The 72,089-nt window shown below is 34.0% G+C and overlaps 1 protein-coding gene across 2 annotated transcripts; it reads right to left on the bottom strand.

Moving 5' to 3' along the window:
* Positions 1–30,594: 30,594 nt before the first annotated feature.
* DCN (decorin) lies at positions 30,595–68,646 on the bottom strand. Of its 2 annotated transcripts, none has more exons than XM_066257765.1 (8): positions 68,415–68,646; positions 63,845–64,106; positions 51,885–51,997; positions 44,263–44,476; positions 43,460–43,573; positions 38,303–38,396; positions 34,680–34,818; positions 30,595–31,330 (listed from the first exon to the last, which is right to left on the bottom strand). In XM_066257765.1, the coding sequence occupies exons 2-8, from the start codon at positions 64,071–64,073 to the stop codon at positions 31,136–31,138; spliced, it is 1,098 nt and encodes a 365-aa protein (XP_066113862.1). In that variant the 5' UTR covers positions 64,074–64,106; positions 68,415–68,646; the 3' UTR covers positions 30,595–31,135. The 2 variants fall into 2 exon arrangements, with proteins under 2 accessions (XP_066113862.1, XP_066113861.1); XM_066257764.1 differs by lacking the exon at positions 68,415–68,646 and adding an exon at positions 65,273–65,452.
* Positions 68,647–72,089: the final 3,443 nt, after the last annotated feature.

Here is a 72,089-nt window from a genome sequence, read left to right as displayed (position 1 = left end):
ATTATACAACATTGTAATCTCCCAAAGTCCTGGTTAGATATAACTTTTATTGTTAGTTTCTTATGCCTGTTTCTAGCAAATGAAAGATCTACTCATTTGCTTGTCTATTTCATTTTGTGATTGTATCAGCTGTATTTATATAATTTTTCTTCATAATTTTTATTTACTTAGGTTTATGAGAACTCTTAGAACTAGACATATTAATGTAAGTTTCCACATTGTAAGAATTGTCCCTTTTAAAATAATTTAAATTTCACTTTTTAAATGTAAAACCTGTGAAATGTTACTTAATCTTCATGACCACTAATGCATTAGCCTGAGAAATTAATATTAGAATACATGCCTTGTTTTTGTCATAGAACTGTTAGAAAACAAATAACAATCTTCTTGGAAGTAACTCAGAACTGTAAGGTGATTCATGGCATAATTTAGTATTATTATTTTAAGAAAATTATATAAAGACAGTTTCGTGATAGAGGAAATGAATAAATTTAGAAGAAATCAAGAAAAAAAAAGACAAAAAGACTAATTGCATAATTAGGTGGCTCATTGTAAGAAAATATACTTAAAACAATTCTAAGGATTAACTCTGAGTGTGTCAAATTATATACTCTGAGATTTTGTTTAAAAAATTTCGGCTATCTACTTCTAGGCTATTTCTTTATTAAGCAATAACTTTTCTAACTTTAAATTTTATGTTTTAAAAAACATGTAAGTATTATCATTACCTTTTCAGAAGTGTCTTTGCAGCTCAGGAAGTCTAAAAAATTTTCTAAAAGTCACTTTAAAGTAATGAAAGTTTCATCAATATCCATGTTTAACTTGTTTTGCTCTTTCAGCTCATCAACTGGATTCCCTTTGTTAACTGAGACCAGCAGAGATTATGAGCACCAGTATGATGATTCCATGCACCTCATTTGAGTCCAACTCTGTACTTCTCAGACACCTTAGCTCACCACAACTTGACTGTTTCATTTGTCATAACCATTTTGATGGCAGATTCTACTTATCCCAGGTTAGCTACAATAGTAAACTCTTAAAAGTCAATACTGGAAGAGCAAATAGTAAAACTCAGATTTTGTGGAAAAACAGGTACTGATTACAAACTTTCTCAGGTATCCTATCAGGAGTAGAAATGAAAAACATTGTGTAACTTGATAGTTTTAGTGACTTCATTTTAAAAATACATATAATAATGTTTGTAGGAAAATTTATGAGCAGCAAAAGACACCATGTGTATAATGCTGTTGATATAAGGCTTGGCATAATATGTATAATATAAGGGATTGATAGGTGTCATTAGGTATTATTCATAAAGTCATAGAACTTCAGGTCTGGAATAAATCTCAGAGATCATCTAAATGATGAATACTATTCAAGGAATTCTGTGGCAGGTCTTCTTTTCTCCTGTGAAGAGCTAAAGCTAATGTGTTCTCAGTACTCCATCCAAACTATAATGTTGTTCTCCATTTTGGGTAAATGGATGCCAATCTACTCCCTCCGCTCTTATACAGTAATATGTGACTGTCAATCTACATAAATGAAGTCATCTGAGTCCATAGAATATGATGAAATACAATAACAATTCCCCATCATTAGAGAAGAAAGTTGCAGTCCTCGCATCTTATACATTAGGATTTCAAACTCAACATTTTCTTATTAGAAATTTCATAAAAGTAGTTTGCTTTAGCACATTTGGAAAATACAGGAAAAAAGAAGAAAATAAAAATTTTAGCACATTTAGAGAAAACTTACAGAAAGAAAAGATGAAAACAAATATTCTAGAACAAAGATAATCATCTTTTGGTGTTTTTTTCTTAGGTTGTGAGTGTGTACACACACAGACTTATAGATACTTTGGTTTTCACATGGATATTTAAAAATTAGGCTTACAGATTTGTATACTTTTCCACATTAGTTGTGAATACTTTTACATATGATTAAATATTATTCTCTAATGTCATTTTTACTTACTAGAAGAAACTGTATTATGTGTATGTACCCTAATGTAGTGGTTACTTTTTAATATTACAATGAACACTTGCTTTCTCTCATCATTTACACAGCACTATCACATACAATAGAATTTTATTCTTCAAATTAATTGTACCTAATCTGTCTACTTTGCTTTTCATTTAAAATAGACATATTTTTAATAAAAATGCCTTTTAGTAAGTGGTTGGTATTTTCAGATTAGACAATAAAGGAGTAAATTAGAATTTTTTATCTTCTCAGATTAATCTTATTACCATTAGCATTTTTACAAGCCACAAAACTAGCTTTCATCCTCATACTCTTTATGCTCATGTATATTTTTACTCATTTCATAGTTGCTTCCATTTCTCTTGGCCTTTACATAATAACAAAGTTTTAGCATTATCAATAAAGGCTTTATTATACTATTGCATTAATGGATTTGCATTATAAAAATAATATACATGAATGGTATAACATGCTGAAACATTTAACAGCATACCAGGTTATAAGGTTAAAATAACCTGTCACTCAACTGAATTTCCAATCCCAGACTTTATTACTTCAGATATTTCAGACAATTCTATATATATACAACAAGACTTAATTCCCCTCTCTTTCTCTGTGTATATTTCTTTTGTTCTATATGTCTTGCATTATTCACCTAATATATGTATTTTATTTTGTCCTAATACATATAACTTAGCATTATGTTTTATATGGTTACTGATACCCCATTGTATGAGTATATCAAATTTATTTACGTTTTTCTTTAGTGTTTCAATAGTTTCAATATTGTTGGTTATCTTGATTATTTCACTATTATGAAGATTAATGCCATAGTGAGCAATTTTATGCACTAATACAAAATAGATTAGGGAAAATTTAAAAGTAGAATTTCTGGAGAAAAATAAATTCAAATTTTAAGACTATGCAATTATTGCCTAATTGCCTCCAAAATGTTCTTTTATTACTTCATCAATGGTATATGAGAATAGATTTTCACCACCCTCTCATGAAGTTTAGATTTGATCAAGCTTAAAATTTCTGTGACCTCATTGTTTAAGTTTTATTTCTTTTTTTTATTGATCAAGTTTTATTTCTTAAATATACAATACTATCTGGTAGTACCAGTTTCCCTTATTTGTTTCTTACTTTCAGTCTGCAAGACCTTAGATAATATGATGCTGGCTCAAGTCCCAGACCTCAATCCATTTGTGTTTTCTCCTTTTTTACACTCTAAACATTTTGGATTTGACCCTAGCTTTCAAATCTGCAAGGACAATTCTTAGTTTGGGGCCTTTATCAGTTGTTCTTGCTGACTGAAATATTCTTCCCCAAAATATTAATTCTCAAAGGACCCTTTAAATTCTTAAAATTGATATTTTGAGGACCCCAAGAATATACATATGGTGTACCTGTCTGTATTTACCATATGCAGAATTAAAACTATAAAATATTTTAAGTGTTTAAGTAATTTTATATATGTAAATAATTATATATTATATTACTTAACAACAACAACAAAAAAGAATGGAATCTTGTCATCTGTGACAACATGGATGGACCTAGAAGGAACTATGCTGAGTGAAATAAGTCAGAAAGATAAAGAAAAATACCATGTGATTTCAGTTACATGTGGAGTCTAGAAAGTAACAAAGCAAATGAACAAACAAAACAACACAGAAAGAAACCCACAGATATAGAAAATGAACTGATGGTTGCTAGAGAAGGTTGGGGGAGAGGGGATGGGTGAAAAGGTAAAGGAGCTTAAGAGTTACAAACTTGTGGTTATAAAATAAATATGCCACAGGGATGTATGTATAGCACAAGAAACATAGTCAATAATATCACAATAACTTTGCATGGTGACAGATGATGATAAGATCAGAAGAATATAAATGTCTAATCTCTATGTTGTATATCTGAAACTAAGATACTATATGCTATCTATACTTAAGTTTTTTAAAGAAATATATAAATAGCTTTTAAAGGTAATTTCAAATACTCTTTTTTTAAAACTACATCAAACCTCAAAAGTTGACTTTTGTTTTTCTTTAAGGTTAGAAGTGTAATGTGTAACCTAAAATCATGTCATGAATTTTTTCTGCTCTGGTTTCTAAAATTCTAAAGTTTTGTTTGAAAGTTTGAATTTTGTCAAATATAGTCAGTTGTTTTCCTTAAAGTAAAAGATGCTCTATGTATTTTGAGAATGTATTTGCCAAGTACCCTAATTTGACAAACCCTAGTTTGTATGTCAGTTAGACTTTTAATTAAAAATTGTATTCCATTAAAAAAAGTGGCTAATCATCTATAGATCTATTTAAAGAAAAAGTACAATTATACAGATATGATATTAACTCAGTCTTTGTATTTGGGATATTTTGATGAGTTACTGCATCATTGGAAAGAGACTCATTGTGATTATTTTACTGACTTTTCATCCACCAAACAGTTAGCAATGTCAGCTTAGTCTCTCAGCTTTTGTGTATACTTCTCAGTCTATGCAGTATACTTTATTCAGTAAAATGCTCAGTGGTTTTTCATTTGTGGGTTGAAAAGATATAACACTTTTTTTTAAGCATTTGTGACTTCTAAGGTTAAATATTTAGTTTTCTTTAAACTCTGAAAGATTGGTCTCAAAATGCTAGAATAACTCAGTACCATAAAATTATTTGAATGTTCTTTGTGTAAGACAAAATTACATTATTAATATCTATAAGTTAAGAAATATATGGTTTTATCATAATCTTTTGCTTATTTTCATTTTCACCAGTTTCTTTGGAGTAAATTTCTCCTTCCCTTGATTTAAAGAACTCTCTAATAGGCTGATTTTCTGCAGTGCAGTATAGGTTGAGAAAATCTTCAAATCTTCCCTTTTTATGACAATGATCCATTCTTAACTGTAAGAAAAATATATTATAATTTTTATTTTTATAAGCTAAAATATTAAATTCAAAATAGTAGTTATTTTAGACAAAATTTAAATATTTATAAACATTATTTTAAAGTTATAAAAATTAATATAAAACAAGACCACAAATATAATTACTTCTCTGTGTTTACTCTGAAGATTCAAGAAAATTTGAGAATTACAAAATAAGGATTGATTGAAGAATCACTAAGTTATAAAAATAATAGCTGATGGTGTTGGCTAGCTCACTCAGTGGATAGAGCATTGGCCCAATATATGGATATCTGGGTTCGATCCTCAGTCAGGGAATACAAGAGAAGTGACCATCTGCTTCTCTTTCTGTTCCTCTCCCCTTTCTCTCTCCCTTTTCTCCTCTAGCAGCCTGTGGATTGATTGGTTCAAGTGTTGGTCCCAGGCACTATGCTCATTGGTCTCAGTGGCGAGCATTCACTCCAGATGAGGTTGCTGGGTGGATCTCCATCAAGGCACATGCAGGACTCTGTCTCTTTATCTCGTCTCCTCTCACTTAAAATATTAATGATGATAATAATAATAATAATAATAGTTGATGTGAACAAAGATAGATATCAAGAATACAACATTTTTACTGAGAACAAACAGTCTCTAAAAATATTTTAAACCTACCAGTACAGAAAAGTCTAGAAAGCACAAAAATACACAAGCAGGTATTCTCTTAGCCATCAGATGACATTATCACATGTCGTGTAACCTCTATAAAACTCTGTTTTTTCTTGCAAGACAATTAAAGTAAAAATACAAATAACATCTTAATATCATCATTATTAATTTTTATGTCATATATCATTTATTTATTTACTTAAGCATAATATAACAGTCTCCTCACTAGAGATTGGAGAAACATTGAGGAAGTTGAGTAGAAATAGGTGGTGGTGACGATTGACACAAATTTTACTGTTATTATTGATAAAAACAAACAAACAAAAACTACTCAATGTAAGAAACATCTATTTGAAAATTTTATCCATGAAAAAATTCAAAGAATAATGTCATTTAAATTTATGAATCTTCAAGAAATTACTATGGTATTGTCAAAAGTTGATAAAGGCAATTTGTAAAAGAAGACAAATTTTACATATAAATTTCAATGCAAGAAATAAAAGGATAGCAGGTAGATTTTAATCTAATTAAAATAATAATTAAAGGTATTGAAATGTTAACAAATGTAATAATAAAATTCAATTAATAATGTACCCGCAATGCAAGGGTGGTTTAATGTTAAGAAACCCTAGAAGATAATTTACATTAAGAGAAAAACCATATTGTCCTTGTAAAAATTAAAATAATATATTAAAATTCAATAAACATTTCTTTTTTGATATATTTTTATATTTTTATTGAATTTATTGGGATGGTATTGGTTGCTAAAATTATATAGCTTTCAGATGTACAATTCTGTAATATGTCACCTGTATATTATAGTTTGTGCTCATCACCACAAGTCTTCTTCTATCACCATTTATCAGAACTTTACCCTAGCTTACACATTAATGTTATTATAAAAATAATTTTTACATTGTCTCTGACTTCCTGAAAGAATCTCAAAGTGCAAGACCCACACTTTAGAAACTGCTTCCTTAGACTTTTTAATTATTGACTTGTCACTTAGGTCTCAGTTTCCTCATCCAAGCTTTCTAATCACCTAAATGTGTGGCTCCTGTAGTTACTCTCCATCATTATAACATATTATAGTTTCTTGCCACTTATCACTCTGTGAAATTACTTTAGGTAGTTTCTTCATTTTTGAGCAGTGTATTTTATAACTTTGGCCTTCTTGATTCTCACTTCTATGTGAATAAGGACTTTATCTGTCCTTAGGTTTGGCACTATTTTCTGAGTGGACAAAGTATGATATATTTTCAGAATATTATTTGTACTTCTCAACTTGTCTATTTTTGGATGGATTTTCATATACATATACGTTCATATGTTACATCAAAAACAATACTATTTATTTGAATATGATCACATGGATTTTATAAATCAGCTGAAGAGCAGTTGACATTTTTTAAATATTGTATTTTGACATCCAAGAAAATGATAGTTTTATTTTGAAGTTCTAAGTTCAAACCTAGAAGTTTCTCTGACTTTTCCTCTAAAGCTCTCATAACAGACATGCTTCACATCACTGTGTATGAAGCTTGCTGACCAATATTAAAGCTTTATATATGTCTAATATCATTATATCATGCTTACATATATTTAATGGATTTAAGTAGTATGAAGTAAGAAGAGGTTTAATAATCATTTTCAATATGAAAATAAAAAGTATACCAAGAGTACTATACCAACCAAAAATAGAAAAGTGATAACATTAGGCCCTTTGCTTTCTATTTCATAATAATAAGTGTGCATTTGTGTATATGGGTGTGCGTGTGTTTTTACAAAACACATTCTAGGAATTGAATGCTATCTGCTGTGTGATCTTGAGCAATTTACTTTCTCTGTTTATCTTCAGATGGGTATGATCATGATGCCTATCGCATAAAGATTTATTAATGAACTTAAATGAGTTAATATATGTAAAACTATTAGAATTATCCCTTCAATGGTGGGATCTTGATAACATTATACAGAGTGAAATAAGTAAATCATAAAAAAACAAAAACTACATGATTCCATACATTAGTGGTACATAAAAACGAGACTAAGAGACATGGACAAGAGTGTGGTGGTTACCAGGGGTGCAGGGAGGGAGGATGCGGGAGGGAAGGAGGGAAAGGGGAAGGGGGAAGGGGAGGGGCACAAAGAAAACTAGATAGAGGGTGACAGAGGGCGATGGGTATGCAACATAATCGAATGACAAGATAACCTGGACATGTTTTCTTTGAATATATGTACCCTGATTTATTAATGTCACCCCATTAACATTAATAAAAATTTATTAAAAAAAGAATAATCCCTTCATACAGTAAATGCTTAAATGTTAGTTTTTATACTGTTATAGATTTCCAAAACTTTCAGCATGTATGAACAATAAAAACATAGAAGGTTGTGCTTTTTAAAGGAGCAGCAAATTATCTAACATGAGAATCTTTGCTTCTGTCTCCTCCATTGTCTGCTCTGTAAATAACATTTTTATATAAACTCTTTAAACCTCATTTCCACATTTATAAAATAGGGTTAATTATGCCTAATATGATGAAGTTAGGAGGATTAAATAAACTGATATATTAAATTACATAGAACAATTGTAAACATTGTTTACATATAGTGATCTATTTATTTTTCTTTTTTATATTTATTTATTTTTATAAGCTAAAATGTATGAAACTAGTTTTAATATTCATAATTGCTTGTTATACTAATATTACATTGAGAAAGATTGTAAAAAAATACAACTTACAAATATTATAAAATAAAATAATGGGTTGCAGTGAAAGCATAGAAAAGCAGAGAAAACCTCTCTGTTGGATAAACTAATACCTAAACTGGGTAGGAAAAAAAAAGAAAGAAAAAAAAATAAAACTGGGTAGGAAAAGGTGAAGAAGTAGAAAAAGTGTTCAACACAGAGGTTTCCGAATTTTTGAATGAGTGGCAGATGGTAAAATCTTGATGGTTAAGTGGCATGTAAATTGTAATTTGTCACATAATGATGATCAGTGAAGATAGGTCATAATATTCTATTCTACGCATTTTGATTTTCACTCAAGTGCTTTGGGATACTAGGGATTGTTAAGAAATAAAATAAATGGAAGCAAAAATCCCAATTGGGACACAACAGAATTGGTCTAGGCAAGAAACTTAAAGGATGGTTTGAACTAGAATAGTGGCGATTGAAATAGTAGTTGGTACACATAATTGTGATTTAATCAGGGAATGAGTTCACTTCATTCTCTCTTTAAATTTTTGTACCTAGGCTCTAATTAAAACCTTTAAAAATTGTAAGCACTGATAAACTCTTATGGAGCTACTTCCCAATGTATAATTCCAATTAAAATCAAGACAGAACTATAAAATAAATGTAAGACAGTTTTAAAAATTCTAATTTCCCCCTTAAAGAAAAACCCCATCATTCATCATCCATCCACACATAAGCGTCTGTAGAAACTTAGGTACCATATAGCACAAGACAAGAAGCTGTTTTTAAGAAGCACAAAGTCTAGGTGAAAAGGTGCAAAAAAAATAAATAAAAATATGCATTTCTGATACTGTGTGGCAACTTCTTTTATAGGAGGAAAAAGACACTGTTTCATGGAGCAGCAGCATCAGAACCAGCCCTGACATACTAAAGAAAGAATAGTTTACACTATTCTAGGCATAAGGAAAGCTTTCAAAAGGTACAGAGGAATAGAGGAGCCTAGGAACCAACTGGCTTTCCATGGCAGAATACATCAATAGATAGGCTGTAGATATATACTCAAAGTTCAAAATAAATCCCTTTTCCTTCTGATTAACTATAAAATGGTTCAGAACCTATTATTTTGCAAGGAGCTAAATTAATTAAAGGCTTAACTATGTTTAAATAATATATAACGTGAAAAATATTTGGGGATTAACCTATTTACAAATGAAGACTTTCATAGGGGGCATATCCTCTTAAAACTGTAAAGTTTTGAAGACTTAAATAATCCTAAAGTGCTTTTTAGTACCAGAGTCATTTGGCATGTTTTGAAAATGACATAATGTTGACTCATTATGAAATAGGTTCCACTAAAAACAAATTGACGTCTAACAGCAAATGGTGTAAGTGCTCATTATTGTAGTGTTGAAAGCCTCAGTCCTGAAATTTAATATGTACTTTTCACTGCAAATATCCTTCATTTATTATATTTGCAAGGAAATGGTTGACCTGTAAGATAGAGTAGTTAATAAACTTTCAGATGAGACATACTTTCCAAAATTATATGGTTTGCTGTAAGCTTTAAAAGGAAATTTTAGAAAATAGCTCTGAGGTTTTAAAATACAAGTTGTAGTTGACATATTCATATACCACAAAGATGTTTTTATGATAATTATTTCAATATTGAAAACTCTAGTGTGTTTCTAAGCTTCCTTTCTGCAGAATATATATGTCTGGATACTTACCCAAACCTATGATATTCCAAACCACACCCAATTTTTTCCTATGTACAACAATGGAATTGCCACTGATGTCAATAACAGTCCTTCTAAGTTTTCAAGAAGAAAATGGGGCAGATACATTATAATAATTTTTGTAAGAATTTCTTGGTTTAAATATTTAGGTATTGTATTTGTTTTAAAAAGCCATGTCTTTTGGGTCCTCTAGTTAAAGTTGGCCATAACTCAAATTTTGAAATGTCAGTGATTTTCACAGCTGGCTATTTATCAAAATCATTTAAGGAGTTTTCAAGAATTGTAGAGTTTCAAGAGATTTCCCTTGGACATCCTGATTAAATGTGTATGAGAAGCACCAGGAGTGATTAGGATAATCAGATGGCAGTAGATATTCGGTTAATTTCTCTAATTTTTTATTCCTCTGGTAGAAAATATAATCACTCTGTTTGGAGCTTTATGCTAATATCAGGCATGGGGAATCCTGTAGGTAACACTATTGAAATGATCTAATAAGGACTTCAGATTTCAAGTGCCTGATTTCTTATGGTCTCCTACATTAATTGAAGAGCCCCTTTATAACTTTTAAGTTGTTAGTCCTCTTAAGGGGATAGTGTCTCTGCCTTTTTTATAAATGAAAAAAAAATGTTTGACTTCAATGGAAGAAATTCAAGGTTAAACAGAAAGACACCAGCAAGGAATCAGAGTTGTTTTCAACATGATCTGCCTTACTTCTACTTAAAACAGCACAAATGTATTTATTATCTTTCAGTTCTGGAGCTCTGAAATCCAAAATGAGTTTCACTGGGTTAAAATCATAGAACCAGAAGAGCTGCATTTCTTTAGAGCTCTAAGGGACAATTCTTTTCCAGCCTTTTCCAGGTTCTAGAGACGCCAAAGTTTCTTATTCTTCCACCCACCATCTTTAAAGCCAGCAATAGCTTGTTGGGTCTTTCAAATATCATGTCACAACACTCTGACACTGATGTTCTGTGCCGTTCTCTCACTTTCAAGCCCACTTTTAAGGACCCTGTGATTACAGTAGTTCCACACAAATAATCTATATCTTCTTAATTTATTTTTATTTTTTTAAAATTGAACTTATTGGGGTGACACTGGTTAACATAATTATACAGGTTTCAAGTGCCCAATTCTACAACACATCTCTGTACTCAGTATAGTGAGTTCAATCCCTTGTGTATCTTCATATTTTAAAGACAGCTGAGTAGCACCACCCTTAAGTCCGGGGGCTATCTTAACTCCTCATGGCCACATAATGCAACACACTCACATCTTCTGAGAATTAAAAAGTGGACACACTTGAGAAGCCACTATATTGTGTACAACAGCTTCAAAACATTTTGTGAAACTATAGGTTCATTTAAATAAAATCACCAAATGTGGGTTTAATTAGAAGAGAGCCTCTACTCTTTAGATCTGTGACTTCTAATATGTTTGATAATATTTTTTCAAAACTTAGTGGTAGCCATGCCACATAGCATCTTCTAACTTACACTCTAACATTAGAGAATTAGACTTTCTACTATTAAGCTTTGAGAATCCAGTTAGGAAGGGGAGCTGAGATGCAATTTTTAGTAGACTAATGAAGCTGTCACATCACCAAATTGTGAATTTAATATTCTTTTGACAGCCAGCAAAAATAATTATACAATTAATATGAATTTATTCTGGATCTGGTTAATGTCTTTTCTGGGAATTGACTTTGGAGGAACTTATAAAGTACACTGAGAAATTTGCTTGCAGGTATGTGGGTTGTTCTTCCGAAAAGTGATGTGGTGCACTAGTCTGGGCAACCCAGGGGAGGGCCTGAGAGCTCACACGTCCGCGCTATTCCTGTGATCACGGTGATCGTGACTCAGAGTGGAGTCCTTAAATGATTCATGTTTCATGATCTCATTTTGCCATTTTGGAAAAAAAAAAAAGAAAGATGAGTATCTAAATAGAAAAACAGTTTTGCTGAGTGCTGGATCATGGATCACAGCCATTGAAAACACTTCTCCAAATTTCTAACATTATTTTGTTCGTGAATGTCACCTTATTAATGCTGACTCCCCTTCACCCATCTTTTCCTGCTTCTACTTCATTGTAATTACCCTTTACTGCTCCTTCATTCACTTTGTGATAAATGCAAACGTGTTATTTTTCTGTGTATGCATGTGTATGTGTGTGTATGTGTTAGTGCTTAGTACATATGCTGTATACACAGATGGAGACCGAAAAGAATAAGGAAGTAAACAAAAGAAAGGAGTTCTTATTTTTAGATTCCCTACTTCAATGTATTAGCCTTTGCATAGGATTCTTGCTTACCTTTATTATGGCATAAAGAATACTTTTATAGTATTTCTTTTGGGGACATTCCTTAGGAGAAAAAAAAGCAAAGTAAGTATTACTTAAATGCAGTTAATATATAATTTAATTTGAGCCCATTGCTTCCCTTCCTCAATTACAAATATCACTTTCTGTCTAAGAATATTACAAACGTGGGAAGGAAAATCTAATGCTGGGAAAGGAGTAAGGTTTCAAAAATACAGTAAATGAAATTCCCAGGTCTCCCTCTCCCATCCATACACAAGTCTTTCCATTGAGGTGGTGAAACATGTCCCAGGTACTATTATGTGTTTAAAGATTGTGACTCTTATATACCAGGTCTAATCAGGTTTCTTTAAACATGTCCAATTGTAAAAAAAAAAAAAAAAAAAAAAAAAAAACATGTCCAATTGTATATGCAAGGTTCTATCAGTAGTTTATTTTAATGTCTTGTTATTTATTTATATGTTTATTTGTTTATTTATTTATTTATTTATCTTTTTTATTCAGTAAGAGGAACAGAGGCAGAGACAGACTCCTGCAAGTGCCCCAACTGGGATCCAAATGTCAAGCTCACTGGAGGGCCAATGCTCTGCCCATCTGGGGTATTGCTCCATTTTTAGCAACTGAGCTCTTCTTAGTGCCTGAGGGGAGGCCATGTCGCTATCCTCAGTGCCGGGAATCAACTTGCTCCTTTTGAGCCATGGCTGCAGGAGGGAAAGAGGGGAGGGGGTGGAGGAGCAGATCAGAGCTTCTCCTGTGTGCCTTGACCAGGAATTGAACCCGGAACATCCATACCCTGGGTCAACACTCTACCACTGAGCCAACCAGCCAGGGCTAATGCCTTGTTTTTTTTAAAAAGTTTTTTATGGTAGTGATAGCCAGAGAAATTCACCAGTTTTCCATTCTTTTTTTTTTTTTTTTTTGTATTTTTCTGAAGCTGGAAACGGGGAGAGACAGACTCCCGCATGTGCCCGACCGGGATCCACCTGGCACGCCCACCAGGGGCGACGCTCTGCCCACCAGGGGTCGATGCTCTGCCCCTCCGGGGCGTCGTTCTGTCGCGACCAGAGCCACTCTAGCGCCTGGGGCAGAGGCCAAGGAGCCATCCCCAGCAGCCGGGCCATCCTTGCTCCAATGGAGCCTTGGCTGCGGGAGGGGAAGAGAGAGACAGAGAGGAAGGAGGGGGGGTGGAGAAGCAAATGGGCACTTCTCCTATGTGCCCTGGCCGGGAATCGAACCCGGGTCCCCCCCACGCCAGGCCAATGCTCTACCGCTGAGCCAACTGGCCAGGGCCAGTTTTCCATTCTTGACAAAGATAATAATGATCATTAATATTTTAGTAATTTACAATATAGAAGCTCTTTCAGTTTGACCTGATACTTATTGAAATTTAGTAAAACACAAACTATTAAGCTTGTGTTAATGATAAAGAAAGTCAGGCCTCAGAAACAGTACCCTTGCTTCCAAATTCCTGACTTCCTAGCTCTACCATCATTGAAATAAGCAGTATTATCTCTCAGGTTTTCCACATCTATTTGCATACTAGTTGTCTTACCAACCCTCTACCATCCCCAACTCAACTCTGATTCTGCTATCTCACATGGTACAATAAGCCCTGGGTTTTGTTCTCAGAATGTTGCCTAGCAGTCTCAGTTACTCTTTTGTTTCTGTCATAGCACCTATTACTATTTACCTTTTATTTTCTTTTGGTTGTTCTTTCCACATGTGTGTGTGTGTGTGTGTGTGTGTGCATATATATCCCTCAGTAATGACAGTGATACTTTCTTTTTATGTTGTTATCATAGTAGTGCCTCCATCACCTAACATATGTTTTTTACAGGGTGGAGTTCACATATTTGTCAAATAAATGAACACATAAATAAAGATCACAGTTTACTCCACTCATAGCTAAAATTATTGTTATACACCAAAGGGTTCTGGATTCTATTAGGAGTCTCTCGCATATCTTATTGGCACTGACCAGTAATGAAGTTAGTTCAGGAATTATATGAAGTCTTGCAAAATGTTGGATATATCAGGATTTTCCCACACTTCACAGGCCACATAAGGTAATCATATAAATTTGAATACTTTGCATTACAATACTCTCTTAAAACTTTGACTTTTCAACCAACTGATGTTTAAAAAAAATCTTTATGCTCTGAATTTCACAGATTTAGTAGTCTCTCATTGCCAACTTAACACATAATATTAACACTAATGTATGTGAATGATAAAACAAAAACAGGGCTTGAGGACGTAGTATTAATTCTTTCATTATTTTGCTGTTCTTTTTTATTTTATTTCTGGAAAATCATTCAATTTTTTTGATATATACAGTTATTATTATAATAAAGTAAGTAAAGTATAACTAGATATACAAATATAACAAAAATAATAGTAAACAAAAAAATAAGTGTCCATTGGGACTTATAAAATGATAGAGTTAAACAATTTTTAATCAGCAAAATATACTGAAAAGTTTATAACTTTTGATCCAGTAATCTTTACATCTATATATAAAAATATTAAGAGATGTATAAGCAGGATATTAGTTTTTTTCTATAGTATATAATAGAAAGTTGAAAAAAAATTAATAGAGGAGTAAGAGGATAAACAGTGGCCACGTGGTAAATTCACAATGCAGTATAATATATTATTAAAATTATACCTATATATGTAATGAAGTGGAAACATTTCTATCTACTTTTTTAGCTAGAGAGAGAGAGAGATAGGATGGGAGAGAGATGAGAAGCATCAACTCATAGTTGCAGCACCTTAGTTGTTTATTAATTGCTTTCTCATATATACCTTGATCTGGGGGCTCCAGCTGAACCAATGATCCCTTGCTCAAGCCATCAACCTTGGGCTCAAGCTAGTGACCTTGGGGCTCAAGCCAGCAATCACTGGGTCATGTCTATGAGCCTACACTCAAGCCCAGAACCTCAGGTTTTGAATCCGGTTTCTCAGCATCCCAGGCCAATGCTCTATCCACTGTGCCACCACCTGGTAAGGCTAGAAACATTTCTATTTAAGTAAATCAGTAAAAGTGCAATATAAAAATTCAAGATTTATAATTGCATTGATGTAACACTATGCTCTTGCATCAGATGACATACCTATAAATGAAGCAAATTCCATGAAATCATTGAAACAATTTTCTCCTTGAAATAAAAGATTCCTTTTAGCTTTAGTATTATAATTTTACACAGCTTAATATCAAAATAATCATCTCAGAAAGAGGCAGATTCTAATTTCTGATAACAAATATTTCCAAAATGCTGATGCAAGTATTATTCTTTTATTTTTTGTAATTATGATCTAATTCTCTTATTATTTATGTATTCTTATCCCAATCAAAAATAAAGTGAAGAATTTGCCTCTCAAACTTATGTACTTTGGATAAAACCTTAATAACTTTTAGTTTTCACACTGTGACAATTATGGTAGTTTTTGAAATGAAATTATACTTTTCTAATTCAATTGTAAGAAAAGATAATACAAAATTAGAATTATATATTCTACAAATTCCATTACCTTTCCAAATAATAATATTATAATGTATTTTTTTCAAGCACATCTCCTCTCATTTCTGTGACTGTATTTATTTTGAAGAAAATACTCTGGGTACTCAGAAATCATTACCTCACTTCAAAAAAATACTGTTTTTCAATAGGGGCACAGTCCGATATGACCAACGAAGGCTTTTCAGACATTATGCCTAGTATAAACAGAGACTAACCCAAAACAAACCTAAGCTCAGTTTGCAAAAAGGAATTTTTTAGGTGACTGTTTTTAAACTTCATTAACTCTAATTTTCCATCTCAGCAGTAACAATACTTTACAGTTTCTGAATACTGTGTCATAAGGTATCTGTCTAACTCACCAACATTTACAGAGCCCAGTATAAAGATGTAATTTTCCCTAATTTGCTTGCTAAATATAATGTGGTGATTACCACAACTGCAGTTTTCTGGGTTCAGAATCGAACCCAGAGGATATCATTTGGGTTTCTAATTTGGTTCAGCTGTTGAAATGGAACAATTTTCTTCTCTCTTTCTCCTTCTCTCTCTTTCTTTCCACTTTTCTCTCTTCCTTCTTCCCCTTCCTTCCTTCCTTCCTTCCTTCCTTCCTTCCTTCCTTCCTTCCTTCCTTCCCCTCCCTCCCTCCCTCCCTCCCTTCCTCATTCATTCTCTTCCTCTCTTTCTCTGACTCTCTCTCATCAATCATTCTTCGGACACTCATGGCAAAACTTTGTTGAAAAGAGTGATTTTCAGTATCAGAATTGCTACTAGCACACAGTCATCTCACAATGCAGATTTCTGTGGGGATTTATAAGGAGTGATAAAGACTTCTAAATGTGCTAATACTGTCTTACCTTCTACTTATTATTATTATTTTTTTAGTTTAGTAACCAAGTTACTCCTTCAGATTCCCCTGGCAGAACACAAGTTACAAATTATCTCTGTTAACTGGACCTTCCCCCTACACATTCCAAATTAAGGAGAAGGAGATAAATAGAAGCAGCTTGTTTGCACAGTTTTGAACAATAATTCAGAACTTGAGTAGTTATTTGTGAGAATGATTATAGATATTAACTAACCAGTCTTTTTGTTCAGGCATTCATTCATGTATTTAACTCTTAGTTCAGTCAAGGTATATTGAATGCTCAACTATGTGTCTCGAATTAATAGATGTTTTTGGCATATAGGAATGAACAAAACAAAGAGCTTATCTATTTGGGGGAGAAAATAAAATAAACAAGAAAATAGTTTAATATTTAAGTACTATGAAAAAAACAAGATAAAGGAATGAAAATGTACACTTGAAACCTATATAATCTTAAACTAATAGCACCCTAATAAATTTAATAAAAAGTAAAAGTAAAAAACATCTAGACATTTAAAAGAAAGGCTTGCTCTACTCACATTTATGTTTATTTCCTCTTATTTCAATTAACAAATGCTTATTAACTACCTATTATAACCTAAGTCTTAGGGAAATAAATAAAAGAATGAACACAAATAGTTACAAATTTATCAAAATTCTGAGGGGCTTTTTGTTTGTTTGTTTCTTTAGAAGTTTAATGCCATAGAGAAGTCCAAGGCAGATATTTTGTTTTCTCTCTGTAAACAGACTCTTTTATTTGTTGTTGTTTGTATCACCTTATGTCTGTGTGATTTGTATATGTGTGTGCTTAATATTGAACTCATTTTTGAAATCCAAGTACTTCGCCAGGCAGGTTTCATTAAGATTCATCTCTTTTCATTATTTTTTTTGATCCTCCATGAGCCCCATTTTAAGTGGCAGATTCAAATCTTCAACTGACAGAATATTTCTCCTCTTCTCCTTTGATTATTCCATTTGTAATATTTGTATTAGTTTCTTTTTAAAGACTAGCAAGTACCCATGGATGGTTTTCTCTTTCTGTTTTTATTTGTCATCACAGTTAATTTCTTTGTTTTTTGGGGTGTTTTTTTTTTTTGCCTTCTTTCTCCAGTGTTGATTTACTGTTTTACTGCTTCTGAAGGTATTTTTTTTCTCATAATATATTTTTATTTCTTTAAACGCTGTCATTTAACCCTCTATTTCCCTCTATCTCAGTATCTCTTATTTCACAAATATTACTTTTTTAATATTTATTTACAGTAGAAGTAGAGCTTTTTAAAATTTGAAACTTGTTTTCTTGGTAAATAGTTTTCAAAGCAGTGCCTTTTTTCTCCACGACTTTAATTTTTCTTTTATGTTGCAGGATCTTTATTATTTATATATAGTATCTCAGTTAATCGTCCCAAGTTACTTTTATGGTAGGTTTCTTTATTTTTATTCCCCATTTTAAGTTTAAACTTGTAAACTGGTATGCCTAATGTCACAAAGTTTGAAAACCCCAAAACAGAGACTACCCCAGGTTAATCTGACCACAGGTTTTTACTCCTCATTGCAGCTCATTCCTGCCTTGGAAGCTGAATGAGATTCTGAGTCTGCAGTTCAGGCGTCAGCCTGGGCTGTGCGGACTCCCCCGCACACGTTCCCTCAGCTCGGAAACCTGGGCGGGTGCGGAGCCCGCGGTCCATCCAGGAACCTCCTCCTCTGAAAGGCCCCGTTCTGACCAATTCACGTAGCAAGGCTGTGAACCTCTCTGATGGTTAGAATTACCTTAGTTCAGCATGCCATGACAAAATACCATAGACTGGGAGGATGAGAAACAATATAAATTTATTTGCTACAGTTCTGGAGGCTGGAAATTCAAGATCAGGGTGCCATCACCATCAGGTTCTATTGAGGGCTGTCTCCGGGTTGCCAATTCCCCATTGTATCCTCGAATGTCAGAGAGCAGAGCAAAGCAAGATTATCTCTCTGGACACTTCTCTCTCTCTCTCTCTCTCTCTCTCTCTCTCTCTCTCTCTTTTGAGAGAGGCAGGGAGAGAGAAACAGGAACATCAAGCTGCTCCTGTATGTGCCCTGACCTGGAAATCCAAAAGGCAACCTCTCTACCTGGGTTCAGTAACCAGCCAAGCTATCTGGCTAAGGAAAGGGAAGCATTCATTTTTTCTTCTACTCAGTTGTACTTTCATTCGTTGCTTCCCCTGTGTGCCCTGCCTTGAGATCAAACCCACAAGCTTGTTGTTTTGGGAGGATGCTCTTAACCGACAGAGCTACTACTGGTCGGGGTCTGAAGACTCTAATAAAGGAACTAGTTTTACTCAAGAAATCGCCACTCTCATGAACTCAGCTAATCGTGATTACCTCCCAAAGACATTACCCTCTAACACCATCACAATGGGGGGAATAGGATTTCAACGTATGAACTTTAGGATGACACAAATATTCAGTCCATAACAAGGATGCAGTTGATAAATCAGAGAGTGAGAGAGCGAAGGGGTAGAGGGTATAACGCAAACAATCTGGAGCAGGAAAAGGGACCCCTTTCTTCCCCAGCTCTTGTTAGCAACTCAACTTTTTGTCCTAGCTAATGGGTTCAGGGCTTATGTTTAATCTCATTTGTCTATCAAAACCCTTTCATTTCATTTCATTTTCTTCTAAGCAAGAGAAAAAGATAGAGAGACAGACAGGAAGGGAAGAGAGATGAGAAGCATCCACTCACAGTTGTGGTACTTTAGTTGTTTATTGATAGCTTTCTTATATGTGCCTTAACTGGGGGGGCTCCAGCTGAGCCAGTGACCCTGTACTCAAGCCAGTCACCTTAGGCTTCAAGCCTCTTACCTTTGGGCTCAAGCCAGCAAACATGGTGTCTTGTCTATGATCCCATGCTCAACCTGGTGACCTTGCTTTCAAGCTCGATGAGCCTGTGCTCAAGCCGGTGACCTCAGGGTTGCGAAATTGGGTTCTCAGGATTCCTGGTCAACACTCTATCCTCTGTGCCACCATCTGGTCAGGTTATCAAAACTCTTTTAAATTACTTATTTCTTGTCTCTTTTTCTCATCAAAATATGAATCAATTATACTGTTGGTAGTAAAACAGCGATGAGATTATATCAGTGAATACACTTGTTAACCAAAAGCTGCCATGTTAATGCAAAGTAGTGTTGCTATTTTTATTATTATTGCTAATAAAAAAAATCAGAGAATGAATATAAACTGATGGATATTAACTAAACTTATTGTAGAAATCATTTAGAAATTCATATCTATCTCATGTCAATTCTATATCACTAAAACTGAAAAGAATAATTGTTTGCCCAAATGAAAAACGACATCAAATTTGTTTGCTGCTTGCTAGAGTCAGAAGGACTCTCATGACATGCTAGCAACCCACAGAAAGAGTGACTACATTATTACCTGATTTCCAACTTTTACTAACTAGGGCCTTAGGCAATGTTTTGAGAAAAAAGTTTAAAAGTGGACACTGATGTCACAGAAAATGTAGGTTTTGTGAATGTGACAGCAACTATTAAATCAGAGTTATCTTATATAGCTCACCCCTGAGTAACTGAAGGTTTCTGCACTAACTTTACCTTTCAGAAATCTAACTCTATTGTCACTCCTGTTAGGGGAATAGATCTTTAATATATTTATCAGTGAGAGTTGCTGAAGGCAGAAAGAAATACTCTAGGGGGAAAAAAAATTTGTCTATTAATCCAGATGGCATGAGAAGGAGCTTAATTACAATAACAGCATCCAGAAACATCTGGTCTCATAGCTCTGTTTATCATTTCCTAGACCTTAGTAAAAGCTTTGTGATTTGTAGGTGGCCTGGTGTTTCTTACAGTGTTCCAGATGTTTTTCCTGAAGTCAAGGACAACCACAGGAAATTTGTCTAACATAATAATTTTTAATCACAAATGGGTATTACGTTGGACTTTCATTTCCTCTCAGAACCATCTCATATATTATCTTTTCATTCATTTTTAAAGTTTATTGAAATAATATCTCACTTTTGCTTCCCATAGTTTTTACTACAGAGAAGAAAATAAATTTTATTTTGTTTTTATTTTCTCCAATCTAGCATAGTTCCTGTGATATTTTAAGTCCATAACTAATGTGTGAAATAAAAGAATAAATGAATAATTAAATTCATTAAAACTTTACATTCTCTCATGTGTACATTAATATTACAAGAAGATATCCACCCTCACACCCCTACTGAACACATAACTAGTTTTGTGAAAAGACGGGGAAAATAAATTATTTCAACAGAAAAATTGTGTATTTTATGCCTTAATGCTAGATCAAGTGAATATATGGATTGTTTATAAACTAGTGATCAATTCAAGTTGAGAATTGTCTATGCTCAGATTCCATGAAATAATGACCTTAACTGTGGAATGTATATGTGTTTCCATGGTTTTCTAGTTGAATGTGCTGGTACAGTGCCCAAAGCCCTCCGAGAGTGCCCGCTGTTTCCGGAATGTGCCTTCTTTGTGGAGCAGGACAGTCTATTCATAACTGTCAAACCACCAGCAAGTTAACGACCCACGTTCAAGGCCAGCTGTACTTTTGTTAATGTGAGCTCTTGTAGGAAACAGAAACTAGACTGCATTTATACAATTTTAAACTCATAAGAGAAAAAGAGAGCTTTATTTTTAAAAACAATAAAAATCTTTTCTCCTCAAGAGGTTTCTCTTCTTCTGTGTTGTTCAAGTAAGGACTGTTTGGGAAATGCTGACAGGATCTCAGCAGAGCCAACCAGTGGGAAACATATGTTTATTTATCTTGGAGACCACGAGAACATTGCAAAAGGCCAGAATTGGCCCTGAAAAATGTGTTGCTAATATGTACAGTATGATTGTTTAGTTTGAATAAAGTTAAGTCATTTCTGCTCTGATAAAGAAAATAAATCTGTATTCTGGTACTTTTCAGATTTGTGCCTACAACCCCACCTTCTCCTGTGAGCTCCTGACTCCTAGATCCAAAAAGCATCTTTGATACATCCATATGGAAATGGAATAGGCATCTCAACAGGAACACCTCCCAAAGCAAACTGTTGATTTCCATCTCCTCCTCCTCAACCTTCTCACAGTCTTTCCCATCTCAGTCAGTGGTGACTTTATCCTCCTAGTGACTCAGGCCAAAATTTTGAAAGAAGAATTTCGGTCTTTATTTTTTCTCTTTCACACCCCATTTGATCTCTTCAAAACATTCCCATATGGTGACCCTTTCTCACCACCTTTTCTGCTACTATCCAGGTCAAAACCATTATCATCTCTGGCTAGATGATTGTAATAATATCCTAAATATCTCTCCTGGGTCCCTCCCTGTCCTTCAGCAGTCTGTACAGCCAGAGGTTTCTTTCAAAGACAGTTGAATCAAGTCATTCCTCTGCTAAGAACCTATCAACAGCCTTTTGTTACACTCAGAGAAAAAAGGTGGTCATCAAAATAGCCTAAAGAGCCCTGCAAGATTTCTTTTTCTCTTACCTCGCTGACCTCATGTCACATATTGCCTTTCCTTCTTCATGTTACTCTGTTTACACTGGCCTCTATGCTTTTTCTGGAATCTTCACACACCTTCCTAATTAGACTTCCATTTTTTTTTGTCTTGCTTCTTCAATCCTTAGTATCTCCACCTAAATGTCACTTTTACTGAATGTCCTTCTCTGATCATCCTATATACCATAACAAGTACCACCCTCTCACAGTCTTATTTCCCAGTCTTACTTTACTTCTCTCAATTTTATGTGTTATGCCTCAAGACATCTCCTCCACTGTGACATTTGGGCATAAGGTCATGACATTGTTCATTCCTCCGTCTCAGCCATTGAGAGAGTGCCAAACACACAGAGGTCCTTAATAAATATGTGTTGCAGAAACAAAGCAATCTCTGCTAGTAGAGATATTAGGCATGGACTGAAAGGTTAGATGGTTTTGATATTTTGGGTCTATTTCTATTTTTAATTTTTTTGGCAAAAGAGACAGAGACAGAGAGAGGAACAGATAGGAAGGGAGAGAAATGAGATACATCAATTCTTTGTTGTAGCACCTTAGTTGTTTATTGATTGCTTTCTCATATGTGCCTTGACTGGAGGGCTACAGCCAAGCCAGTGACCCATTGCTCAAGCCAGTGACCTTGGGCTCCAGCCAGCAATTTTTGAGATCAAACCAGCAACCATAGGGTCATGTCTCTGATCTCATGCTCAAGACAGCAACTCTGTGCTCAAGCTGGAGAGCCTGTGCTCAAGCTGGTTGAGCCCACACTCAAGCTGGTAACCTTGGGGCTTCAAACCTGGGCCCTCAGTATCCCAGGCTGAAGCTCTACCACTGTGCTACCACCTCAAGTCACACCTGAGTCAGACTTGAGTATATTTTTAAATTGATTTTTGCTGCTATGCTTGCCCACAATGGTCTGCATCAATATCTAACGCATTGCTAAGACTCATGTCCTCAGGAGGCATCTAATCTAGTCCTTTTCTAATTATTTTACATTGGAGAAACAAACTTTCTCTTATTGAAAACTATTTAACTCTATTTTAAGGTAGTTTTATATTCACGGATGTTTATGTTTGTATTTGATTTTAGTAAGTTAAGTGTTTTTACCTCTCTTAATATAATCTCTCAATATACATTTTTTTGTTTTCCACTGTTATACTTTGTAATGTGAAACTGAAAGTCTGTCAGAGGCCTGTGACTTAAAGTAACTGTGACAAACGGTGTGCTAGAATACATAAAGACCAAAAGGAATTCTTTAGAAATATGTGTGGGAATTAAAATTAAGCAGCAAAGTCAAGAATGGAATGGCTGGAATTTCAATTAAGGGACCTTAAATACCTGTGCTGTGGGAGATCAGTCTAGAGGGCGAGAAAATCTTGTGAAGAGCTCCATGTGCTTTGTGGGAAAGTCTTAGACCAGGCCTTTCTGAGACTCTGGATGACTGAGAAACGGTTGTACATAGCATTTTTGGTTTACTTGAGGGATTAAGCATTTCTTTGCATGAACCATAAGACCAGGGGTCCCCAAACTTTTTACACAGGGGGCCAGTTCACCGTCCCTCAGACCGTTGGAGGGCAGGACTACAAAAAAAACTATGAATAAATCCCTATGCACACTGCACATATCTTATTTTAAAGTAAAAAAAAAAAAAAAAAACGGGATATTTAAAATAACAAACAAGTAAATTTAAATCAACAAACTGACCAGTATTTCAATGGGAACTATGCTCCTCCACTGACCACATATGAAAGAGGTGCCCCTTCCAGAAGTGCGGCGGGGGCCAGATAAATGGCCTCAGGGGGCCGCATGTGGCCTGCGGGCTGTAGTTTGGGGATCCCTGCATAAGACGATGGGACTCTGCAGCTGCAGCTACAATGAATTGTGGAATGAAGTAGTTCTTTGGAATAGTGTTATGGAAAAGAAGAAAGAAAAAAGAAATATAATGGCCACAACTCAGAAAGAAAATGAAGACCTACATTATACTTGATTTATATAATGAGGATGATGTAGCAATTTTCATTGCTGAATCAAGGTCACTGGAAAGGAATTCATTAAAAGAACAAACATACTGTGTTCTGTAATATTTGGGTCACTTAAATATGGTAAGATAATTGTCCTTAAGATGGAAAGGATTATAACCTAAGTTAGCAGGAATGTCTGAAAGAGGCTTACTCAACCACGAAGAGTTAGAGGGCAAAGTCACATTTTCCAGTCTTACGGAAACCACACACAAACAAAAGGGTTAATAAAAATAAGAACAAATATAAATAAACATTTTTATAAAGATCAAAAGTGCTGATCTGACTCCTAGTACCTGTGAATGTGACTTTATTTGGAAATTGGGTCTTTGTAGTTGATCAAGTTAGGATGAAGTCATACTGAATCTAAGTGGGCCTAACTCAGTGGTTCTCAAAGTGTGCGCCAGGGCACACTGGTGTACCCTAGAAGATTACCAGGTGCACCCTATGGTATTCCAGAGAAATATGTGCCTGTTGAGGACCAAAAAACCAACAGCATTTTTGGAGTTTAGATTTTTTGGGGAAAGACATGTGGGGAATTGGTTGTAAACTAACAGTCTGCCCAATCCCCCACCTCACTTGCCTGATTAGGTTGCAAAAGGCTGTTAAGCTGTGGTGCTGGATTGTTTACACTACCCCCCATGTTCCCCAGAAAAACTGGAGGCAAGTTTCTTCTATCCTTTGTTTGGTGTAAAGATGATATGTATGAATGAAAAAACTTAACACATTCGTGCCGGGACCTGACAAATTTACTAAATCTTACTGAGAATGTATCTATATATATATAAAGATAACTTTTTTGGTCGTATTTTTTATTTTTTAACCCCTCTTTTTTACAAATTCTAAAAAGCATAACTCAAAAACTGTAATGTAAAAATGATTTTTAATGTCAGAACAAATTTAATTTTGTCATATTTATTTTGTTTAATTACCATAAAAGCATGCTTAGACTTTATATTTTTTCTTTAATATTTGACTTATTGTAACATATTTCTCAGAAATTTGTATATAGTGTGCTTACAATTATTTGTAGGATTTTAAATGCTTCCCGACTTCAAAAAGTTTGAGAACCACTGGCCTAATCCAATATAACTAGGGTCCTTATAAGAAGAGAAGAATAGACATAGACACAAAAGACAAGAATAGAGAAGGCCATGTGGAGACAGGGGCAGATATTAGAGTGATGTTGCAACAAACCAAGGACAGCTATCAGAACATCAAGAAAAGGTTCTCTCCTAGAGACCTCAATGGGAGCATAGCTCTGTCAACACTTTGATTTTAAATTTTAAGCTTCTGGAAGTATGAAAGGATAAATTTCTCTCATTTTAAGTCACCCATTTTGAGGTATTCTGTTACAGTAGCCCTCGGAAACTAGAAGTGGTGGTTTCTCACAGGGGCCAACCAACCACTGGCAGACAGGAGACATACATGGTGCAATAGGCAATGAGAGGACTCTATTACTTTATTCTTCAAAATCTGAACCAAGGAGCAGCAGCATGCCCAGGAGTTTGTCTAAAATACATACTCTCAGAACCCACCATGGTCATAAGGACCTAAAAATGTCCATTGAGATTACTGCAGCCTTATTTATGCAGCCAGAGAAATAGCAGTTACAGCACCAACATGTTTAAGCCTTTCTCATGAGCTGGGCTCTGATGGGAGAATCACACTGTATGTTGACTCACTTAATTCACACACCAACCTACAGTCGTCCCTTGCCATATTGCAGTTCACTTTTCACGGTCTCACGGATCGCGGATTTTAAGATTGTATATACCTAATTTTGTATTGTGGATTTTTTGCAGTATGTAGGTATTTTTATATATTTAGTATTTTAATTATTTTTGTGATTAATTAAGTGTGGGAAAGGTTAGTAACAGTATGGGAAAGGTTTATAAGTGTGGAAGGAGGGTTTATAAAGCCTTAAATATATATAAATAATAAAATAAATATAAGGTCGCTACTTCGTGGATTTTCGCCCATTGCGGGGGGTGGGGGGTCTGAAACCTACCCGCCTCAATAGACAAGGGACCACTGTATTATTATTCCAACTTTACAGACAGGAAAATAAGTCACAGAAAGACAAAGTAACTTTTTGAAGTCATGCAAATAACAAATATTAAAGTCAAGGAGATGAGCCAAGTATATCTTTATTTAAAAGAAAAGATATAAAAGAATAGTTATGTTGATTTGAAAGAAGGTGTTGAAAGGTCAGGTCTCTCTTTGCTATTGATCCTGAAACAAAATTAGAACTAGCTCTGCTGCTGGAAAAGGTGTGCTGCATAATCTGTGTTGCAAATAAAAGTCCAAACTGGTCCTCTTTATTCTATTTCCACCATCCTTCACCCAGTTGTACGTTAAGCACTAAGGTAACTACAAGCTTTTCCCCTGCAAGAGGAATGACAGGATGTGGAAGAAGCAGGACTAGAGAAGAGAGGGCAGCATTCGAGGGCCTGCTTGGAAAAAAAAATCTCTCATGACATGGACCTTGAACACCTGAATACTTTCTTCTTCTTCTTCTTTAATATTTTATCTATTAGTGTTAGAAAGAGGATAGAGGGGAGGGGAAAAAAGCAGAAAGCATTGATTCATAGCAGTTGCTTCACATATGTGCCTTGACCAGGTAAGCCCAGGGTTTTGAACCAGCAGCCTAAGCATTTCAGGTTAATGCTCTATCCACTGTGCCACCACAGGTCAGGCATGAATGCCTTCTAATATATAGAAACTTTCTTTTACTCTGAGGATGGGACCTTTGGGGATTGTAAGAGAGAAGAAAAAGAAAGACATTTTCTCTCTCCTACTGAACATTCTATGAAATTGATATTTTGTGACTCAGCAATACTGTGGAAAGAAGAAGGATGACTTCCCTGAATGCTGTTCCTAGCTTTGTGTGTATATCCTATCTAATTTCAAACTACTGCATCTGCTTCAGAAGAAGGTGAAGCATCTGAGTAAACCTTCCTTATGCTGCCTATCCGAGGAGACTTGCCTAGGCACACCTCTGAGTCTCTGAACTTACTCTCTGTCTTGAGTAGCCCCTTTCTCCAAATCTCCCTGTTGAAAACTTATGCATTCATCAAAATCCACCTCAACCATTACCTCCTAAGGGAAATCTTTCAGATCTCTCTGTGCTTATTGTGCGACTTTTGGCAGAACTGATCACCCTTCCTCTGAGCTTCTGATGTAACTTGCATGTATTTCTATGATACCGTTTATTTTTCCATAGTTCTATTATTTGCTTATATGTTCATGTCCTTTAATAAACTATGATCACCCTAAAATCAGGGATGGCATCTTATTCATTATTATATCCCCAGTATGTAGCACAGGACTAGTAAATATTTTTGCCTGAGTAAAAATCCGTTCTGCATCATGGACGTTACATTTAAACTTATCAGGAGTATTTAGAATATGATATCCAATATGCAATCAAATAGTTATATATGGCCCTTAAATTTAAATTCATTGAAATTAAATTAAATTTACAATTCAGTTGTTTAGTTCTATCACATTTCTAGTGCTCCACAGATATGTGTGGCTGATGGATAGCATACTGCTCAATGTTGATATAGAGCACTTTCAAAATTAAACAGTGTTATAGTAGAATATTTTCTATTTTGTTATGAACAAATTTATAATTTTTGAAATATAACACCACTAATTCTGACTGGTGGGATTACCCATTATTTTATAGTCTTTCATAATATTTCGAAGATAGGAGTTACATGAATGTTCAGTGATGCTTCATGGTTAGACATAAATACGTTTTTCCCCCTAAAGTAGCAAAAGGCAACACATTGAAGTGATGAAAAGTTTGTCTTTCTTCTTTCTTACTTGCAAGATATATATTCATGGAGAAATTACTTGACATCTTTGTGACTTCATTTTCTCATTTTTAGAAGTGATATTAAATAACCATACTTAGCACATATAGCTATTGTGAGTATTGAGATACTTGTCTGTACAGTTAAAATATAGCATTCAATGAAAGGGCAGTTATTACCTTTATGGCCCCTAAACCTGAAGACCCTAAGCTATTAACACAATGCTCAGAAACTACTAAGAACCATGAAGAGACTCCCTGCTTAGTGTATAAGACTTCTACCTTTGGCTTTGACAATACTATGAATTGTAAAAACTATTGCAAAAGCAAAGGCCAAGCTTAACTGGATCAGCATACATCAGGGTTATAATGCTGACTCTGTATTTCCTATGTATCTCAATTTCATCATTTATGAAATGGAAATAGTATATTCTTATAGGATTTTTGTGATAAATAAATACATGCTCCAAAAAGAGCCTAACATGGAAGCTGGCAATTTGTATGCACTGAATAAAACTCTAGGAAAAATATCTGTTGTTATTTTCATTTTTCTACTAGGAGTTGTCTCATGTCAAGTTTATTGAAGGAATAAATAAATAAATGATGCCAAATCAATAAATAGCCTCTCCCAGTTATTGCCCAATAAATATCTTCTTCCATTAATTACAACTGTGAATAAATATTACCAACATGATCACTTCATGAAAGCCTAGACTAATTAAATAGCTTATACAAAGCACTGTACATTTCAGGCAGTAACTGGCAAAAAGAAAATGTGACTTTAAATGCAACAGCTTAAACTCTATGCTGCAATTCTCATGATTCTCATAATTATCAAAATATTATTTTTGTTTTCTGCCAAATTATATATAATATGTAACTGACTGCTTCTTAATATTGACAGTGTAAGTTTTCTGTTAATGCTTTGAGTTTTAACATGAACCATATTTATTTAAATTGGTAAACTTGGCTTTAGTCAAAGTCATTATCAAAATGGCCTTGTGTTTAATAATGGAAAACCAGATTCAGCTAATCATTTGACAATGTTTCATCAGATATGTATATTTTTAAATTTATTAGTACCTCTGATCAATGTAAAAAAATCTAAAATAATTGTGGTTCAGAAAAAGTGCCTGGGATAATATATGATGCGAATGTAATGTTTATCGGAGGTTGGTGGAACTTGTTCAATAATCCTGCAATTATAATTAGAGTGACCGGGCTAGTTATTCTCCAAGTGCCTGGACCAACTTCATTTTCCTGTCTTTGCTCTGCTGCAGGAGAAGACTTCATTTATCTGGCTTTCTTGATGGTTGTCTTTCCTTTAGGTTTGAAAGTGAGAGGATCTGTGTGAGGGGAGAAAGTTAGGTGCCTTTAGAATCTCACGTCTGGCAAAAGGTGTGTTCCTCCAGGAGCATGGCCCCCTGGGCACGAAAGTCCTCAATAGTTGTCCTCTTACTTGGCTCCAGAAACTCCATCTTTTACCCTATTCCATTCAGCCATAGGGTAGAAACGGCTTTCCACCATTGCCAGGCTCTAGGTGTCTCACCATCTCTTGTTTGATGCAATCAACTCTGTGCCTACTGTATAACAGTCCCTTCATTAATTATTTTCATATGAATTATCTGGGGTAAATTCTGATTTTTATCAGACCCTGCTTTTCACAAAGAAAAAAGAAAAAAATATCTGTTGCCAGGTATTTACCAGGTGTTTGACTGCAGTAAAGTTATTTCTACTAACTTCAGTTTACTTTTCTACAAAATGGGAGTGCCAGTATTTACTCATTGACTCTCCAGGGTTGTGAAGTTGGTATATATATCATAATTAGAGAGAATCTCATGACTTTTTCTGGAAACATTGTGCTGATATTCTTTTGTGTACTGAATATGGAATAAGTAGTGGAGGAAATCCCTATTTTTCAACTGTAAGAGAAGCCAGCCTGAAAATGTAATGAAGAAAGGCAAAGCTGAAAGAACTGCAGAGAAACTCATCTAGAACTCTGATCGAACTACAGCTAAAGGCTCACCTAATAGTAAGACTATTTTGTATTTCCCTTCATAGTTTAAACTAGTTTGGATTCAGTATTCACAACCATAAAGCATTCAACATTGCAGAAGAAAGAAACTGTCTTCGCATGTTTACTTATTAGATGTCAATGGCATAAATGCACCTTTTATAAATATTTACTCTTGGTAAATCAGCTTGTTAAATGGTCTGCTTTGATAGTTGTTTCTAAATCCCACAGAAAACATTCTAAAATTGAAGAAAAGTTTCACTAAATGCAATAAATATTTCTAATACATCTAGTAATTATAAAAATGTTCAGGAAAGAAGCCTAATTATAGACATGATAGTTTTAAACCTGATTTAGCATCTTAGTAACCAAAACTATCAGGTAGAGTCAGTGTTGTGCTTTATCAGCTTAACATTGAATATAGATAATGTAAGTTACAATACACCAATATTAAAAGACAGGAGCCAAAGAAATATATAGGAATTTGAAACAATGTGCTGTTTATATCAAGAAAGCAATGTCTACTTTTCAGAAAATTAAGTTTAGGGAAATATTACAATTACACTTTTATATAATAGTAATTTTGAATGTGAACTTGTGAATTTATTTTTTTTAGAAATAATGACAGCAAAGTTTTACATAGCCTATATTGAATTTACATATTCAAATGAGGCTTTTTCAGTAACAATAGGGATTAATACAGAGCTGAGCTTGACTTTGACATTATGCCAAAGGCACTAACCATCCTATGAGTTACAGAAGATTGGTACTTTTTAATTTTGATTCCTTCCGAAAATTAAAAAAAAAAAAAGCTTTACTAAATTTTGGACATACATATTTTCTCCAAATTTTACATTTAGTGAAGTAAGAATATCTGCAATAGCTCAGTTAACATCAACAGAAAGCTTCAAAAAGAATTCTGAAATGGCAGGCAAAATACTTTTTTATTGTAGGCAATTATTTAAACTGTGTATCTGGCTTTATGCATAATAAGTCATGTGGGAAAAACATCCACATTACAGTTAAATTTCATTATCTAGCTTTCATTTTCTTTTCCTTTTTCAGCAATGACATTAATGGGATTTTGCCAGATTATCAAAATGAGGGATTTCTGAGTAGTTACTTGTAGTTTCCAAGCTGGATCGCAGAGCGCACATAGACACATCGGAAGGTGGATGGCTGAATCTCCCAGTACTGAACTGGGTTACTGAAAAGGCTCACTCCAGAATAAGAAGCCTTTTTGGTGTTGTATCCAGGTGGGCAGAAGTCATTAGATCCAACTGCAGAAATGTTGTTGTTATGAAGATAGACAACCTGCAACGTGACATAATGGAGAATAATTATTTTCCTCTGAATATATTGAGGCCCCCTCATGTAATTACTTTATACTCTTTCAATATTTTCATCCTTCAGTTTAAATATTGTAATACATCTCAAACTAAACTTTTGATTGCTCACTTCCTTATAAAACTTGTTTTTCCCTTCCTTAGTTTCCTCATTTTGGTATATGGCATCTCAATCTTTTCAGATACTTAAACTAAAACCATTATCTTTGCTGCTTCCTTTCTCTTATACTCTCTGCCCAACCATCAACAAATCCTGCCAGCTCAAACTTCAAAATATACAAATAATACAGTTCTTATCCCCATGTATACTCCCAGATCCTTTTCCAAAGCCACCATTATCTTTTTCTGCATTGCTAAAGTTACACTGGTTGTTCTTCCTGCTTCCTCTTTTGTCTTCCTAAAGTTTGTTCTTTTTAAGTGAAAGTAGGGAAGAAAATGAGGCAGGCTGTCACATGTGCCCTGACTGGGATCCAACCAGCAACACCTGTTGCTCAAGTATGGAGCTATATTTAGCACCTGAGACTGACATGCTTGGACCAACCAAGCTGTCCTCAGCACCTGGGGCTAATGCTGGAACCAACTGAGCCACAGGCTGCAGGAGGAGAAGAGGAAGAGAAGAGGGAGAGAAAGGAATGAGAAGCAGATGGTTGTTTCTCTTTTGTGCCCTGACCAGGACTTTCATTCATGGGGCTGATGCTCCTAATGAATCAACAAAACTAATTCTATGACCTCAGTAATGTGTTCTGATGAACATTTGAAAAAGAGCAATCAGGAAGGTGAAAAAATGATTATTCTGAGATCTAAATATGAAAACAAAAACAAACCACCATCAACTAAAAAAAGATGTGATGGGCTGGGCTGGGATGGAATAGAATAAGCTGAATATAAAAGAAACTATCACTGTAATGCTAAGTATTTAAAAACTTTTATATGCACAGATTTATATATACTAAATCTCAACAAATATGTGTTTCTTATTGTGGATCACAGAGTAAAGAATACAAAACAAGCTAGTGTGAGGTCTTTGCTGAATATCAGCTTTCACTCAGGGTCTCAAATGCAGAAGGGCTTCATTCTTGATTTTCTATATCTAATTGGCTAGCCATGTATCTATTTTACTTCCTTCCTACAGCACTGAGGGATTTCACCTACCCTACTTCCTTTCTATAAGTACATAGTTCAGTTACTTAATATTATTTTTTTGTATTTTTCCAAAATGAGAAGTCGGGAGGAGGAGAGGACAGACAGACTCCTGCATGCACCTGACTGAGATCCATCTGGCATGCCCACTACCAGGAGGCAATGCTCATCCCCTCTGGGGCATTGCTCTGCTGCAATTGGAGCCATTTTAGTGCCTGGGGTGCAGGCCATGGAGCCATCCTCAGCACCTGGGCCAACTTTGCTCCAATAGAGCCTTGGCTGTGGGAGGGGAAGAGAGAGATAGAGAGAAAGGAAAGGAGGAAGGGTGGAGAAATAGATGGTCACTTCTCCTGTGTGCCCTGGCTGGGAATCAAATCTGGGATTTCCACAAGCTGGGCTGACGCTCTACCGCTGAGCCAGGCCAGGGCCATAGTTCAGTTCTTTTTAGCAAATTTATATAGTTGTTCAACATCACAACAATTCAGCTTCAGATAATTTCAATTACACTCAAAATATTCTTTTATTAATTTCTAATTATTCTCAATATCATTCCCAGATACAGGGAATCATTAATTTTCTTTCTACCTTTAGAGATTTGCTTTTTTCTGCACATTTCATATAAATTTAGTTATAACAATATGTGGCTTTTGTGTCTGGCTTTCTTAACTTAGAATTATTTCAGGACATCCACATGATAGCTATTTGTATCAGGTCTTCCAAGTGACCTGGTTTTCCTTAGGCTTCAAAACCTGCTTACCCACTGCTTCACCATCACCAATGACCCATTGAAAAATAATGAAATTTCGCCCTGGCTGGTTGGCTCAGCGGTAGAGCGTCGGCCTAGCGTGCGGAGGACCCGGGTTCGATTCCGGCCAGGGCACACAGGAGAAGCGCCCATTTGCTTCTCCACCCCTCCGCCGCGCTTTCCTCTCTGTCTCTCTCTTCCCCTTCCACAGCCAAGGCTCCATTGGAGCAAAGATGGCCCGGGCGCTGGGGATGGCTCTGTGGCCTCTGCCCCAGGCGCTAGAGTGGCTCTGGTCGCAACATGGCGACGCCCAGGATGGGCAGAGCATCGCCCCCTGGTGGGCAGAGCGTCGCCCCTGGTGGGCGTGCCGGGTGGATCCCGGTCGGGCGCATGTGGGAGTCTGTCTGACTGTCTCTCCCTGTTTCCAGCTTCAGAAAAAAAAAAAAAAAAAAAAAAAAAAAAAAGAAAAATAATGAAATTTGGAGTATATCAATTTAATTTAAAATTTCTGTTACAACTCAATAAAAATATCAGTAGTTTATTCATATTGTTGAGAACAGAGTAAAATATAAACCTATCATAAACCCCAAGCAGTAAAGTTGAGATACTAAATTACCAACTTTATAAATAGAATGGTTTTACCTATAACATAGTGTCAGTGTCAAGGTATAGTTTCTGAATCACCATAGTTGAACTAAGAACCTATGTAAATCTCTAAATCAATTTAAATATGACCTTTAAAAAGCTAAAAATTTAGATAAAATAAGAAAATATGTAAAATCTATAGATGACTACATGACTGAATTTTAAAAAAATATATATAAATTAAATAACATGTTTGTTTAGTTCCTCAGAGTAACAATGAAAGTTTTATAGTGTTATATATAAAATTACCTTCACTATTTATACTAATATGCATGTCTCATATGTATGGATTTATAGACCTCAAAGCTCTATTACCACAGTGTATGTGGTATTCAATCATATCTTCTAATCCTTTTGAGTGCACTCTAACTTGATAGTTTATATAAAGTTAATTCAGTCACACTGCTAGATAAGCATTCCCTTTTAAACTATATGACATCTGCTGAAGCTAAAAGTTAACATTACGATTTTATTTCATATCTGTGCATCACAGATTGAATCATTTTTTCTGACCACTATGTATTTACTACACTGATATGTGACTTGAAACTACCCTGCATCATAAAAAAAATATTACATTCTGGAAGCAAGCATTATATAGTAAGTTCTAGACAATAGTCCTAATTTTTAAAAAATAATCATTTAAACCTATATCTTATAAAACTAGAATGCCTATTCATGTGGAAACATTAAAAATATCTCTCTGCAAATGATTTCTAAGCAAAGCTTTCTACATCCTAGAATACCAATAAAGAGGGTTTTATAATAGTCAGTGGCATTGTGTTACCTGGATGTACTTATGTTCTGCCAGACCACCAGGCACTTTGATAAGCTTATTATTGTTCAAGTGAAGTTCCCTCAAATGAGGAGTGTTGGCCAGAGAACCATTGTCAACAGAAGAGATGCTGTTAAAACCCAGTCCCAACCTACAACAAAAAAGAGAAAACAAGTGCACATGTCACATATGAATACCTTCTTACAAGCATGTGATTAACCAAGTCAATAGAAAAGGACATTTTTCATTTTTGCATTTACGCTTTCCTCTGCCTAGAGAGCTTTTCCAAACTTGCTGAACTTTGACAAAGCCCATTTGTTCTTGAGATTTCAGTGTAGAGTTACCTTCTTTAAAACCCCTCCACCAGTACAGACTAAATCAGTACCACTAGTAAAGGCTCATATAGCAAGCATCCTGCTGTCACCCTCTTATAAAACTCGAGGGAGTGTGTACTTGTGTGTCTTTCCTTGTGAAGAGTAACTGTTGTGTTTATTCAGTACAAACACAGATCTTGATATGATCAATGAACAGCTGTTGAATTGATTTCTATATATCATGAATGTAGTAAATTCATTTGGGAGAGAACTAAAAGGAACACTCTTATACTTTGAAAATTAAACAATTGCATACTTATCAGAGGAAATTATTTGTTGGAAATAAACAGTACAGATTCTAATGAAACAATAAACCTACCTTCCAGAAAGGTTAACATAAGTAGCATCTTGCACAAATTTGAAAGAATTCATCAATGACCATCTGTTCTTGTCCGAATATATCTAGTGCTAATGTCTCTTGTCTCTTACCCTGATCTCTGACATAGGTCTCCAGGGTGAGGCAAGAATATGTTGGAAGACAGCCAGAAAGCTCCAAGGAAAAAGTAAGAGTAAGACTCTATTGGGTTTCTTCAAATGCAGTAAAAAAGACTTGGGCATATTTTATAGGATGATTTCTTCTTGCCTTCAGCTGGTTCTGACCTTTGAGCCCTTTTAAGATTTAGATGTTGACTTAAGTAACCAAAATCTTCCAATTTTAATGATGACTTGGTATGTGAAATAACTGAGATTAAAGTGTACTGATTTTAAGTAATTTATAGCACAGTTGGTTTATACATATTAGCTTTAAAGTCTTTTTTTAAAAAAACATTTATTTTATTGATTTTAGAGAGGAAGGGGGGAGAGAGAGAGAGACAGCAACATCAGTGTATTCCTGTACGTGTCCTGACTGGGGATTGAACTCACAACCTCTGCACTTCAGGATGATACTCTAACAAACCGAGCTATCCGACTAGGGCTTAGTTACAGAATCTTAACATGGCATCTTGGTTCAGAATATTTTGGTTCTCCCACAATCTTAGGCAATCATCTCTAGTTTCTGGCCTTTTTTTTCCCCCCAGAATCATGTCTCTTATTTTTTACAACAATCCAAAGCCCATATCCATTTTGGGCTAACACATTCTTAGAATATAATATTCCTAATAATTTATTCAAGAAAACTTTAATTTTAAATAATTTATTTTTATTTCAGGAACTTAATATGTTTGAGACATTATCTTAGGCCTGTGAGGGTAGAGGACACATGGCTCAAAGAACTATGATTTTTTCCAACAAAGAATATTGATATAATGACATATATATGATACATATCATATGATATATAATAATAAATATTTGTGTGTATGTGTGTATATATAATAAAAGGGAAGTTTGCCTGAAAATCATTTTCTTTTTTTGCAGAGGAACATACATTATTTTTCCCTCATTGTTCCCAATAACTAATTATAATACTTGCCCTGCAATTATATTTTGAGATTAGCTACCTTCATCTTCTTTTCACAGTTTTAATTTTTCAGCACCAAACTACTTCTCATGATTCAACATTAGTGAGGAGCAAGCAATACAAGAATTTGATAACTTAATAAACAAAATTTTCTGGACTTGATTCCAAAAAGAAATGTGTTGACAAATTCAAAGGTTAGGAAAATTTGCTTGGCCAATGAGGCAATCTGCATTAATTTACTGAATAAAATTTGAATCCATTTAAACAGAAATCTTCACTTCTATTGACCTTTTTGAAGTTTATTAGCTCTTTATACTTTTTTATGTTTGACATAAAGCATATGATGTTAATATTAAGTGAAAAATATCAAACTATCCATCCCATTTTCAGTACAGAGTATTTTTTTACTAAAAAGGCACAAATATTATGAATGATTTACCATATTGAGAATGTTATACTATTGTTAATTCTTATCCCTACTACTACTCCAAATAATGATCTAATAATAATAGCTGTCCTAAAGGCAGTTTTACACAATAAGCAATGCAACATATCTTTTGACTTTTTCTGCCCCTAGAGGGACTGAATCAACAAAAAAAGAGGTGGGTGATACATAATGCTATTTTGAAAAATATTTTCTATGTTAGAAGCTGTAATTAAAATAGCTTTAGGCAAGCAATTTCTTATCATTTGAGACACACCAGGGTAATACTTTGTAGCTATTGTCACATACATATACTCATATTTAGCTTCTAACCACCCATTGGCTCACTGGGAAATAGCCACAGAAATGGAAAAAGCTGCATTATATATCTACTTGGTAGTAAGGATTTCTCAAAGATGAATTGATTATTTTATATTTATTTATCTACCATGAAATTTATATACAAAAAGAAGAACGAGCCAATTTGGCATAACACCACACTTCTCTGTGAGAACATTCAGCAATACATGTAGATCAAGAACAAAGTGCTCCTTGAAGACATTTGAAATAATTTTCCAACACTTTCCTCTTTTTATTGCTTAACCAGATTGTAACTATAGGAAGACTGAAGTTAGGTTAGAAAAGAAGACTGATACTTGTGATCATAATTCGGAGAAAAAAAAAAAAAGAGCCAGACATTTTTTATACCTTTGTGAATACTATGTTAAATATCCAGAGACATTTTAAACTCTTCAGAATAAGACTTAGAGAATCTCATCATAAGTCCTCTGACTGTGTAATGTTGTGTGGGATGCTTAATATTTCCATACCCTGATATCTTTCATTTTAATGCTTTTTCAAATTCTGGGACACTGTATTATAAGTTACTTAACTTTCTGTTCAATGCAACTAAGTTAGAACATCCTGAATAAACATATTGATTTAATGAAATACTGTGAAATAAGATATATCTTAATCTAACAATAACAGGGTATTTATAAAATAAGAGTTTGATCTTGGTGGTCCCAGTCAGTATACCATTTCATTAGTGTTTTTAAGAAAAAGCAATTGGGCTAGCTGAAGTTTGAGGTTGTTTATAAACAACAGCAACAAATATGGTACAGTAAAAAATTAATCACGTTTTTAATTCTGAGTATGTAGTGACTAATACACCTAAACATTTTATTTATTTATTTATTTTTTACTTTATTTATTCATTTTTAGAGAGGAGAGAGAGACAGAGAGGGAGAGAGAGACAGAGAGAGAGAAGGAGGGAGGAGCTGGAAGCATCAACTCCCATATGTGCCTTGACCAGGCAAGCCCAGGGTTTCGAACCGGCGACCTCAGCATTTCCAGGTCGACGCTTTATCCACTGCGCCACCACAGGCCAGGCTAAACATTTTATTGATAGAATGTCATGAAATAATATTATTACTTAGCCAAATTGTTCAGTCCTTTCAGGCTAGCTGCATCAACTTTGGTGATTTTGTTGCCATCGAGATGTAATTCAGTAAGGGAAGGAGGAAGACCTGGAATATGGAAACAAAATGTTAAATTAGCACATAAACATAATTATAGAATACAGAAAGATGTCATGAGGACATATGCCATTTTCTAAAAAACATGCAGTTCTAAACTATTTGCTTTTCCTCTTGTTCATTAGTTTTGCTTTTCCTCATTTTCCTTCATCTCTTTCATAATAATATATGCTCCTAGAAGGAGTATGAGACATTTTTACTTTTCTAAATTGATTTTAACACAAACACAGATGGTACTTATCAGAGAGCAGTTTTTTTTTTTCCTAGGAATTGCTAGGATACAATTGTAGAACTGCAGTGAAACCCTGAATCTCATTAGGTTCTTACCTCTTTGTTGCTGAGCTAACACTGCCATTGGCAAAAGATAATAACTCTAAACCGAAGAGATGAGTAGTTGAACTATAATAAAGAGATGAATATACTGTATGTTAACTAGTTATTTCACTAATGATTATCATTAAAAACTAACATTGATATACTGACCTTAGTCTTAATCAACTTTTCCATAAAAAGTCTCAAATGCCACTGCAACATGGGTGTATAGAAAGAGCTAGAGTTTCTTCAGGCTTTTTAAATCAAGACTGTTTCTATACACAAATGGAGTGCAGGGGCCTATAATTAAGTGCTCTGCCATATGTTGAGCACCTGGGGAAATCATTTTAGATCCAAAGTATCTACTACCCCTCTGGATAGTACCTCTTGTATGGCTAAGATTTCTAAAAGTTTAGTAATATAAATATTATATAAAAGTTTAAAATTTTTTTTTTGCCATCTCAGGAGGTAATATGTTTTTATATAACTTTTTAAACAGCATATTGTTTCACTTATAAGAATAGCAACAACTACAAAGAAAACTGCCAATTGGTTACATGTAGAACTAACATCTGCTTAGCAGGAAGTGTTGGTTATTTGTCCATTAAGAACATAATTAGAAAATCACAGGTTATGTTTGGTCTAAAATTTTCATTACATCCTACTGAATTCTGTCAAGATTATCAAATTAATGGAAAAATTTAGTCCATATTTGATATTTAAATTACTATTGGTTTCTCTATTTAGGTGGAAGATGCTAAGGAAAGGTTCTACTTACTGAATATCTGTTATGTGCCAAACATTGAGATTGGCATTTTCCCTAATTTATCTCATTACATTTTTAATATTTAAATTATTTTTCATTTATTCAATTTCATAGATGAGAAAACAGAGATTCAAAGTTAAAAATGTTATAGTTTATCTAGCTACTAGGTAGAAAATGTACTAAGTTCCCAGATGGTCAAAGGGAATTAAAATAGCATGCTCTTAACTGAAGGAAATAAAATCTCAATTGCATTTTTCTCATGAATAAGGATCAGGAAATCACAGTCACTCTTGGAATAAATAATTTCAACCACTTGAATTGCCTTAGAATAAATACATGTGGATTTTCAAACTATTTCTATTAGTAAAACAAGTGAGTATATAAAAAGCAATGAATGCATATCTTTTCTTCCCTGTCACCAGGAAAACATGTTTTTAAAATGCAGTGTCTCTAGAACATCAATTATCATTACATCTGTCATTCTTACCTAGTTCCTAAGTGTCTTCCTTTAGGCAGGGGTAGTCAACCTTTTTATACCTACCGCCCACTTTTGTATCTCTGTTAGTAGTAAACTTTTCTAACCATCCACCAGTTCCACAGTAATGGTGATTTATAAAGTAGGGAAGTAATTTTACTTTATAAAATTTATAAAGCAGAGTTACAGCAAGTTAAAGCATATAATAATAATTAATTACCGAGTACTTTATGTAGGATTTTTGCTAAGTTTGGCAGAATAAATCTTAATAAAACAACTTACTATAGTTAAATCTATCTTTTTACAGCTAGTGCTCAACTTACGACCACGATTGGTTCTGACAGACTGGTCATAACACGATTTGGTCATAAGTTGAATAAGCTATATGTACCGTACTGTGAAATGATGTTATAAAAATCTTTAAGTCAAAGACAAAGACAATTTCCTCTTGGTAGACATCTTGGGAGAGGTTTGATGAAAAATATCCAAGATATAAAACACAAATTGCTGTACCAAGTCTGGGATAACTGTTGAAATGGAGCATGCAGATATGGTAGTGCTGCCGGAAGCTGGTCCACACTGTCCTATGTCCAGCTGGGAAACACTTGCGCTGCCAGACGCAGCGCAGTCGTGGGTAGCAGTTGTGGTTGTAAAGTTGAATGGTCGTAAGTTGCATAGGTTGTAAGTCGATCAATACCTGTATTTATACTTTGGTTGCTCCACTACCGCCCACCATGAAAGCTGGAATGCCCACTAGTGGGCGATAGGAACCTGATTGACTACTACTGCTTTAGGGAATGTCAGTTTCCCCCCAAAAAAATTTGTAGCCAGGAGGAAGTTGACCATGGAATAAAACTTTGCATAGGGTAGAGAGAGAATCAAATTTATAAAGAACTGCTTTAGCCTTTGGCACTGCAGCATTTAGCCAAAGAACTTAAACTATAGTTTTTTTCTTTTTTTTCTTTTCCTTTCCCATTTGAGATAAAACACATTGAGAGCTTACTTTGGGCCAAATACTATGTGTGTGCATGACAAGTCTTATGTCTATTAATCCTTACAAATATTCTCAAAGATAGATATCATTAATGTCTTTATTCTATAGATAGCAAAACTAAGGCTTCAGAAATGTGAAATAATTAGCCTAATGTCAGAGAGCAACTAAAAGGCTGTGTCATGATTCTCACTCAGGTTGGTCTAACTCAGGAGTGAATTTATAATCTCTTCATTTCATTCCACTGTCTTTCTGTTTCCATTAGTGATGGAAGATAACATATGGAAATTAAGACTCCCTGAAAGTTGGTGATGCTCAGGCAGAAGGTTCTCAGCCTAAGAAAGTCAGACTTCTATATTAGATATGCATATATATGCATGGGGGTAGATTTTATCGGGCAACAGAGTAAAATGCTCAAACACAGGAGCTCTGACATCAACCCAGCACAACCCCAGCTCTGCCACTTCCAAGTTCCAAGAATTTGATCACAATATACCTCATCTTTTTAAGCCTTATTTTCTTCATCTATAAAACAAGTATAATAATATTACTTACACAGGATTGTTTTGAGACTTATATAACAGAATCCATGAAAGCATTTGGCACAAATTACAAAACCCATGAAAGGCATTTGGTGCAAGTGCCGAATAAAATTTAGTCACTGTTATTTTAATATTATTAAGTGTTTAGTATATAAAAGCAAGGTAAAGATGATAAGGAAAGATCATTTAGGATATGGTAAGGATACAGGAAAGCAAGAAAAACAGGCTACTATGTGATAAAATGTGTTACTGAGGGATATTTAGGAAGATGCATTAAAGATCACAAATTCAAAGACTGTTTAATGTAAGACATCTGGCTGTATGGAGTATTGGGAATACCTGGACTTTAAGTTCCAGCTACTTTATTTCACCTCCTACAAGTCTAAGGCTTTAGGCAAGATCTATCTATCATCTATCTATCTATCTATCTATCTATCTATCTATCTATCTATCTATCTATCATCTATTATCATCTATCTATCTACCTATCTATTTATCATCTATCTATCTATCTTCTATCTGTCTATCTGAATAACTATATATATAACAAAATATAACATGAACTGCATATATATATTTAACTGAAATATATATATTTTCTCTATATAATCTCTGCACTGAGGATAAGAAAGATCACTTGTTACATGTGAGTCAGAGACTCAGCATGAATGTGCTTTATGAACTGTAAATCAATCTCCTTTGTCTATCTATATCTATGTATCTACTGATTTATACCAGTAGTTGCTTCTATGAATCAGAAACATTCTTTGTAGCACAAAGACTGTATAGAGAACAAGGGGTGGTAAGAAACCATTCTATGAGATACGTGCTCTCAAGAGTTGAAGTTTCTATGGAAGCCTAATAAAGGGTCATTGTTTTCCGTGAGCAAGTAGTTATACATATTTTCTACACAGCCCAAGAATAAGATATTTAATTTGAGAAGCACCAGATTGAAAAGAAAATTTGGGAATATACAGGAGTTTTTGTGAGACTTAATAATCTATGAGAGGAAAAATGTGAAAATTAGAACTTATGTTTGGTGACTTGAAGCCGTTTCTGATTCACAAAGACTGACTTACGCACCTCTCCTGGGTAACCTTCAGACAATGAGCTTACCCCCATGACTGTGTGGTGACTGCTGCTTAACTGTCTGGCTTTGCTCCAGGCAATAAGCGCCTCCAAGGCAGGTAGTGTATCCTATGCACTGTCCTGTCTCCTGTGTTTGGAACTTCGCCTGAGCAAAATGAGTGTTCAAAACATTTTCAATGAACAACATACGGTAATAATTAATCCACTACTTATCTGTATGCCAGATAGTCCACTATTTGTTTTAATTTTTTTTAAATCCAAATGAGGTAGATATTAGTATTATTCTCACTTCAAAAATAGAGAGATTGAGGCACAGATTTTGATAACTTGCCCAAGGCCCCAGAGCCAATTAGTGACAATTTGAAGTCAAGCAGATACATTCCAAATCCACACTCTATCACACACACTGCATCTATTAAAATAAGAGTATAGTCATTGTGGATCCTCTTACTCAAGGAGCATATAAATGGAATATTTTAAGATGGAAATAAATTCACTACAGATTAGAGACTTGAAGTAAAAATTTTCTCAATTTTAGAGGTACTTTCGTTCATCTCTCTCATTCTCTTTTTAAACAAAGTACTGCTAAGGCACTCTATTTCTTAAAACTGTACTTTTTTTCTTTGTGAAATAATGATTCTATTATATAAAATCATCATGCATTACATAATAACATTTTAGCAGAGACTTTATAAGCAAAAGAGCCCGGTGACCTCTACAATGAGCATAGATGGCCCAGTGGTTACCTACTAGGATAGAGAATTTACTAGAACTGAAGTTGGCCTCTTGAGTCACCATTCAAATTATCAAAACAGTTTTTTTAAATGTCAAAGCTTTTGGGTTCATATTTTCAAATTCCTTTAGAGAACTGTCTACCACCTTGCGGGATGGAGGTAATATTGGTGTCAGCAATGCGGATGTAGGAGAGCTTCTTCATTCCCTGGAACGCCCCATTCTCAATTCCCGAGCTCTTCAGCGGGTTGGTACCCAATTCTACAAATGGAGTAAGTTCAGAGTTTTTAGACAAAAATTTTATATTGCAAGTCAGAATACTGTCTGTTTCAACAAGGAATTTAACAAATTTGGTTCAATAACATCTTGACTGAAAAACAAAAGAGAAATTAAAGCAATGCTCCTCAAAGGTATAGCAAAATGGGGTAAAAATGGCCCTTACTGAAACAACAAATAACAACAACAAAACCCATAAATATTTATGAAAAAGTAATAACAATGCAATTATTTATGATGCATACACAGTTTTGCCCAGAAGTCAATAAAAGCAAGTATTTATAAATTACACTTATCCTGGAGATATTACTTTTCTAAAATACATAAATGTTGTTAAAAAAATTTGAATCTAACATTTTGTAAGTCAATTATAAAATTAAAATATATTTAATTAAATGCTACTTAATTGCATCCCACATCTTGGACATGCAAGGGGATAACTTTAACTCTTGAATGTTCTCTATATTCTCAGATATCCATGGACAAGAAATAAAGACGAAGTTGTAAGGCAGATTCAAAATCTCATTTCTCCTGGCCCTGCTCTTGACGTTTCTATAGGCTTAAGACATGTAATTTCTCACTAATCTACCTTCCTGCAGCTAAAGTTTACTTGAATTGAATTCTCTTAAGGTGAAGCTTGAATCCTGGTCTTAGAGTTATAAGAATATCTGTACCTATGACAATCATCTGGTTCATTCCATTGAACACAGACTTTCGCACTTTGGAGATCTCGTTCTCATGGGCACGCAGCTCCTGAAGAGTTTTGGGCATTTTTTCTGGCAATTCCTTCAGCTGATTCTTGGACAAATAGAGTCGTTCCAACTTCACTAAAGGTGTAAATGCTCCAGGGCTGATTTTGCTAATTTTGTTGTTGACAAGAATCAATGCCTGTAGATAGGAAACAAAAACAAGCTCTTCTTAATTCCAAAATCCTTCCATGTATGTAAACCAAGTGTGTAGTCTACTCATTATTCCATTCATGGAACTAGCAGAGAAACCTGCAAAGGTGCAAGAAATCAGTAAAGATCACACAGATGTGATTTCTTTAAGAAGTGTATGAAGACTTGAACATCAGGAAAAAAGTGGAGAAAAATGTAATTGTATTTTTATATATATTTATAATTATATATATACTTATATATTAAATAATACTTATATATTAAATATAATTATATATATATACTTATATTATTTAAAAGTATTCATAAAGATTGGACCAAGACACCTGAAAAGTCATTCATTCTCTGGTTTTTCAAACTTTAAATACATCTTCATTGACTGTGGTCATGAATTCCACTCCAAATGGGTGGCAGCAATTTACACCATCAGCAGCAGTGCAAGCCAATCAAATTTGTTTCCAGCTTCAAAAGTCTAGATAAAATCTGTTTCAAAAGTTTGCCAAATTAGTATATTATGTTGTAGCTGATTGCTTTACTTTGCATTTTCTTGTCACTTGAAAGCTTTAAAAACTTTCCATTCATTTCATTACCATATACTGTAGTTTCTGGAGGGAAGCGATTGCCTGATCACAATACTTCTCATTTTTTAAAATTTTAATAATTGGTTAAGAGAATAAAGATGTAGTACATATGATATGCAGAGCATAAATATATGTTTTTTAAAATTTTCTTGCATTTTTTTACATATAAAGGTTTCATATGACCAAGTATATTAGTATGTTTTACAACTGTTAAAATTTTTGTTTCTGAATGTTCCAATATAGCAAATTATTCTCATTTGTTATTGCTATACCTATAGTTATTATCAAACGTGCTTTACCAATGATCAGAACCACTGAATCTTATTATTTTAAGTCTCTTTATCAATGAATCCTAATTAACAGGATGATTTTATCAAGTTTTAAGAAACTGGACTTTTGACTGCAGTACACTTATATGCATTTCTGAAAATGCAGAGGAACAAAAAAGGTACTAGAGTAACAGAAAAGTAGTAACTTTCTGTCTAAGAAGGCAGAATATTTTCTTATAATAACAGCAGATTAATTAAATCATGTACATCTTCACATAGTTTACATTATTTGACTAATTAAAACTTATGAGAAGTAATAGATTTTTTTTATCTGCTCCTAAAATACGCATTGGTGATTAAAACAAAAATATTATTTGGAATTTCTTAAGATTTTATGATGAACATTACAGAAAGTTAAAAAAGTTGTAAGAGTTTATAAGGCATATAAAATTTTATATCAACAAGCAAAATGGGCAGGAAATCAGTAAAAGCCAAAGCTTGAGAAAGATTGAGAGGCCTTGCTATTACTGTCTGTAGAAGAAAATTCTGAAAGCTTGATATAGTTATAAACATGTTTGAAAATCTGTTTATTTCATGTAAAATGTTAAAACCTATTATGTAGAATCAATTTGATGGTGTATTTACTTGTTATTTCAGGTAATAAAATATTACTTCCTTGACTAGATAATAACTAGACAATGCCTCTACCTGTGAATATGGTATAGTGATAACTGCTGATAAATTTGGGGAGTAGTAAGACATTTGTCCCCAAATAATTCTTTAGTAATGTGGGAATAAAAGTAACATCTAGAAAGGTTGTTGTGAGGATTAAAAATGAAAATGTATATAAAGTACTTATTTGCAAAATTCCTTTCAAATATCATTGATATTTAAATTTTTTAATCCAGTATAAGTCTTTGTTTTTAGAATAAAATAAATTTATAAAATAAAACTGAAAAGCTTGGTCATAATTTGATAACATTTTAAGGGTTATCGAAATTAAAACTTATCTAAAAGATCCACACACCAAAAAAAGTATTTCTGTATATATAGTATGGCTAAAGATGGGTAAGATTAGTTCCATACAGAGGGATATGTATCTAAGGTAGTGTAGGTATAACAGGCAATGACAAAATGTTGAGATGGGAAAAAAAACTGAATAATTACACTGGCTAATAATAAAGTCTAGCTACCAGAGAAGAAGTCAAAGGTGAACCCCAGGTGTTCTGCAGGAAGTCAGCTGATGCAAAGAAGAAAAACAAGCAGAGATGATAATCAAGAGTAAGCTTGGAGGCTGAGAGAAGTGGAATTAGAAGAGAAAGTGTTGCTTGAGGGGTAAAAAGTGACTTCAGTGTCATTTAATCTAAAATTAAAGCAGGGGCTCAAAAAGCAGGACTGCTTACTTCTTCAGTAACTAAAGAAAAAAGTGATCTAGCGAAGGAGGTAGAGAGAGGTGATGGAAAAAATGACAAGCAATAGAAATAGGGTAGAAGAGAAAATGGAAGCATTTTCACCACCTTTACCTGAGTAAGTGGAAAAAGGTATAAACTTTTGGTTGCAAGATAAATAACTACTCTGGTTGTATTGTACAATGTGATGGTTATAGTTAACACTACTGTATGGTATATTTGAAAGTTGTTAAGAGAGGAAATCCTAAAAGATCTCATCATAATGAAAAAGTTGTAATATCTATATGAAGTGAGGGCTAGTAACTAATCTTATTGTGAGAATCATTTTGCAATATGTATGTTAATTTTTTTATATAACTTATACAGTACAATAAGTCACTTATATTTTATTAAAATTGAAAGAAAAAAATATGGAGCCCTGGCCGTGTAGCTCAGTTGGTTAGAGCATTGTCCCAACATGCCAAGGTTGCTGGTTTGATCCCCGGTCAAGGCATATACAAGAATCAATTACCTAATGAATGTATAAATAAGTAGAACAACAAATCAATCTCTCTCTTTATTTTTTCTCTCTAAAATCAATCAATAAATATTTAAAAATTAAAATAATGGAAACCTGAATTTATGTGTACAATTCTCTCCAAAGCCACTTAAGCAGGGTTTACACTGTACCAAGTGTTGTTTTAAGAAATTGGATAATGGCTATTAAATTTATAGGAAATTACTAGTAGACATTAAAGCCAGACTGCTCCTGAGTTTAGATCTCAATCTTTGGCTCTTATTTACTTTGTGACTATGAGCAAGTAATTCAGCTTCCTGTGCTGGGTGTCCTCATTTGTATGAAGGGGTTATCAAGAGTGTCTACCATGTAAAAATAGTTATAAGAATTAAATAATCTGACTAGGGGGTGGTGCAATGGATACAGCATCAACTTGGGATGTTGAAGACCTCAAAGTCTCTGGTTTGATTGTGGGGTGGTCAGCTTGAGCGTGGGATCATAGACATGATGCCATCGTCACTGGCTTCAGCCCAAATGTCACTGGCTTGAAGCCAAGGTCACTGGCTTGAGCAAGGAGTCACTAGCTCAGCTGGAGTGCCCTGGTCAGCTCCATCTATGACTTAATGCTTCTCATCTTTCTCCCTTCTTGTCTGTCCCTGTCTATCTGTCTGGCTCTCTCTCTTGCTTAAAAAAGAAAAATTAAATAAGATAATGCATATAAGGTATTAAGAACAGTGCCTACAATATAAAAATTGCTAAACAAGTGTTTTTATTATGCAATTTTTGACACATTTTAATATATTTCTAATTTTAAAGATTTCTATATTTTTAAGCTTCAATTCTTAAGGATATTGAATGATGACATTATAATACTCAATTTATTATTTTATAAAATAAGTATGTAGTTTTTCTACTACATATAAGTGTAAAATTACTTTTATAACATGTACACACAATTAACCAGAGTTGTAAACTTAATCAAGTTCTTAATAAAAGGACATTTTTTCTGTTAAATTCTTTTTACTTTAATCCTTGTTAATTTTCCATTTTCTCCTTCCTTCTCATTTACATGTAGCTTTCCTGGAAGAAATTATGATGTTATTTGCACAATCACAAGGATAGAAACAATCATGAATAAAAGAGTCAGAGAAAAATAGCTGTTTAACATCCTCTGAATGGTTGGAAGCTTTAATAAACTCTTCTTCCAATGTATACTTTGAAGTAAAAAAAAACAAGATTGCCAAGATCATAATTGCCTTAAAACATACTTAGAAGATGTGGAAAAGAAAGAACACATTATTAGAATGCCAGATTTAATGAGAACATCAGAGAAACTAGATATCTCACATTTAAGGATATGAGGAGTTTAAACCAATTATTCAAATTATACTTAAACACACAGGAGGTAAGATTTAGAGAAAGATAATTTTTCATACTTAAAATATGTAGCTTTAGGGTAAATATATAAAAATAAAAAAGATTTAAAATATTTTTATGTACTGAAACTAACAACATTTAACTTTCATTCTTACCTCTTTTAGCTTATTTTAATGACAGTTTAAATAGTCATTGACAACCTTGTTGGTAGCACAGTTGGCTCAGTCTCAATGAAACCATAATATGAAAGCAGAGAGAGGGTGAGTAGGGGCTCAGGCCCAGGAAGCTATAAGTGGAGACGGATCCCACTGTGCCATGATTTGAAATCTCTAGCTCAAGCCTTATGCCCCACTATATTGGAGCTTGAATCTTTCACTCTAGCCAGTTTTTATTTTTATTTGTCTGTTTCTTATTTTCTTCTATATATCCTTTTCTCTTGCACAAAAATCATTCTTCTCTTCAACATGTTGCTAATATTCTAAGACTTTGTCTCATATTTTCCTAAAACACTAACTAGTAAACTGATATAAGATGATGTATGATTTTTTTCTTCCTCTGTGCTCATAACATTCACTACTGCTATTATATTGTGCTTGTATTGTTGGATAGTTCAACAGATTGACTATACAACTTTTTATGTGCTATCATTATAATTAACTGTTTTATAGAGAATCTTAAAATTTTAAGAAAAAAATAAATCTATGCTTTCTTTTTAAACTCTGGTATATTTTCGCCTAATGCATATATGTCTATTACGTTTTCTCATCTTGGCTATCTGAAAGCTGGTAACTACAACTTGTCTTTGTTATATAAACTCTATAGCATATTATGATGTTTATTTTATTTATATTACATTATTTTCCTTGAACATATATTTCTTATTCTAATATGTAGAATCCAGATAATTTATTTTTATATTTATATTTTACTATATATTGACTATTCTTACTATATAACCCCTCAATTATTTTTAATGACAGTGAAAAGTAATAAATGGTTGTGAAATTAGAGTTTTCTATTTTTATATTCCCAACCTTAAGAATGTATTTCTATAATATTTATCTTCACAGATAGGTAACTAATCACTAGGCAATCCTCTGCATTATTTGAAAATTCTATCTCTTTACATTTTATTTTTAATGTTGAACAAAATTCTGTGTCCTTAAAACTCCACTCAACTGACAATAGGACAGTTCTTTCATCGTATAGTTGAAGCAACAAAATTTAATTTATCTTCAACACAGCCCTTCAAATATGTCACTCATGACCTTTTTGAATGCAATTTAGATATCCACATCTCCATCAACTGTCCTAGAAGAAATATTGATAATTTTCAGATTTGTTATCCCCATGATAATCATTTTTTGGTTGCTCAAAGGTTAATGCCCTTCTTAAAATGTCTTGTCCAGGATTAGACTCAATAATTTAAGAAAGGCCTACGAGAGTAGTAGAATGCAGACATTGATATTTATTTGGACATTGAAATCTGACATATTTACACTAAATGTGTACTGTTAATTTGACTGGAAACCACAGGTGGGGAGGTGGACTAGGTAATGCATTCTTTTTTTTTTTTTTTTTTTTTTTTTTTTTTTTTTTACAGGGACAGAGAGAGGGTCAGAGAGAGGGATAGACAGGGACAGACAGACAGGAACGGAGAGAGATGAGAAGCATCAATCGTCAGTTTTTCATTGTGAGACCTTAGTTGTTCATTAAGTAATGCATTCTATAGGGATTCTGATGCCTTATGTGAACAGGCAGTACCTTTACTCTTAGAGGGCTACATCAGCAAAGCTTAAACTTATTTTAGTAGGTTGGTAATTTCTCATTTTTAAGTCACCTTCTTCCAAATGCAGTTATATATATTCTTTGCCCTTTTTGACCCTTCCTTATATACAGGGAGGCTGACCTCTGCTGACTTCATCACCCAGATGCCTTTGTCCTCTGGCTTTAAATTAGGTTCAGCATGGGAGACACTGGCATGAAACCAGGAGCTAAGACTACAGCTCCTCACCTCTCTCAAGGCTGGGACTCTCTATTTCCTTGAGGCCTTGTGGGATCGAGTATTGCACACTTTATTGCAGGGGTTGGGAACCTTTTTGTCTGAGAGAGAGTGTAGGAAATGAATGTTTTATATATATATTTCCCCCCCCTCCATTTTTCCATAGTTGGAAACGGGGAGGCAGTCAGACAGACTCCCGCATGCACCCGACTGAGATCCACCCGGCATGCCCACCAGGGGGCGATGTTCTGCCCCTCTGGGGCGTCGCTCTGTTGCATCCAGAGCCATTCTAGCGCCTGAGGCAGAGGCCACAGAGCCATCCCCAGCGCCCAAGCCATCTTTGCTCCAATGGAGCCTCGGCTGCAGGAGGGGAAGAGAGAGACAGAGAGGAAGGAGAGGGGGAGGGGTGGAGAGCAGATGGGCGCTTCTCCTGTGTGCCCTGGCCAGGAATCGAACTCGGGACTCCTGCATGCCAGGCTGACGCTCTACCGCTGAGCCAACCAGCCAGGGCCAATGTTTTATATTTTTAACGTTATTTTTTTTTTTTTAAGATTTGTCTGGAAGCCAAATGCAGCCATCAAAAGAGCCACATCTGGCTCACGAGCCATAGGTTTCCGACCCCTGACTTATTGGTTCCCATTCTTCTTTGTTAAATAGTCCCTTTAGCAAAGCCTCCCCTGTGGAATGTTTTTAGAATGCCATCTTCTTTATGCTGGCATCCTGACTGGTGGACTAGATATGTTTCCATATACTATAGTGGAACAGTGGAGGTAAGTAAAAATCACAATAAAAACAGAGCTACAGATAAGGATGGAGTATGCATAATCTGAAATACACAGATACATATACATATGTATTTATAAATGATTATCCCTTTTTCTTTTGGTTTACACTTCTCTGCACTTCTTAGAATATGAATAAAAGGTAACAAAAGAAGCAAGGAAAGGAAATAATACTGAGATCAATTCATTTTGTCAAAACTTTTATCCATGAAACATGAGAGCAAATTAAGATTCACAGTAGTTTTAAGAAGCAAATACAGAACATTGATGCAATATATGTAAAACATTTTGCTGACTTTTTAGGGATTAAAGACTGAATACCCCCCCCCCATCACCTCCTAAGTAGTAATTTGAATACATACTTAGATGCTTATTTATTACCATATTGTACTCTTGGCCTTACCTAAGCTTTGTTTTCGAAACTACTTGGAGTCAGACCTTGCTACAACTCAAAAATTTAAAAAAAAATGTAAATTCTTACATGAAGGTTCTTCAGGTTCTTAAAGTCCCCATCTTTGATTTCAGTTATTTTGTTGTTTTGCAGATCCAGCAGCGTAGTGTCAGGGGGAAGGTCTTTGGGCACTTTGTCCAGACCTACCAGGAGAATAAAAGCAATATTCAGTTGTAAATGGGACACATTATTACAGAATCACAAAGAATGTGTTTACAAAGAAATTACTGTTGCAATGATAGTTTAAAACGTACATTTCTCTTCTTCTAGAAAGTACATCAATTGTTGTTTTAAAATATCTGCTTTACTTTTTCCAAACAAGTCAAAGGATTTTCTTCATAAACAGAACATATTATTCTTTTAATATTAAAAAAAAAATTATAGATTGATTTTAGTGAGAAAAGAAAGAAGAGAGAGAGACAGGAACATTAATCTGTTCCTGTATGTGCCCTGACCGGGGATCAAACCGGCAACCCCTGTGCTTTAGGGCAGAGCTCTAACCAACCAAGCTATCCAGCCTGGGTTAAACACATTATTATTTTTTTTTTTTTTCAGAGACAGAAAGAGAGTCAGAGAGAGGGATAGGTAGGGACAGACAGACAGGAACGAAGAGAGATGAGAAGCATCAATCACCAGTTTTTTGTTACGACACCTTAATTGTTCATTGATTGCTTTCCCATATGTGCCCGACCGTGGGCCCTCAGCAGACTAAGTAACACCCCACTTGAGCCAGCGACCTTGGGTCCAAGCTGGTGAGCTTTGCTCAAAGACCAGATGAGCCCGTGCTCAAGCCAGCAACCTCGGGGTCTCAAACCTGGGTCCTCTGCATCCCAGTCCAACGTTCCATCCACTGCACCACTGCCTGGTCAGGCCACATTATTTTTTTTATTATGTAATTACTCTTCTTCATAAAAGAAACATATTTTGTAAAGATGTGGCTCAAATAATTAATACACAGTATATTATTTTTATTGTTCTTTAAAAAGTTATTCTTTTAATCAGTGTTAAGTGCAAATTATTTGTAAATCTATACCTCTTTATATATATCCTGTCAGTGGAGAGGAGCTTTAGCCAAAACATCAGTGAAAGATCCTTTTGATTAACCTAATGCTGTCACAGATTTATATTTAAAATTAAAATTATATAAACATTAAACACATCAACAGCTTGAAAATTTATTCAAACTTTTGAGGGTTCTTTCAGTTTTAACTGGAATGCTAAACAACATCAATTTAGTTGATATTTTATGATTGATAAACATGTGGCTAATTAGAATAAAATGAACTAAAATCATTAGTGTGGCTTCTCTAAAATATAGTATATGAAGCATTTCTTTTGCACTTTAAATTTTGGCGTAAATAAGTTATTGATTTTTGTTTACAAATGTAAACACATTGAATAAACATGTTCTGAGGTATTAAAATGTATTTATTCAATTAGATTTATAAGGATGAACAGTTTTTCTTTAAAAAGAATTACATTTAAAATAAGTTCTCATTTTGATTGCTAATGGAGAAAAATATTAAATTATATATCTGTTTTCCTTTTTTTTATTGACATTGTTCCATATTGATGGATGTTACTCAAAATTTGAGATTCTATTAATTCAAATTCATGTGATTATTTCTCTATTTTAATATTGCCTAACATAAATCAGAAATGTTTTTTCAACCTTTCTATCATATCTGAAACATGAAATACTAAAGATCATTCTTTCATTCATTCAACAAAGTTTTATAGAATATCTCCTAGACAGCATCACTTTATTAGGCCCTAGGGATAGAGCAGGAATAAGACTAAGGTTGCTCACATGGAAAATATAATTCAATATAGAGTTTTCAGTTTTTTAAAATGTTGCAATGGGAAGAAGATAGCTTTATGATTTTTAATCTTATAGATGTGCGTACAGGTAAATTATCATGGTGGCCATAATTTATTTTCATGAAAATTACAGAAAATGTTTTCTGAAATCTCCTGCTCTGAAAAAAGTCTAATTTCAAATTTAGTGATCCACAGTTATTTTAAATGTGAATATTAAAAACAGGTGATTTTAAAATGCATAAACTTTATTCCAATATAATGCATAAATTATATATATTTCAATAAGTCACAGAAACAGTTGATAGAGAAATAATAAGAGTGAAGTGTTTTCAAAGATGAACACCAAACCAACAGAACAGCTAACTGGTGGGAGGATTATTCAATTACACTATGTTATGATCATTATCATTTTCAAAAATGTCAGTTTGATGATTTTATGCCATTAGGAGTGGTAGACTTCTGCCAAATCTTTTATAATTAGTGTTCTCCAACCAAGAAAAGGCACATTTTCTTTCATTTGAAAAGAAGTAACCGTCTACATTTCATCGTCACTTCATAGGCATCTTTGTTAAAGTCTTAATTTTCACTTATGCCTACATTTATATGTTGTTGAACGAAAATCCTAGTGACCCTCTTAACTCTTGTTCAATGCCAAAGTGCTACTGAATTTCAGAAGTGAAGTGGAAAAATTATATATGTGGATGGCTGACAATTTTGATTATGTTGTAGATTTTATAACAACAGGAAATGCTTGGGGTAAATGAAATACCTTTTTATTCTGAAGATTTAGCATAAAACATTTTTAGGCTTATAAATTTTGTAGTTCAGTTCTTAGAAAGTCATTTGAATGATCAAAATTATAAACCTACAATCTTCTCTGAAATACTAGTAATTTCATATCTACTTGGGGGATTTTACATATTGCTATTTTATTATTTAAACTTTGTGTAGCTTTAAAGTTTATAAAAAATAAAATAAGTTATCTTTTTGACTGCAGAACAATTCAGTAAGAAAGGTAAGGCAGTATAATAAGTTTATTTTTTTAGATTACTTTTAGAAAGATTTAATGACATGAAAAAACTCATGTTGCGAGGAGTGACAAAAGGCACACCAGAAGACAATTCTGCCGGCTTCCAACAGGCTGCTTTTTGTGTCCTACCTATGTATAACCCAACAAGAATTGCTCTGACAGAAGACCCAACAACATGGTGCACATTTAAGGGCTAGACACTGGACTGGGGTGTTAACTAGCTTGCTTCACAACTATAGGCAGAGTATAATAGGGAAATTATCTGTTATGAATCACAAAGGGAAGAATTGCTAAGTATGAGCTACTCTATGGTTTTCAAATGCTGATCAGGTAGAATCTACAATAAAATTCTTATCAGTATATATCAAATTAAAAAAAATATGGCAATCGGGTTAGTTTTAATATAAATTATCACACACACACAACACAGACACACACATATACACACTGCCTTCATTTTAAATATACTGTTTTTAAAAACATGATTCTAACAGCAGATTGCAAGTTGTTGTTATGTTCTTGGGTTTGGTTTTGACTTTAATAAGAAATTTACTTATTCAACATTAAAAAATTTTTACTTGTCCCAGAAATTAGGGAACTTCTAAGCTAGTCTAACAATCTATTTTCATGAGTAAAAAAACAGAAGCCCAATGAAGGTAAATGACTTACCTGAGGTGCTTCCTAGCTAAACTAGACCAAGACTACGGTGGTATGGGTGCTCACTCTACAACTACTCAATGTGCCATATATGCATATAAATATTCTGCATGTTTTTTAAAGATGCTGATCAATCCTGTCTCTTGAACATACTGTGCTTATTTTTCACTACTCATTTTTGTTCTTATAATATATGTCTATGGAATACACCACCCACTCATTTTATTTTACTTCCATTCTAACAATCTTTTAGAGCAGTGGTAGTCAACCTGGTCCTACTGTCCACTAGTGGGCGTTCCAGTTTTCATGGTGGGTGGTAGTGGAGCAACCAAAGTATAAATAAAAAGATAGATTTAACTATAGTAAATTGTTTTATAAAGATTTATTCTGCCAAACTTAGCAAAAATCTGACATAAAGTACTTGATAAGTAATTATTATTATACGCTTTAACTTGCTGTAACTCTGCTTTATAAATTTTATAAAGTAAAGTTACTTCTCTACTTTATAAAGCACCATTACTGTGGAACCGGTGGATGGTTAGAAAATTTTACTACTAACAGAGATAAAAAAAGTGGGCGGTAGGTATAAAAAGGTTAACTATCCCTGCTTTAGAGCATACTCATTATCCTGTTTTACAATGTCTATCCTTACCAACCCAGATAATGAAGACCTCTTCCCTCCAGACTCCTTATGTATAAGCTTCTGATGTACCATAATGCATTTTAGATTTCCTTTTTTTAAAAAATTTTGGGTAAGCAGGGACAAATAACTGTTTTTCATCAGAGCTTTGATATTATCACATTACACACAGAAAGTAGCTTTTTGATTGACTAATTTTAAAATCATAATCTGTCCTACTGTCCCAGGGTGAACAGTTTAGGTCATGCTTCATAGCCTTTTCCACTATGTTTTGTTACAATCACCTCTTCACTGCTTTCATGAGGGTTCTTGTTATTACTCAGAAGTATTAGGTTCCAACTGATTTTAATAATTATAATTTTCTTTCTGATTCTTGGCTGCCCAAGAACATTTTAGAAACAAATACTACTACCAAACATATCATCCTCATTATCGGCACCTAAAAATAGTTCTCACTTTCTTATGTGTCTTTGATATATTTGTGAGGGATCTTTTGTTACTTATGTATCTAAAAACGACTGCCTTCTCTGTTCCACATGGTGACTGATTCAGTGGTAACAGTTTCTTTACACAACATATATTTCTCATGTTTCTTGTGGAGAGGAAATAATTATAACTTTTGGAAGAAGAAACAGATTCTCAATTATGGATTAGTATTGTCAAAACAAACAAACAAGCAAATAAATAATTCTGAATCTAATTAAGCCTCAAGATATCTCATAATTTACAAGAAAAAAAGAGGTCAAAAGAACATACTAAAGTCTACTAAAGAAATGGATTCAACAAAATTCCAATTTCTTCCACAAATAAATTACATGAAACAATGAGGAAGTATTGATGACCCTGTAGTTTAACAGAAATACGAGAGCTACTTAAGTTATTGCAATGTATGTACTGCATTTGGACTCTATTCGCACAAATAAATTATAAAATAAAACATTTATAATATTTATAAGATAATTTAAAATATGTAGTACATTGAATGAATATTTGTTGATATTAAGAATTTATTTCTTTTTTTGGTTAAGAAATGTATATAAATCTAAGTGACTGGGTGGATAATTGCATTATTCAAAGATGGCATTAATCATATCTCCCATCCAATCTGCTCTTGTTCAACACAAACTTGTCCCAACCCCACCAAAAACGTATCAAATTCCCCTCCCTTTGAATCTGGCCTGGCTTCATTCACAATGTCTCTATGGACTAATGCAATGTGGTGGATGTCAAATGGCATGGCTTTTGAGAGTAGGTCAGAAAAGTTGTACAGCTGCTATCCAATTCTTCTGGAATACTTGCTGTAGCCAGAGCATATGTAAGAAAGAATTCTGTCTTTGCTGAGATCACCATCCGGGAGATGCCACCTAAGGCATTCCAGATGACAGAAAGCAGAGCTCTCAGGTAACAGCAGCATCAACTACCAGTCATGAGAGGGAGCTGTCTTTCTTGGGTATTGGGCTTAATCCAGCAGCCCCAGGTCTATAGCTACAGATATATCTGACATACAAATGCATGGGAAACCCAAGTGAGAACAACCTTTCTGAGCCCTGTTCAAATTTTCTGTATCTTAAATCATAAATAAAATTATATTTTTAAATTGCCAAATTTTGAGGTGATACTTATTCAGCAATCCTATTAGCAACAGAGTGGCTCCCTAAACTTAACTATATTTCAGTGAGTATACTTTAACATGTTTCTAAAGTTTCCATTAAAATGTAGTTATTTCTGAATAATTTGCTCTCCCAAGTTCTGTAAAAGAAACTTTATTTTCTTTAAAATAGGGTTATTAAAGTAAATAAAATTCTATTTAAGACATGAACAGAAAATGATTTCTGAAATAAAAGCTTATTAGTAAAAAGAGTCTTGCTTTTTTTCCCCTAGCTGTCCTAGTGATGAACAGCATTGGTCAATTAGCCAATGTCAGCAATCTGCTAAACATCTTGTTGGACAAAGGACAGGTTGTCCTAAAACAGGCTTTTATTTTTCTTCCTTGCCCTGTGGCAAAGATCCAAATTCCACAATTTATTCTTGTTGATTTCCAACAAATTGTAATTCTGACTTCAATTTAATAATTAAGATGATGGTGATACATTTCAGTTTTGGGCATATAACCAAAACAATATGCAGATGTCCAGCCCCATCAAAATACTTGTCTGCTCAAGACATGCATTTTTCCTACATGACCTCTTAAAAATGGCAATTTGACTGTTACGATAGTTGGATCAGGTTTGAGAAATAGAATATTTTACCTTTAGTTAGATCTCCCAAATAAATTTGAGGAAAGTTTAAGCTTCCTTTTAAGGTCATCCTCAAATTGTAAAACAGAAGTAGACAAGCCCGAAAGTTACCTCAAAACAATCCACAGTTGAAGTTAAGGGTTAATTTAATCTTGAGTATTAAGTATTGTGTAGCTGTTACAAGGCTTCCTCCTTTTTTTTTTAAGACTGAAATGCAAACTGGTTTAATTCTTCTTTATCTTTATTTTCAAGGAAATATATAATCTTCTTGCTACTCTTTTGAAGGAGAAAAGTTAAAACTAAAGGGTCTTTGCATCCCCATTTTTACCCAGGGAATTCAAATTCTGGCTAACCTATTCCATCCTGTCCTTTGGAGCCAGGGATGGTCTTACAGAGGAGAATGTATCACAGCTGTGGTCTAACAAAGTGCCTTGATCCCACACAGCTGCCTCTTTCTCCCTCCTGGGACAGAGAAGGAAACCAAGGGTATGTCAGTTCTCAGTCAAGTCAAAGAGACAGAAGCTTCCTTTGAAGAGATGACTTCCTCCTGCCCATACTTAATTAACCCTTTGAGTCAGGAGCCCAAGTTACCCGGGTTACTCCTGAGCATTAATTACTCTTGCTTCATCTGAGGAGCTATCATTCTCCACCCTAATCCACTACTAATTTAGGGAGCCCACTGGGCATGCTCTGTGCACAGTCTCTTTCTTATACCACATCTTGGAGTTGCCCTTTTGATGCATCTAAACTCCTACCGAGGGTCACCCCACATCCTTGCTGCTACAGAACTAGACATAAAGCATGAAAGCAACTGAGCTTGGCAGCATTTCTACCCTCTACAAAACAGCCCTAGTTCATTCTTCTGGATTGATTTCATGGAAGTCTAGCAGTTTCTTGAACTCATATAGAAAATTTGCTTCTGAGAAGCTAATTACACCAGACAAGGGACAAGCTGTACTATAGTATGTCCTGAGTTGTGACCACTGATAAAAATTTCAACAGTTGAGAAAATAATTAAAAAAATAAAACTTTTTCATGCAGTTTAAAAGTTTGATTATACATTTTTTTCTGGAAAAAATTTTTAATTAAAAGTTCTTTGCAATATGAGGTACATTGTAGGAAAAGTATTTGTTTGTAATGATCTTACATGACAAAATAAAGCCTTCCACCTTCTGGCATTATTTATACAGAGCTAAGTATGTGGATTTGAGTCTTTTATGATTATAAAATAGCTTAGTGCTTCATTGTTCTCCACTCAACCAAATCGATTTTGTTCAAAGGAATAGTGTTTGGAGAACACTGAATTGTTTAATGATTGCACAATTTTCTAAATCTTGTCTATTTACATTGGAGTTGATGTGGCCCTCTTTGGGGAGAAGAGACAGAAGATGCCATTTTGTATCTAATTTGACAAACCATATACTTATTAGAGATTCTCAATTTCAAAAAAAATATTATTTCAGAAATAGCCTCATATTATTAGCCAACTTTGCCTGAGGTAAACTGAATGTAACAGTTATTATAGTAAACATGTAAAAAATGTTTAGTCTTACCTAATGATGCTATATTCCTATTTATCAAAGGAGAAAACAGATGTTGAAAGGTTCAAGGTTACACATAGTAAATGGTAAAGTAGGACTTGAATTTAAAGTTGTTGAAATATATAATCCAAGTTTTTTTTATTATTAAATAATTCTAAAAATATAATATTTTTGAATCTTATTCATAAGAAATTCATCAATAACTATTACTTTAATTTGGATAAACAACATTTATGCTTATTTCAACTGTAAGGGCTGATCTGCCTTTTAGCAATAAAATAAAAGTTCTGACCAAATAATGTCAATTGTACAGTCGATCCAAAGATGAATGACTAATCCAGAGAACACACAGATAAGGGTGACTGTCTTCCTTCAAGATACTAAGTACATAAAACAGAGCATCCAGTCACAGGATCAATATTAGGACATTTTAAAATGTTTTAAAATTTTTACTCATTGGTTTTAGAGAGAGAGGAGGGAAGAGAGAGAGAGATAGAGAAACAGAAACATTGATCTGTTCCTGTATGTGCCTTGACTTGGGATCAAACCTGTAATCTTTGGGTATTGGGACAACACAAAGCAACTGAGCATCCAGTCAGAGAAGAGGCCATTTTTAAAAATATTTGACAAGAATGAGTTGCAAAGTAAGTTTATTATTTTAAAGTAACCCACCAGTTTCTGAATTTACTCTTACTACATTTATCTTTATATTGTTATTTTTTTTGGAAATGCTATAATTAGGAGCGAATTGGTTTATGTTTTCAGAAGATAGATAAAGAAAAAATGATATAGACCTCATAAAAGTCTGGTTCAAATTACAAGCTGAATTGCAACACTTTCAGCCAAACCAACTTGGCCAACATCTATGGAGATTTCATTACTTCCTCAAGTAAATTAAGACATACATTTACTTTCTCCATATTCCATGCTCATCTGATACATTAGAACTAAGAATCCAAGGAGTCAATGTATCTTCCTAAAGGTCTCAAGTTTACCCATGGAATAATTATTTAATTTTAATTTCACAGTTTTTCATTTTTAGCTTTAAAAGAACTGTTTAAAAAACAGATTTTTTAAACAGAATATTTTTTAAATATATTTTAAATGTTTAATATTTTAAACAGAAAAATTTTTTAAACTTTGTCAGAAATAACATTTAGTGGCCAGAATAATCAAACATTTTAATAAAAAACATTGTTTACATATATGTGTGTGTCTCTGTGTGTATATATGTATATATGCATACATATATATTGTGTATATATATATATATATATAAATTTTTTCAATGATTAGAGAGAGAGAAAGAAAGAGAGAAAAACCAACTCATTGTTCCTTAGTTGAGCTGTTTGTCAAGGTATTAATAAGTGGACAAAGAATTTTGTCCTTCAACATTGTAGCTTCTCTCTGCTAATTTAAAGCTCTGCCAAAGATAAACCTAATGAAAACGTTAGTCTTTGACACAGATAAGCATTTACATTGCTTATCCCAAAGCTCACAGAATTTGTTCTTTAATATAGTAATATAAGCTTCATATTCAGACCACTAGGGAACTTAAAACCAAAAATAAAATGCATTGCTTTTACTGTGTATATTTGCTCATTTCTTTTTTATTGCTTTTTTTCTACATTTCTTTCATCTTTTACTCTATATAATCATCACACAGAAAACATGTTTTGAACCTCCACTATAAGTCAGATACCTCACACATATAATGAGCTTTCAAAGACTGACTGATTTTTCTGCAGATAAAGATGTCAAAGCTGTGAATAGCTTGCCAAAATCATAAAGTGAACAAGTTAGACAGTAGTTGAAAATGTGAATACAATGTTTTTTTAAAGACAAATGGATTGATCTTACTTCTAAAAAATATTTTTTTCACTTTGTTTTATAACTGTCTTACCACTGTGTATTTTCTGTCTTAGAAATATCTGATCAACATTTTGATGTCATATTTAAACATGCATCTGTGAATGAATAAAGACAAAATAATTTGGATGAGCCCACTGGTTGTTGGAACTCAGTTAAACATGGTTACCCCAAACAAATCATTATTACAATTTTAGCTACTTTTTTTTTGAGTCAGTACACTCTGGGATGTTAGAAATAAGATAACATAGGAAACATTCTCATCTAAAAACAACAAAAAAAATAAACAAAACAAAACAATAAGAACAACAATGAAACTATCATGATACACCTAAGTCTACGAACCTTGATGTTTCTTTACTAACACTGCACTTTTCTGTATAATTTTGAGCAATAGGCTTGGACCTTTTTTATAATACAAAATTGGAAAACTGTTTCAATGATTTTCTCAGAGTCAAACTTTATGGACCATTTATCGTGCAAGCAGAGAAAACTATATTTATGGAAAAATAAAACTTAAGTGACTGAACAAATCTTCCTCCCTTAAACACATCAACACTTCACTGTTGATAATATGTGGTGAGAGTAATCATGAAGTCTTTTAACTTTGTTCAGAGGCAAAGATTTGACTTGCATCACATTTCTTGGGAACTCAGCCATTTTATTAACGTCAGAAAAAGTTCAATGCTGGTATATCCATCAAGTAGTCATTCCTTTGTTCAGATAGGTTCAACCAAATTTTTTTCCTCTCTAAACCATATTCACGTAATCTCCAAATGCATATAAAAGTTTCTTTTGAAATTGATAGTAATCTATACAAGTCAAATAAGGAATAATCACTACCAGTAGACTATCAAACTCACAAGAACAGGGACCATATCTGTCTTGGTCATTTCTTTTCACCAGGAGCTAAGAAAGATCTGAACTGTTGTGGCCTTTCCATTTATTTGATGAATGAATGAATGAATGAATGAATGAATGAATGAATCCAGTGGGATTATCCTATAGTCTTCTTACAGCTTTTGATACACTTTTTTGGGTTTCAAGCGGCTATGCAATGTCTGTCAGTATTGAAGAAGAAGCTATCTAAAAGTGTTTCTTCTTCAGTTATTATTTAAGATATTTTATGTTTTCCTGGGTTCCTATATGTAGTTTATTCTAACTGTAGAAATTAGTGCAATTTTTCCTGCAAAATCCTGCTAGAAAGCATGTTTGGAAAAAATATAGGGATTCTGAAAAGTGTCCTGCTATGCTATGGTTTCATCCACAAGGAAATGCATCAAGGTATATTCATTCAGTGAGTGTATTTCTTTCTTTCTTTTTTCTTTCCCACAAGAAAATGAACCAAAAGAAACAAGGAATGTGAATCAGCTGCCATGTAAACAAAATTCATTCCCTTTTGGCCCATGTGCTGGGACTTCAAACTTTCTGGAGATTTATCTTCTGAGTGTATTGCTCTCAAAATTCCCAGACCAACTTTTACTTGAAAAATAATAAATCAAACTGTATTCACAGTGTTTAGGCTAAAGATATATGCTCTGTGAATATATTGAATATTTACCTCAAATCTTAGTTATAAATATTTACTTTGAAACTTTCTTCTAAAGATTATAAACAAGTAGATTATAAAATACCAACAATAAAGGCAAAAACTAAGACCCAGAGATTAATGGTATAGATTGGTATTTGAAAAATAATTTATGTTCTCAAAGTATACATGTTTTTCTTCTGATAACTCTGCATACTTTACAATTTTATAATGTTTGAGCTCTGTTGTGTGGACTAAGCCAAGAATAAAGAGGTTGCCCAGGTTTTCTTAGTATTTAAGATTTCACACAAAAACAATCATCAAATTAAAAGAAACCACCAATCTGAATCACAGAACATAAAATACTGTTTTCTTAAAGTTTTATTTTATAGAATGGGGACCACGAGACTCAAAAAATAAATGTTTTTTTAAGTGACTTGTTCAAGACTGCAGCTGTGACTTTTAATAAAAAAAGAAGGAAAAAGTGTCTCTTAACCTTGAAGTTACTTCTTTCTATCCTGCTTTGCTTCCTTTACTTCTCATTAGGTGGCACTGTCTCTCACATTTGGAAATGCAGAGATTAAAACTGAAAGTGCTAAACTCCTAGGGAAGCCATTCCAGGAATATCACAAACAAGGAAGGTAAAGAGAGCCTGCAACCCACTCACCCAAATCAGAACACTGGACCACTCGGAGATGGCATTGACAGCGGAAGGGACACACTGGTCCCATAGGCTCAAGAGGCACATAATCATCAGGAGGAAGGGGCGTTGGTGGGCCATCACCAGAAGCCTCATCTGCTAGCAAGAGGTCATAAAAGTCAAATATGCTTCTCTGTTGAAACGGTCCGGCCCAGGAAACTTGAGCAAGCAGGAGGAAGATGATAGTTGCCTTCATGGTTTATCTCATGTATTTTCACAACCAAGGAACCTAGAAAACAAGCAAAAGCTTTAGAAGAGTAGCCTTGCCTAGTTTCTAACACCCCATAGTAGAGTAAGCATAGAGCAAAGTAAGGAGTAAAAATAATAATTTATTGTTAGGAAACAGAGAGTTAAAAATGTATTTAAAAGTTGATAAGGTACATTACAGACTAATTTTTACAGCTATTTATTGATGAAAAAACTTAATGTATTAATTAAATCTGCTTGTTTTGAATTTTGGTTCTGAATGAAGACAACACACCTATATTCACATCAATTACAAAATTGTTATAGATAGATCATGCGGAAATGTTCTTTTTTATTAATTAAATTTGTTGGGGTGATACTGGTTAAACAACATAATTATATGGTTTCAGGTGCCCAAGTCTATAACATATCCCTGTACACCATGTTGTGTGTTCACCCCACTAAGTCAAGACTACATCCATCACCATTTTTCTCCCTATGCACTCCCCTCCCTCACTCCCTCAAACACCACACTGCTGTACATATCCAATAGTTTTTTTTGTTTTTGTTGTCCTTTTTAGATCAATCCTTTCATCCCCTTCATCCAGCCTACTGACCCCCTACAGCTGTTAGCTTGCTCACCCAGCCCTCTGACCCCCGACAGCTGTCAGCTTACTCTCTATGTGTAAGTCTGTCTCTATTTTGTTTGTTAGTTCATTTTGTTCCTTCGATTTCTCAAGTGAGTGAAATCATATGGTACTTGTCTTTTTAATGCTTACTCAGCACAAGCCATGCCACAAAGTTTTGTCTATACATCTGAAAGATCTCTAATCCTTGCCTGAGAAATATCTCTGGAAGCCAATCTTATCTCTCCATCCAAATATATTTATCTTGGTCCAGGCCCTTCTCATCTTCTGAAACTATGGTAAGGGCTCCCAACTGGTATCTGCCTTGAATACTCCCTCTACACCAGGCCATCTTCCACTCTGCTTCCCAAGTCATCTCCTAAAAAATTCTATTTAATTGTATGACTCTGCTATTAGAAACCCTTTGTTGACTTCCATAGCTTGCCAATAGCGTACGTAAGACTGTTCATAATTTGGTACCTACTGATATTTTAGCCACATTTCTCTCCATTTTCTCTTCACTGCCAGTCCTCACCTCAACCCAGACTCACTCTCAAAGCTAATTGCCATTTAAAATACCTACCTTATCAGAGTGCTGTAAAGATTAATGAGATAATGGGCTTCCCCTGTGTTTTCCCTCGCTTAACTAGGCAGGATGCTGCTTTCTCCCTCTTCTGTGCTCCCAAAGTCCGTTGCTCTTACCTCTTTTAAAGAACTTATCACATATTGTAATTTGTTTTGCGTGCTTGGTTTACCCCCCAGCTCCCCATTAGAAGATGTGCTCCTTCAGGGCGTGTCTTAGTATTCTTTGTTTTGTACTCAGCCTTGCACAACATTTGCACATAAATGACTCAGTTAACTATCAAGTTATTAACGCATGCTATTCAATTTGTGCTAAGCAGTCTGTCAGTCTGGTTTTTTAAACATAATTATCTTTTTCTCAATATCAAATTTCTAGCATAAGAAATATATTGAACTGAAAACCTCAAACTTGGTAAAATCAAGATTCACTTTAAAAAATAATTCTCTTGGATAGTTTCTCAAACTGATCATTTTAAATGAATCAATACACACATATGAAAAATCCCAAATGACTTTTATATGAAATATATTATTTAGATTTACCTGGAAGGCTATTTTGAAAACAACCAAAAAGTACAATTTTGACAAATCCATGCATTATTCATCCATTAATTCATTAATCATTTATAGATATATACATCTATGTTGAACTGGTTGTATAGCTGGCTGAAGTGAACTAAATAAAGTTACTAAATTTTAAGAAATCTGAATAACAAAAATTAGTTGATCATGTAAGGAGTAAGCAGTATATTTTTGAGTTGATATATTTTAAAATCATATTGAAGCTGTTCTAAATATTCTTAAAACATAATGCAGATATTATCTTTGGTCCCATTACTCTGCTTTGAATGGTGCACATATAAAAATCCAAATAAAAACTGCACGTTTGTAATTGGAATTAAATAACTGTTTGGAGTTATTACCCAACTGTATCATACGCAAAAAAATAAAAACAAAAACAATCTTTATATGCTCTAACCTTAATGTATCTTCAGGAAATTTTTGCCTAGATTCTCTAGAGAATAAATAAATATTTTTCAATTTTTTATATAATTGTCTCTTAGTTTTCTTATTATTATTGTTATTACTGAAGTGTGTCCATGGCAGCACATATACAATATGAGCTTGTGGATTTTCATTTAAATATGCTTCTAAAATGATCAGTCACACGGCCCCTTTAAATTCAGTATCAGGTTTTCCCTAGGAGCCTATTCCCACTCCATTACTGCAGAGCCTTTTAAGGGATACCCTATTGTTTTGGCAGCGTTCCCTTGGACTGGATCTAAGGGAAGGATTTTCTGTCTGTTTCACATTAAAATGCAAAGTTTATGGTTTACCACAATTTTGCTAGCCTTGCATATTTAATGTCTCACAATTTTAGAAGAATAATGAAGCAAAGTAATTGCAAATTTAATACATAGCAACTAGAATTAATGTAGTTGTCACGTTTTGATCTTTTCTCCAGAGCAGAAAACGCCTGGTTGTTTCACTAACCCACAAAAAGGAAATGGTGAGCATTAGCTCAAGGAAATATTATCATTTCTATCTATTTACTCTTGTCAAAATGGCGAAATTCTCTACACAAAATTCTTTTTGGTTGAAGCTGAATGCAGACGAGCAGTTCATAGCTGCCATTATTTCTGTGTGTGTGTGTGTGTGTGTGTGTGTGTGTGTGTGTGTGTGTGCATTTTAACCCTGATTTTCCTGGAGAATAATACTAACATGTCCAGGAACTTTACACAAATTCCTCTATGAACTAATTTCTTTTAAATTAATGCCATAATACTTGAAGACTCAGCATCTTAAAATGATTAATGTAGGCAGTTGATGCTAATGATTTCTTTAATCATTTCCTTCTTTCCTGAAGAAATCAGAAAAATAAAAAAACAACAGCTGCCCACATAGAAACCAGGCATGCTATTCTTGAGATGATAGACATTCTAAATTTCATTAGGTTGTTTTAAGTACTCTCAAATGTATGATTCTTTCCTAAATGCTAATTTCTAAAAATAATGTCCTTATTTCAATAACGTTCATTGCCATAGTTTATAAGTATTTTATCAAAAATAACAATCTCTGGTTTCTTAAATTACTTCATCCCATTAATTTAACTATATCATTCAATCAACATTTGTATGATGTCATTTATGTCTGTGGAGTGGCTTTCAAAGTCAAAAATTAACCCTCAGGAGATCAATGAAGCTGTAAGTGCAGAGCAAAATTACAATCCCCCAGCACTAGGAAACAAAAAACCTCAATAATAATAGAAATAATTTTAAAGTAAACAATACACATTTATCCATAAATAAGGGCTACTATAGGAGATAATTGGTTCTTTCTGGTCAAAACAGCAACTGGAAAAAAAAAAAAACCACAGGTATTTATATAGCCAGGAGCCCACTTAAGTGTTCATCATGTTACCCTGTTTTGCAATTAGAAAGAAAAATAACCTACATCCTCATTTCGTAATGAAATATAGTATCATAATAAAATTTTATTTGTATTGATGTTACTGACAGGGTCTCTTCTTTACATTTAAGGAAGTATGTAGCTGAATGTGCTATTATTTTAGTTAGGTCTTTAATAATCAGCATAAATGTTTTCAATGTTTATTTGCACCTCTCTGGTGATAATTTCTACTCTTTTCTAGGTTGTAGAAATATACACTAGACTTCTACAACTAACAACAGAGTTCACTTCTCTTAGGTTTTAAAAGTTTTAAAATATACAAGAATTCAGGAAGAAAATAAATCTTAAAATACATAACGCAACTACAAATAATATGCTAGTCTTGAATATCTTTCTATAAATACATTCTAAAACGCTAAACATTTCATTAGTACAAATACAAATAAATAAATATAGATAGTCATGGTGTTAGGTCATAGATTTTTAATAAACATTGATTTTTTTTTAATTTGCAAGAACAGAGAAAAAGAACTAAAACAATGCATTTAATCATTTAACCAGATATTTAACTTCTGTTTTCAAGCAATACTTTTTTAAATGCTGCATAAAGATTAAAAGTTTAGCACAATTACTTTTTCTTTTCTTTTTCTCACCGAATAATTTCTATTTCTCTTAACTTGATCAAAGTTTTATTAGTCTGTAGCAGAGTTCAGGACAATTATTGAAAACCATACCTTTTAATCCGGGAATTTGCCACAGGAGCCCTCAAAGCTGAGATGTAATTACACTAAATATTCAGCCCAAGCAAAAGAGTTTGCAGGTGTGGAAAGGAGGAGGGGGTAGGTGCTGCTCTGTGCCTGTCACTAGGTTGAAAATCTCCTGCGTCTACTCCATAGCCCAGATAAAAAATAAGGTTTCCCTCAATGAACACTACCCGGCTGACACCCACATTAGATCATATGGTAATGATATGTCTCTTGTATTGTAGCCAGAAACTTTATTGGCCTTTTTTACTCCGCATTTGCTTTATTCCTTTTACATCTGCTTAAGATTCTAAACTGCTTATGTAGAATAGTGGAGAACCTTGACTTGAAATTTGTTTTATTGTGTCGATTCGTGTCCCTAAAATATTGTAACTAAAGGATTTGCTTCCCCACCCCCATCCTAGCTCCAGTATCCACCCTTTCTAGCCTTGTTCATAAGGAACGTTTATTATACTTCTGAAACGGCAGTTTTTCTTGCTTTCAGGACATGTAAGTTCAGCAGATGGAATGAAATGAATCTTGTAGCTATTTTAAATGTGGTTTGTGAAAATAAATGAGTAGCCTTATGTGAAAATACTCATTTGGATTCTTACTTGCCTTGGGCTGTTTGCAAATTCAAGTACTGTGCTGTGGAGTTTTTCTGTGTATTCTGAATGTGTTTCTAAAGTATCCTGAATGAAAGCCATGGTTCTATATGAAAAGCATTTATTACATTCAATAATCATAGTTTAAAATCTATCTTGTTGTCTACTAGTTTTTTTTAATAAAAAAGAAGATGCGAGAAGTTGGTAACAATTTAATTTAGCTTGTATATAATTTTTTTTCTTTTTATAAGCTACATTTTTATATAATCTATAACTGTGAAGAGCCAATAGAGTTTGCAGCTCTTTCCAAATTTCAATAACTAGAAAAAAGTACAAATACAAGGAAAGTCATTTATTAAGCTACTGGAAGACTTTTTAAGTTTTGTAATTCCCTTGCTGGATGCTGTTAGTTCTTTCTGTGTGTGTGTCTCTGTTTTGACTTGTATTTTTATGCTCTGGCCCACAGGCTATTACCAGGTGGAAACTTGAAATCAACATCTGTGAAACATGAGAGGATCCCCCTCCATTCTCAACCCTCCCTCTTTCCCTCCTCTAGCCATAGGAGTATACAATTCCACAGCAAATGCTCTTTTGCCTTGGTGAAACTTCAAAGAATTAAATTCTTGAGTGGGTAACTAAAGGAAGAGAAAGGGTATTATCAAGTTATATTTTACCTATTTCCCAAGCCCTACCTCCCTAATTTTAATACCTTACTCTCTCCTTTTTTCCTTGACATTTCATAATCACAATCCCAGTAATTCTGATGGTTTAGAAAAAGTCAAGTGTTATTATCCCTGGATGTTGGTGTAAATGATCCCTTTACTTGGATTAATTGTTTTCTCTGATATGCCATTTATCTCTTTCTTAAGTCATAAGGTACTTCTTCTCCATATTACAGTTATTTATTTATGTATATTCCTCATCCCAAAGGAGGAAGCACATCATATTCATGTTATTGTAGAGTCCCTGCACCCAACACAATCATGGCATACAGCAAATTCTCAAAAACCACTCGAATGATTCCATGACATTCAGGTCATTGGTTATGGACCACAGCATGATTACTATTTTGCCCAGCCCTGGTTTGCTCCTCATCACAACCCAACCTTTCTGAAGTATCTATGATGAATAACAGCAATAACTGGTAAGAGACATCTGGTGAATAAGAGAAGGAGAATAAAGTGGAAGAAAAGAAGGCAGAGTGGGAGGGAGAAAGGGAGGAATGAAAGGGATAAGGTATTAAAGAAAAGTAGAAGTGGGACAGAAGGAGAAGACATGATTTGTGGATCATTTTACTGCTGTAAAGGAGAACCATTTTGATCAAGGTTCACATCTGGGTCCTTCCCTCTGGTATTAATGTGCAAACTCAGACAACTTACTTAACCACTCTAAGTCTCAGTTTTTATATTGTAAAGTAGGCAAAAATTATTACAGCATTCATAATGCTGGAGTGAAGATGCAATGAGACAACATACATAAAGCACATTAACTCAAAACATGACCCCAGTAAATTGAGCTCTTCTTCAGATCAAGAGAAATTATATTTACTACTTCAATTTTACAGATGAGAAAACTGAACTCCAATGATCTGGCCATATTGACCTACCTGGTAAAAAGCATAACAAAAACTAATACACATGTCTTCTAGTTTTTCATTACTATAGTACATTTTAAGAAAGATCAGACTCTGAAAACACAGAAATTTAACTGTCTAAATTCTTGGGTAACATGTCTTTGCAGACTAGTTTAAAAACTCTGACCAAGTTATAATTCTTTTCAAACTACATTTGTGCAGGAATGAATATGTCCATTTTTTTAAATTTTATTGAGAACCTCACCTCCAAACCCCCAAGGAGTTTATCAAACATGATTTTATTTAAAATCAGATGTTGTTACATATTTGTCACACTTGCTTTTAGATAGAAGAAACTAAGTCACAACAAAGTCATATGCAATTAAGTCACAAAGAAACCATGGCTGTCATCAGAATCAAGATTTCTTGCACTCTAATGGGAAAGAGAATAGTTCTGAGGCTAGAAGTAGTATTTGTACAAAGACTACTGAAATATATTGCTTTAGAATGTGTGGGGGTAGGATTTACAGAAACCTTGGCTGCTGTATAGATATTTGAAATATTCAAATTCAAAGCACATACCACATCTGCTGTTAAACCACTTAAACTGTGATTTCTACTGACAACCAAGCAGTTAACAGGGTAACTATATTCTGCATGCTGTCAAAGTTCATATCAAGGCTAGTCACTCTTTCTCACTGACATCAAATACATGTGATTTAAATTGTACCTGCATATTAAGGATGTGAAGCATGCCAAAGCCTATAAAGGTCTCCTTAAGACACCCTTTTATTTTTTAAGAAGTCTTGAAGCAAGTGATTATCTCCACAAACCTGATGTGGCTGGTTTATTCTTAGTGACTCTTCAAAGTCAGGTCAGGGGCTGCAGTAGATTGTGTGGCTCTTTCATTTGCCACCCTAGACAGATTTCCTCCTTTAGCCAAGAAAAAATGCTGGGGTAGAATTCAGGGCGGTCCTGAATGTAGGGTGGCTGGTGACAAAATGCGGTAGTAAAAAACTATTGCCTTGGCCATCTTCTTTTTTCCCACATGACTCCAATCCCCTGACCTGTCACCACTGTTTTCAGTGTCCTTGTACCTTTCTCAAGTCACTTAAGCTCTCTGTTCCTCAGGCTTTTAACCCATAAAATGTGGGTAACCATAAAACTATCTACTTACTAAGACCGTAGTGAAGTTTAGAAATGGTTAATACATAGAATTTTTAGAGCTGTGCCTGACAAATCTCAGACTATACTTAAGTGTTGTCATTTCTGCCGCTGCAACTCTTGTGGTGCTTATTGTTAAAAACCTTTCCTTGGACATACCAGTCCAATAAACAGACTGCATCTCTTTCCTAGCCCAAGGTGTTTTCTGCCAAGAAATTCTCTAAACCATGATATAATTGGAAAAATGAAGAATTCATAGTTAGATAAACTTGGGTTTAAACTTGCACTTTGTACTTGTTAAATAACGTTCTGGCTTTCTTCATG

This window comes from Saccopteryx bilineata, chromosome 2 (genome assembly GCF_036850765.1).
Source record: "Saccopteryx bilineata isolate mSacBil1 chromosome 2, mSacBil1_pri_phased_curated, whole genome shotgun sequence".
NCBI classification, from domain to species: Eukaryota; Metazoa; Chordata; class Mammalia; order Chiroptera; family Emballonuridae; genus Saccopteryx; species Saccopteryx bilineata.
The sequence above is the reverse complement of the archived record's forward strand: the minus strand, read 5'-3'. Positions and strand labels throughout refer to the sequence as shown.

Coding starts and splice junctions, on each gene's coding strand:
- DCN (XM_066257765.1), bottom strand. CDS start 64,073: ATGAAGGCAACTATCATCTTCCTCCTGCTTGCTCAAGTTTCCTGGGCC. Junction 44,477..51,884: donor AGAACCTGAAGAACCTTCAT/GTAAGAATTTAC, acceptor TCCTATCTACAG/GCATTGATTCTTGTCAACAA. Junction 38,397..43,459: donor TATTACCTCCATCCCGCAAG/GTGGTAGACAGT, acceptor TCCATATTCCAG/GTCTTCCTCCTTCCCTTACT.